Source organism: Coregonus clupeaformis, chromosome 35 (assembly GCF_020615455.1).
Source record: "Coregonus clupeaformis isolate EN_2021a chromosome 35, ASM2061545v1, whole genome shotgun sequence".
Classification (NCBI taxonomy): Eukaryota; Metazoa; Chordata; class Actinopteri; order Salmoniformes; family Salmonidae; genus Coregonus; species Coregonus clupeaformis.
The window spans coordinates 13,805,017-13,875,740 of NC_059226.1; the positions used below are offsets into that span (position 1 = coordinate 13,805,017).

Consider the following 70,724-nt stretch of genomic DNA (forward strand, 5'->3'; position numbering starts at 1 on the left):
GCTACGACCGGAAGTGACTTTTTCCTAGCAGATTAGGAGAGTTTACGCAGCAGGTTAGGAGAATTAACATAGCAGGTTAGGATAATTAGGTTAAGGTGTAGGAAAAGGAGTAGGGTTAGTGAAAATGCTCTCCTAACCTGCTACGAAAATCACTTCTGGCTGTAGCTGTATCGAAGTGCTGTGAAAGAATGTGTAGCTCTTTTGACCCCATTTTGATATCTGAAAATTCTCAGGACCCCAACCATGTGAAAAATATTCTGTAATTAACATTACTTTTTTATTTGGAGCTATGGCAGTCGATTGAAAAACATTCTAACATTATTTCTGATTGTCTTCTCAACTCACCATCACATACCTTTAATGTGGGGCTATGGCAGTCAATTGGAAATTAGTCTGACATAATCTTATCTTACCACCACTAATGAGATGGGTGTGCGTGATGCATGTCGCGTCAGAGCTTCTCAAAGTCAGGGGGCGTGGTCGACAGTGCGCACCTCATCTCTGCTGGATCGATATTTGGTTTTAATGCAGACTAGAGCATTGATGGTGCTATCAAGACAACTGGGAACTCTGAAAAATACGAGGACAAATCCAGAAAGAGGCCCGAGTTCCCGAGTTTGAATTCGGAGTTGGATGACCGTTCAAAATGATTTTTCCCAGTCGGAGATTGTTTTTTCCAGAGTTCCCAGTTGTCTTGAACACACTGAAGTCGTTAATCAGAGATTTCCGAGTTCCCAGTTCCGAGTTCCCAGTTGTTTTGAACGCGGCATTAATGCTCAGAGGGAGACCGCAGGGTATTCCCTTTGAGTCAGGAACCAGAACTCCTCCGTAGTGACCCGTGAATGCATTCGGTCACATGACAGCTCGATCAGCTGTTCGATTTGACTTACTGGCATGGCAACTGAGCCAGGATCACAGTCAAACAGATTGGGAAGTAGGTTCCAAAGTGCTCTTCCAAGCGTTGGAGGTGATCAGTCATCACTCATGTGGGACACTTACTGATGCTGTTTTCTGTTAGAAACATGCCCAGCCAAGGGAAGGGGGCATGGTTAGCTTTTGAAAGACTCTCTCCAATATGAATTATTTCATCTGAATCGGTCACTCGGTTTTTGTATTTACCCTGCATGCTTGCAAATACTGTATGTCTTCTACATAGGCACAGAAAGTCAACCATTTCTTTTTTTAAATATCCATTGTGAAAGACAACAGTTCCTCTCTCAATGCGAGAAATCTTTCCAACACTCACCCTCAATAACAACCAAGCCTCGGTGTGAAATAGAACATTGTTATGCTCTGATCCCATATCTCCACATAGTTTTGCGAACAGGTGTGCGCGCAGTTGATGTGGTTTGATGTAGTTTACAATCTAAGTTACCTGCTGCAGTATATCTCTGTGTTCTGTGCTCAGCTCAGTTGCGCTCGGTGTATCTTACAATGCGTCCATATGGCAGATGGAGAAAGAGATTGAGCCCCATCTGTGCAAAAACCCACCATTCGATCCCATGGAATCCGTTTTTCGTCAACATAGCCACGCAGCACACTGTACATCCCCTGTGCCGTTTCATGCTCGGGAATCATGAGACAGCACAATATATCCTTGTGAATAGCATCCCCTGACGTGTACAGCAAACAAAAGTCAATGCATGGGCATCTCGCTAACGTCCATTTGTAGAGCATAAACTGGGGAGTTTGAGTCCTTCAGTCAGAGTTTCCTCTTGATTGCTAGTAATAGCATAAATTATTTGTTTAAAAGTGTTATCTGACAAAGTTATTGATGTGAGTTTCTGTGCCTCTGCCTCCACACACATTGTTTTCACCATATCAATTGCTGCCGGTAATATCAAAATCCCTGCAAATATAGTGTGTGGTTTCATAACGTAGCGGGCCTATAGCCATTAACCGTGGGAATGATTCAATTGCAATGGTCAGGTGCGGTCTTTTCCCATGATCTAAGGGCGCTCTCTGGTTGAATTTTATCTTTTAGATTTGAATAATTTTCATCTAAATTTTTAAGCTTAACCACATTACAATGATTTTGAGATACAAAGACGAAATTATAATATCTATATTTTTTGTATATATATATATGTTTTTCTTCAGGATTTTGGAAATTCTCCTGTGACCCCATTTTCATATCAGGCGACCCCACATAGTGTTGCGACACCTAGTTTGGGAACCGCTGGTGTAGCTCTATCGAATAAGCATGAAAAGAGCTTCCCCTTTAAGAGAGTGGACCTTTTATGTCTAAGCCATTGTTTTGCCGGAATTGTAAAAGGTATGGACATGTATCAAGTGTGTGCGAAGAAATGTTGTTGAAGAATCTGAGGGTGTACGATGTTGTAATTGTGATGGCAGCCACATTCCCAATTTCCCGGAATGCCCGGTTAGGGTAAAGGAGTATGAAGTGGCAAGGGTCAGGGCTATACAGCAGGTCTCCTACACTGAGGCACGTGAATTAGTTGAATGAGCAAAGGGAGCTGAAGAAATGGTGGTGGATGCGCCGCAGACTGTGGAGATTCAGAGTGTTGTTCAACAGTTGAGGGAAACTGATATGCTGATTGTGAAGGTGGATTTTATGGTGTTTATTGCACATGTGATTAATTGTATGGCACAAACGAACAAAAAGTCCCAAAAATTGACATAATCTGCAGCTGAAAGGTTTTTGGGTTCCCAGGACTTCACTGCCGAAACATTGCAAAGAATACTGTCCGAAGATGGTCTTCCTTCTCAGGCCCCAGAGCCTGTAGTTGTCACGATCGAGGTAAGGAGTAGACCAAGGCGCAGCGTGATGAACAAACATACTTTAATTAGTTAAAGTGTAAACACAATACAAAACAAGAAACGACTCGTGAAGTCCACGGTATCAATGACCGAACACGGAACAAAAACCCACAAACACAAAGGGAAAACATACAGTTTAAATATGGCTCCCAATCAGAGACAACCAGCCAACAGCTGACACTCGTTGCCTCTGATTGGGAGTCACTCAGGCAAACATAGAAATCAACAAACTAGAACCCCCAACATAGAAATAAACACATAGAATAAACACACCCTGGCTCAACAAATAGAGTCCCAGAGCCAGGGTGTGACAGTACCCCCCCCCTAAAGGCGCGGACTGCGACCGCGCCTCAACTAAACAAAACAGGGGAGGGCTGGGCGGGCATACCTCCTCGGCGGCGGTTCTGGCTCCGGCCTTGACCACCACCCTCCAATACACCCCCCATAGCGCCCCTGGTCCAGTCTGGCCCCGCCGGCTGGAGCCGAAATGGACTTAGCAGGAGCGGTTAGCTTCAGCTCCATCGTGGAGCAGTTGACCGGTACCTTACCAGGCACCGGTGACCCAGGCACGGGTTGTGCTGGACTGACGACGCGCCCCCCTGGCTTGGTGCGTGGAGGAGGGACGGGCCTTACCAGGCTGACGACTCGCACCCCTGGCTTGGTGCGTGGAGGAGGGACGGGCCTTACCAGGCTGACGACTCGCACCCCTGGCTTGGTGCGAGTGGCAGGAACAGGCCGGGCCGGGCTGGCGACGCGCACCGTAGACTTGGTTCGAGTGGCAGGAACAGGCCGGGCCGGGCTGGCGACGCGCACCGTAGACTTGGTTCGAGTGGCAGGAACAGGCCGGGCCGGGCTGGCGACGCGCACCGTATACTCTGGTGCGAGTGGCAGGAACAGGCCGGGCCGGGCTGGCGACGCGCACCGTATACTCTGGTGCGAGTGGCAGGAACAGGCCGGGCCGGGCTGGCGACGCGCACCGTATACTTGGTGCGAGTGGCAGGAACAGGCCGGGCCGGGCTGGCGACGCGCACCGTATACTTGGTGCGAGTGGCAGGAACAGGCCGGGCCGGGCTGGCGACGCGCACCGTATACTTGGTGCGTGGAGCAGGGACAGGCCGGGCTGGGCTGTCGACGCACACCGTAGGCTTGGTGCGTGGAGCAGGGACTGGCCGGACTGGGCTGGCGACGCACACCGTAGGCTTGGTGCGTGGAGCAGGGACAGGCCGGACCGGGCTGGCGACGCACACCGTAGGCTTGGTGCGTGGAGCAGGGACTGGCCGGACTGGGCTGGCGACGCACACCGTAGGCTTGGTGCGTGGAGCAGGGACAGGCCGAACCGGGCTGTGGAGACGGATAGGAGCCCTGGAGTGAAGAGCGGCCACAACCCGTCCTGGCTGAATGCCTACCCTCACACACTCTGTGTGAGGCATCCGCACAGGACGTACAGGGCGGTGTATCCGTAACCTGGTCGCCTCCAGAATCCGCCCCTTCTTTGCCTCCGTCAGCCCCGTCGTCCATGCCGTGTGCCCCCCCCTAAAAAATTTCTGGGGTTGCCTCTCGACCGCCCGACGACGACCCTGATCACGCCGTTGCTCCTCTCTACGGCGCGCCTCCACCGTCTCTTCTCCCGGCGCTTCCTCCCATGTCCAGCCCAAGAGCTGCCCCTGGACACGCTGCTTGGTCGTTGCATGGTGGGTTTTTCTGTCACGATCGAGGTAAGGAGTAGACCAAGGCGCAGCGTGATGAACAAACATACTTTAATTAGTTCAAGTGTAAACACAATACAAAACAAGAAACGACTCGTGAAGTCCACGGTATCAATGACCGAACACGGAACAAAAACCCACAAACACAAAGGGAAAACATACAGTTTAAATATGGCTCCCAATCAGAGACAACTAGCCAACAGCTGACACTTGTTGCCTCTGATTGGGAGTCACTCAGGCAAACATAGAAATCAACAAACTAGAACCCCCAACATAGAAATAAACACATAGAATAAACACACCCTGGCTCAACAAATAGAGTCCCAGAGCCAGGGTGTGACAGTAGTGATGGGCGTTAGCAGTTGAATCTGAATAAAGGAGTACATTGAGTTTAGTTTATTTTGTTTCGTTTTATTTTATTTTGTTAATTATTTGGGCTGATATTCGGCCAAAACAGTCGGTGGCGGCATGCACCTGTAGCAATTGTTTGCGGACCGCAGTAATATCAAAGAAGAAGACCCCGTACAGTAGGTGGCGGCAATACACCAATAGGTGTAGTCTGCCATAACACTTTAAAGAAGAAGAAGAGAGCGGACATGCGCAGTTGTTACGTTTGGTAGAAGCGGATATGGCGCTTGAACCTCATGGCGGTAGAAATAAAGATGAATGGACTTTGGTCCAGAAGAATGGAAAATAAGCAAAATTGTTGTGGGAAATACTGTGTAGTTCTGATAATACCCCATTGTATCTGGTAGGAGTAATTTCTGTTGTTGAAAAAAAGGATATGCCTGTCACGAGATTGGTAGATAAGTGGGTGGTGGGGCTGGTGTGATTATACGCACCTGCAGCGAGTTAGCTAATCAGACAGGTAGCTGGGGATTGGCTGTCATTTCCTTTAAAAGCGGTATGTTTTGTGTTGTTCGGTGCTGGGAGTTGAGAATGTCTCTCCGTGGGGATCGGGACCCTATGCAAGTGTCCATGTCTTTGGCCTCCCAAGTGGCGCAGCAGTCTAAGGCACTGCATCACAGTACTTGAGGCGTCACTACAGACCCGGGTTCGATCCGAGGCTGTGTCACAACCGACCGTGACCGGGAGTCCCATAGGGCGGCGCACAATTGGCCCAGCGTCGTCCGGGTTAGGGAAGGGTTTGGCCGGGGGGGCTTTACTTGGCTCAATGCGCTCTGGCGACTCCTTGTGGCGGGCCGGGCGCCTGTAGGCTGACTTCGGTCATCAGTTGAACAGTGTTTCCTCTGGCACATTGGTGCAGCTGGCTTCCGGGTTAAGCGGGTGGGTGTTATGAGGCGCTGTTTGGCGGGTCATGTTTTGGAGGACGCATGACTCGACCTTCGCCTCTCCCGAGCCCGTTGGGGAGTTGCAGCGATGAGACAAGATCGTAATTGGATTGCAATTAGATATAATGAAAAAAAGGGGGGGAATAAACATGGGTGTTTGCTGTGATCGCACTGGACCATTGTCAGTGACCTGGTCTTCTGTGTTGAGGTTGTGTGCTGGAGAACATTACATTCTGTGTTGGGTGGAGTTAAAAGGGGTTCACATTAAACTGTGGAACCCGTTCGAAACATCCGAAATGATGGAGAAAGCATTGGGTAAAGTAGAATCAGTGAGAAGTAGGCTTCACGAAAAGTAGGCTTGTTCTGGTTTCTGTGGATCAGAAAAAACATGTTGGATTTCAATTGAGTTGATGGATCACTCAATTGAGTTATGTATCATGCTTTGCGCTACGACGCCTGTCAACTGAGAAATGTCTGGAGTCTCAACTGATGTTGACATTACTCTAATGAAAATTCCAGGAGTGGTTGATGCACGTAGGATGAATCGTATGGTTAATAGCAGGAAGGAGAAGAGTTGGTCTGTTCTAGTGTTTGCCCTACTCTAGTGCAGCTGGGATATGTGTACTATTCTGTCAGAGCTTTTGTAAACCGACTTTACAATGTTCTTGCTGTAAAATATTTGGTCATGTCAGAAGTGTCTGCAGACGAGAGAAGCTGAAAGAAAGATCACTATGGAGATGTTGCATGTTTAGTAGAAGAGAATAGCCAAGGAGCAAAATGTTGTAACTGTGGTGGAGAGCACTAAGTGCAATCCTTGGAGTGCCGTATTAGGGTGAAAGTGTGAGGTTGCCAAAATCAAGGCAGGAGAGAGTCCCCTATGCAGAGGCTGTCAAAAGGGTAGAAAGATTGAGTATCTCTGAAGGTCCGGTGGTAGTGAAAACCGGTAGGCCTACACTGCAACCTGAGTATCACCAGCTCCCTATGCAACTGGGTCCTGGACTTCCTGACGTGCGGTTACCTCCTCAACACAGCAGCCCCACAAGGGTGCACCCTCAGTCCCCTCCTGTACTCCCTGTATACCCATGACTGCGTGGCCTCACACAGTTCCAACTGCATCAGCAAGTTCACTAATAACACGACAGTAGTAGGCCTGATTACCAACAATTATGAGATGGCCTACAGAGAGGAGGTAGGCACTCTGACGGCATGGTGCCAGGTAAACAGCCTCACTCTCAACATCAGCAAAATAAAGGAGCTGATTGTGGTCTTCAGGAGGAACCAGGCTGGGCACACCCCTATCTTCTTCAACAGAGCCGCCGTGGAGACGGTCAAAAACGTCATGCTCCTCGGCGTACACATCTCTGAGGAGCTGAAATGGTCAAACCACACGGACAACATGGTGAAGAAGGCACGACAGTGACACAACCTCAGGAGGCTGAGAAATGTGTCCTGTCCCCGAGGGCCCTCAGTGTTCTACAGGAGCACCGTCGAGAGCATACTGTTGGGCTGCATCACAGCCTGGTACGGCAACTCCACCGCCGCTGACCGCAAGGTTTTACACAGGGCAGTATGCTCAGCTAAATGCACTATTGGGTGCACACTGCCTGTCCTCCTGGACACCTACAAACACCAGGTGTCGCAGGAAGGCCAATTAGATCATCAAGGACCTCAGCCACCCGAGCCACGGACTGTTCTCCCCGCTTCCATCACTCAGACACTGGCAGTATAGGAGCATCATGGCAAAAGCTGTCAGACTGGCCAATAGATCTTTTTTGGAACGTAAACAATAAAACTCATTTAGAACGAGCAGCCCCACTCTACATCTGGCTAGCTAGCTGCCCCAGAGAACTCAACATAACAAGTGCATGTTACAAGCAGAAAAGGAAACAAAGTCTAATTATAAAGACTGAAAAGCTGGGTTACAGGTAGCCTAGTCAGTGTATGGAGAAGTCAGAGGCAGAGCTAGCTAGCCAGACACTTCAGAGGACGTGGGCTACTTGGCCTGGACACACCTCGTGCAGCGGACACTGTAGCCTCTTTGAATGATCTGCAGAGACAGTGGGACAACTTTTTTCACAGGGGTGTAGGGCTAAAATACACTTACGTCAAATGTGTATATTTATCTGCTTATAATTTCAGATAGGCTATATTAGTCAACTTGTCTAGTCAAATAGGCCTAGGCGAGGCCTGCAGCTTCTCTTCAGCCATAACATGTTGCCCTAGAAGACAAATATTTGTCAGGCTAATACATATTTAATAGATCGGTACTCACAAGAATAAATGTCTTAATTGATAGAAGGAATGCATCATCTAGCTGACATCTGTAAAGTTATATTTCAATGTTAATAGTAGCCATACATACAGTAATGGCAGTGCAGTACAATACAAGAAATACGTGTACAGTGTTGAAATAGAGGCAACAGTGGTGTAGGTGTAGAGATGTGCAAAGAGTCATCTTGTGACAAGAACATGGAGAGAACAAATACTTTATTGTCCATTGCTTAGAACAGAAATGTGTCTTCTGCTTTTCCCAACAACCTGCTGTGCATCACCCCTGGGTGGAGAGCAACTGTGGGGGGTTAAGTGCCTTGCTTATGGGCACAATGGCACAGTGTCGTCCTAGGCTTGAACCATTGTAGTCACGGCACCACACTCAGCCACTACTCCTGTAGTAGCCTAGCCCTAGAGCACTGTTTCCTGATCCTGGTCCCAGGGACCCAAAGGGGTCATCAAAGCTTGATACATTGATCATTTGAATCAGCTGTGTAGTGTTAGGACAAAAATAAGAATATGCCCCCCTTTGGGTCACCAGGACCAGGATTGAGAAAGAGGTTGGAGAGGCAGACCAGCAGCTGGAAGGTTGATGGTTTATGCCCTGGGCCGGGCAACACAAATATGGGAATGGCACTGAACTGGCAGCTGGAAGGCTGCTGGTCATTGATCCCATGTACCATCTGCTGCCATTGTGCCCTTGAGCAGGGCACATACCCCCCCCAACAATTTATCTCCATCCAGGGGCCCTGCACTGCTGCTGGCCCTGTGTCAACTTATGTGTATCTGTTGGTGTTGGGAAAAGGAGAAGACCCATTTTCCATTCTAACCAATGGATTATAAAGTTGTATTAAATTCCTCTTTGGAGTCATCCACGTCTTTATCCAGCATATTGTCCATCTAGGGAGGGATAGACAGCCCTGACAACACAAGCTGGGTCCCCATGTAGTTCACTCCAGGAAACATGTTGTGCATTATAGTCTGAAAAAAAGGACAACACATTAGACTCCCTTGCACAGGCATTTGTTGAAATAGATCAGCACAACGTTGATGTGACACATTTCACTTTGATTATAACCCACAGACCCCCAAGATGAATATGAATTGTTAGCCTAGGCAGCAGATAGTGCATGGGCGCTCATGCCAAATCATCTTCCAAATTACTCGTCCTGATATATATATATACATACACACACATACATACAGTACCAGTCAAGAGTTTGGACACACCTACTCATTCAAGGGTTTTTCTTTATTTTTTACTATTTTCTACATTGTATAATAATAGTGAAGACATCAAAACTATGAAATAACACATATGGAATCATGTAGTAACCAAAAAAGTGTTAAACAAATCAAAATATATTTTATATTTCAGATTATTCAAATAGCCACCCTTTGCCTTGATTACAGCTTTGCACACTCTTGGCATTCTCTCAACCAGCTTCATGAGGTAGTCACCTGGAATGCATTTAAATTAACAGGTGTGCCTTCTTGTGGTCCTCTGTAGCTCAATTGGTAGAGCATGGCGCTTGTAACGCCAGGGTAGTGGGTTCAATCCCCGGGACCACCCATACGTAAAAATGTATGCGCACATGACTGTAAGTCGCTTTGGATAAAAGCGTCTGCTAAATGGCATATTATTATTATTCTTAAAAGTACATTTGTGTTTAATGTGTTTGAGCCAATCAGTTGTGTTGTGACAAGGTAGGGGAGGTATGCAGAAGATAGCCCTATTTGGTAAAAGACCAAGTTCATATTATGGCAAGAACAGCTCAAATAAGCAAAGAGAAACGACAGTCCATCATTACTTACTCAGGGTCTTGCTCGCTAATGCCATGGGCCTTGCTTTATCTTCACCTTCAGGCACTTGACAAAGCACAGCCCCGAGACCATCCAAAGAAGCATCAGTGAAGAGAATGAACGGCCTCTCAGAATCAGGGTGAGCCAGCGCGACACAATACAGAAGAGCATCCTTCAGCTTCTGGAATGCAACGACACACTCTTCAGTCCAATTCGATAGTGTCAGCTTCCGGAAAATCCCACTGTTGCCCTTCTTCTTCCCATCTCTTCCTCTTCTCTTTTGACCCCCAGTGAGTGCAAACAAAGGCTTGGCTATGGCAGAACAGTCAGGAATTAAGTGCTGGTAATATAATACCATACCCAAGAAGGATTTCAGCCTCAGAGCAGAGGGAGTGCATCCATCTCCCTCAATCAGCTGAGCTTGGCTCATCTTGACAATGGCCTCCACCTTCTCAGCATCCACTGACACACCGTCCTCTTTAATGATATGTCCGAGGAATTTCACTGTTCTTCGTAGGAAGTGGCATTTCTTGGGTGCTAGTTTGAGGTTGTTGGCACTTAAACACAACTTCACAGACAGCTAAACACAACTTCAATTCGCTGCAGAGCCAGTTCCTCGGTGGGTGCAAAGACCAACAAGTCATCCAGGTAACAAAAGGAGATTTTGTGAAATGTAGGTCCCCAAATATACTTAACATCATTCTCATGAAAGAGGCCGGGCTGTTACACAGACCTTGTGGCATGCGATTGGACTCATAAAGTCCCATCGGTGTGGTAAAGGCTGTGTACTTCTTGTCCTCTTCATGAACTGGGATGTTATAAAATCCTGAGGTCAAGTCCATGGTGCTGAAAAATGCACTGCCACCAGGGGCTGCGAGACAATCTGCTTGATGAGGAAGTTTGTGCATTCATCCACCTGAAGTCAGTGCATAACCTCAGACTCTTGTCTTTCTTCCATACCATGACTAAAGGGGAGGCATACTCACTAACCGACATGCGTATAAGGCCTACTTCCTACATATCTGTTAATACCTTCCTCAGCTTCAGGTAATGAGCAGGTGGAACCCTTCTGTATGGTAGGCGGAAGGGTCTGTCATCAACCAGATGGATACGGTGAACATAACCCCTGGCTTCTCCGCAGTCCAGATTATGTTTTGAGATGTCTTCATATTTTGTGATGGTATTTACAAGCTTCTCCTTCCACTGGTCAGTCACTTGGCATCCATCAATGTCGATGTCTCCTAATCCTAAATCAGACAGTCTTTGTTTCAGGTTGTGGCAGCCATTGTCATCCTGCTTCTGTTCCATTGGGGTTTTCCCCACCTCATGAAGGCCCTGAAAGATTGTTGCATCCTCAACAGCCAAGCATGTAGACACATCGGCCAGCTTCATGTTACGTCTTAGAGTGAGATGTTTATCTGAACAGTTTACTACCTTTAAAGGGATCCAGCCATCTCCCCACATGGGCGTAATAACTCTACCCACAAGTATGTGTCTGGGCATGACCTTTGACCTGGTAGGGTCGACTATTACAGTGCTGCCTGGAGACAATGCCACATTTTAAAGAAAGTGTACCCCAAACGAAGTGTTCAGTCTTGGGAAAAAGAGTCACAGCTTGAGTGAGCTTCACGGTCCCAATCTTGCCATCAACTTCCTGTCCCTTCCATCTTGTGACACTTGTCATCATCTGTAGAAACTGCTCACCCTCTGGTGAGTGAATCTGGCCATCCATGTTGTTGACTAGCTTCCAGTATTCGTCAGTGCCCTTCATCTCATGCAATAGATGCTTAATGACATTCGATCCCAGGATAAGATCATCACGCTGTCCAGGAACAACTAGGGTGGGCACTTTAACATCAATCCCATAGATTTGCATCTCCAAGTCATAGAAACACTTTGGTGAGGCCTTCTTCCCCCCACAACCCACTAACACTAACTCTTTAGGAGGCTGATATTGCTGAGGAAGGGCACCTGCTTCCAAAAGTCTCTGCTCAGTATGTTCACTCAATGTACAGGCCATAGACCCAGTGTCAAGCATGCCCTCAAGCTGCACTTTCCCATGTACATACACAGAGGTGTAAAACAAATCTGAAAAAGCCTCAACCTCTTGTGAACCTAACATACCAATTTTCTCTCCTTCTTTCGCATCAGAGCACAAAATCTCATATGTTTTCTCGAGATCATCAAATTCTTTCCTGGGGGTAGACAGTTGAACACCCACATTTCCCCTATTCCCCTGTGGGCGTGTCAGTTTAACGGTTGCTGCTGTGGTGGGTTTCTCTGCTGCTGTGTTGGGCGTCTCTCACCGCCGGGATTGGCATAGCGTTCCCCCTGTTTTGGACAATCTGACTTCCAATGATCTGGGGAAAAGCACCAGAGGAATAGATTCTCATGTCTACAGTGCATCACAGTGGGTTGATCTGTTGAGCCACAAACCGGGCATTCCCTACGACTGAAGGGCTGGGTGGGGAAAGATGGCGCCTTGGCCTGTGTCTGTGAAACCATAACAGGTGGAATGCTCTTCTCTAAGGTACGCTCAAGCAGGTGAATGAGCCTCTCGATACTTGCACTCTGCCCATCATGTTTGGCGCTTGATGTGAGGGAAGTGTCACTGCAGGCACCCACATTGGCCCCGACTTCAAACAGAGTTGTCTGGGGATGTACTGTTACTTGCTTTGAGGATAGTAGTAGATTGACACATGGTGGCCTTTCTGCAGCGTTCATGTTCATAGATTCTCTGCTGTACTTCACTAGCAGTTAATTTCTCAGCAGACTTGAATTGGAATACGGCTGCCAGCTTAGGGTCAGGGCAGTATGTTACAAACATCAGCGTTGTGTGTGATTGAGACTAAAGACATAGACTTCAGAGATCAGGTTGTTTTAATGTATCAGAATTCTCTCTCTGCATCCAAAAGAAAAGACAAATCATTTGTTTAGACGCGACCCAGTCGTTCAGTCTTTTTGTTCTGTATCTATGGACATGACCCAGTCGTTCAGTCTTTTTGTTCTGTATCTATGGACATGACCCAGTCGTTCTTTCTAAATGTTCCATTGCCATACTGGCTGGCAACATTCTTATCCCTTGCTTGCTAGCTAGCCAACTATGTCTAACTTAGTCGCGTAAAAAAGTGCAGCCAGAATAACAGCAAAGTAGCAGCATTTACATTTGTTTAAACTGTTTTCTAGTGACATGTATTTGGATACACCCATAACAATGAGCTAATGAGGCGTGATTTCACCTGGCATAGAAAATGTGCTCACTCATCAGGACACTGTTGTTCATAGGAGCTAGCCAACAACATAGCTACAGTTACACAATCACTTCAAACTGAAGCTGGAAAGACTGCAAATTAGCTCCGTTTCGTTTTACCTTTTTTTAATTGATTTATTTTTTGTATATATCCATAAAAATGATGCCAGCTGATTCATGATTTTGACTGGCTGAGAAACGCTGCCTTTCTATCTCATCCCGATTCCCGACACATTCATTACTATGGGACAGCAGGAGATCGAATTTGAATATTGAAACAATGTTGCAAATGTCGGAGAGACAGAGAGCAAGGTTTATACAAATCTCCGCTGTTGAAAAAGAAATGTTAGTATAAAAGAAATGTGAGATAATGTCTAGAGGCTTTTTATAGTGGAGATCAAGTTTATAAATTGCCTGGCTGGGCTGATGAGACATTGGATTGCGCAGTCAGATGGAACAGAGTAAATAGGCATTTTAACATCATAGATTTAGCAGGTGGCAATTTGTGGAATAGACACCGGCTGGAATGCGGTTTTAACCAATCAGCATTCAGGATTAGACCCACCCATTGTATAAAAAAGTATTTGGTAATGTCACAGAGTACTGTCTTTGATACTGCGGTACTACAGAGTTTCTAAACCCAGAGGCGCAACATCGCAAGACTTCCGGGAACGCTTGTGACACAGACCAAACAGACCAGGGTTTCTGAAGTCAAGAGAAGTTAAATATTATTTCTTAGTTGTTAATTTTCTCGAAATCTAAAGGCACAACCTAGATTCGAGCCAATGTCATAAGTAGTTGAACATGTTATTACTGCAACCTGGTGAACGTGACAAACTGACACGTTTTCCTTTTTGTCAAAAACAGTTTTATATCAATGGAGTGTGTGTGTGTGCAATAATTAAATTCACCTTTGCACTCCTTCTAAACAACTGCAATTTTTTACAACTTTGGCAAAGGGTAAAGTCTACAAAACTTTGTCCACTCTGTTCGGCACATAATCTAGTTTTGGGAACAGAAAACTGTATTGAGATCAAATGTTTCATTGATGAGAACATTTGCAGAATGTTGGCCAAAAGCCATCTCGTTCCATCTTCTCCCACTGTAGGCCAATGGGCTTCCTCTCACGACCATATTTGGAAACGCCAAGCGGATGCTTCACATTTATACGTCCAGTTAAATATATGTCTAATTGTCTATCTGTGGTTTTAGCATGTTGGACATTTCTGAGTTTCCTAGTTCCGACTAGCATGTGAACGCGCCTCAAGTATGATCGGGAATTTCTATTGGAGAAGCAGTTTCTGGCTATCTCTTTATACTGTACTGTCTGACGTAATGTTTCTCAGCTGGGATATGCGGAAAGCTGAAACTTCGAGTTTCATTCGGTAAGAGCGGTCGACTTGAATGTGACCCGCAAAAGTAGCTAGCAAGACTGGATAAGAAGTAGACAAATATGAAGAGCGGTCAGTAAGGACTGACAATCGTGGATGCGAAATGACAACACGTATCTAGCTAGCTAGCTATGTCTTAAAGTGTTGTATCAAATTAATGCAACTTTACCGCAAGTTTACAGCAATAGTTAGTTAGCTAACGTTAGCCTGCTGTTGCTATCTTGAAGTTGAGGGAGTTGAGAGGAGACGAATGCTTAGCACTATAATTTTTTTAAAGGTACATTTTAGAAAAGTTAATATTTCTCTACTGGGAAGTTTTGCGTTGTTTTTGAGGACTCCGCTTCGGCGTGGCGTGGAGCAGTGAGGACCGAACCACCACAGGTAACGTTAAGATTTAAGTGACGACATATTTTCAGGGCAAATCGAGTTTCGGTCCGGTGTTCAGCCATTAAAACATCAGTGGGTGTTAGTGTTGTGCCGATGACCAATGTAGATTTCCTCTTTCAAATCACTGTTGAAAAGTTGATGAAGTAAGTCAAGTGTAGCCTTGTGAACGTTCATGCCACAGATACCACCTGAACTGATTCTTGCAATGCCACGATCAAAGAAAGGAGAGGTCGTGGGGACAGTTTCGATAAAGGGACAGTTTCGATAAGATTTTGTCTGATAAGATGCTGGCACGGAGTTCTTGGACTAAGTACAAGCATTATTTGCTACAGCCATTAGCAGGGGCTCAATTTTAGTTTTAGGGGGGGGGGGGGGGACATAACTTGGCAGGGGGTCCTACCTCAGAATTATTTCATGCATTTCTACTAAGGCTGTCCCTGACCAAAAACAAATCTTAGTCCACCAAGAGTAGTCTTTTCTTTTTAAATGTGTAATTTGCCATATATAGCCACACCCTGTGTTTTAATCAAATCAACTGTATGTACTGAACTTGTCTGATCAAATCAAATCAAATTATATTGGCCACATGCGCCGAATACAACAGGTGCAGACATTACAGTGAAATGCTTACTTACAGCCCTTAACCAACAGTGCATTTATTTTTAATAAAAAAGTAAAATAAAACAACAACAAAAAAGTGTTGAGAAAAAAACAGCAGAAGTGAAATAAAATAACAGTAGGGAGGCTATATATACAGGGGGGTACCGGTGCAGATTCAATGTGCGGGGGCACCGGCTAGTTGAGGTAGTTGAAGTAATATGTACATGTGGGTAGAGTTAAAGTGACTATGCATAAATAATTAACAGAGTAGCAGCAGCGTAAAAAGATGGGGTGGGGGGGCAGTGCAAATAGTCCGGGTAGCCATGATTAGCTGTTCAGGAGTCTTATTGCTTGGGGGTAGAAGCTGTTGAGAAGTCTTTTGGACCTAGACTTGGCACTCCGGTACCACCGTGCGGTAGCAGAGAGAACAGTCTATGACTAGGGTGGCTGGAGTCTTTGACAATTTTGAGGGCCTTCCTCTGACACCGCCTGGTATAGAGGTCCTGGATGGCAGGAAGCTTGGCCCCAGTGATGTACTGGGCCGTACGCACTACCCTCTGTAGTGCCTTGCGGTCGGAGGCCAAGCAGTTGCCATACCAGGCAGTGATGCAGCCAGTCAGGATGCTCTCGATGGTTCAGCTGTATACTTTTTTGAGGATCTGAGGACCCATGCCAAATCTTTTCAGTCTCCTGAGGGGGAATAGGCTTTGTCGTGCCCTCTTCACGACTGTCTTGGTGTGTTTGGACCATGATAGTTTGTTGGTGATATGGACATCAAGGAACTTGAAGCTCTCAACCTGTTCCACTACAGCCCCGTCGATGAGAATGGGGGCGTGCTCAGTCCTCTTTTTCCCCCCTGTAGTCCACAATTATCTCCTTTGTCTTGATCACGTTGAGGGAGAGGTTGTTATCCTGGCACCACACGGCCAGGTCTCTGACCTCCTCCCTATAGGCTCTCATCGTTGTCGGTGATCAGGCCTACCACTGTTGTGTCGTCGGCAAACGTAATGATGGTGTTGGAGTCGTGCCTGGCCATGCAGTCATGGGTGAACAGGGAGTACAGGAGGGGACTGAGCACGCACCCCGGAGGGGCCCTCGTGTTGAGGATCAGTGTGGCAGATGTGTTGTTACCTACCCTTACCAAATCAAATCAAATCAAATCAAATTTTATTGGTCACATGCGCCGAATACAACAGGTGCAGACATTGCAGTGAAATGCTTACTTACAGCCCTTAACCAACAGTGCATTTATTTTAAACAAAAAAAGTAAGAATAAAACAACAACAACAAAAAAGTGTTGAGAAAAAAAGAGCAGAAGTAAAAATAAAGTGACAGTAGGGAGGCTATATATACAGTAAAATAAAGTGACAGTAGGGAGGCTATATATACAGGGGGGTACCGTTGCAGAGTCAATGTGCGGGGGCACCGGCTAGTTGAGGTAGTTGAGGTAATATGTACATGTGGGTAGAGTTAAAGTGACTATGCATAAATACTTAACAGAGTAGCAGCAGCGTAAAAAGGATGGGGTGGGGGGCAGTGCAAATAGTCCGGGTAGCCATGATTAGCTGTTCAGGAGTCTTATGGCTTGGGGGTAGAAGCTGTTGAGAAGTCTTTTGGACCTAGACTTGGCACTCCGGTACCGCTTGCCGTTGCGTAGCAGAGAGAACAGTCTATGACTAGGGTGGCTGGAGTCTTTGACAATTTTGAGGGCCTTCCTCTGACACCGCCTGGTATAGAGGTCCTGGATGGCAGGGAGCTTTGCCCCAGTGATGTACTGGGCCGTACGCACTACCCTCTGTAGTGCCTTGCGGTCAGAGGCCAAGCAGTTGCCATACCAGGCGGTGATGCAACCAGTCAGGATGCTCTCGATGGTGCAGCTGTAGAATTTTTTGAGGATCTAAGGACCCATGCCAAATCTTTTTAGTCTCCTGAGGGGGAATAGGCTTTGTCGTGCCCTCTTCACGACTGTCTTGGTGTGTTTGGACCATGATAGTTCGTTGGTGATGTGAACACCAAGGAACTTGAAGCTCTCAACCTGTTCCACTACAGCCCCGTCGATGAGAATGGGGGCGTGCTCAGTCCTCTTTTTTTTCTGTAGTCCACAATCATCTCCTTTGTCTTGGTCACGTTGAGGGGAGAGGTTGTTGTCCTGGCACCATACGGCCAGATCTCTGACCTCCTCCCTATAGGCTGTCTCATCGTTGTCGGTGATCAGGCCTACCACTGTTGTGTCGTCGGCAAACTTAATGATGGTGTTGGAGTCGTGCCTGGCCATGCAGGCATGGGTGAACAGAGAGTACAGGAGGGGACTGAGCACGCACCCCTGAGGGGCCCCCGTGTTGAGGATCAGTGTGGCAGATGTGTTGTTACCTACCCTTACCACCTTGGGGCGGCCCGTCAGGAAGTCCAGGATCCAGTTACAGAGGGAGGTGTTTAGTCCCAGGATCCTTAGCTTAGTGATGAGCTTTGAGGGCACTATGGTGTTGAATGCTGAGCTGTAGTCAATGAATAGCATTCTCACGTAGGTGTTCCTCTTGTCCAGGTGGGAAAAGGCAGTGTGGAGTGCAATAGAGATTGCATCATCTGTTGGAGCGGTATGCAAATTGGAGTGGGTCTAGGGTTTCTGGGATAATGGTGTTGATGTGAGCCATGACCAGCCTTTCAAAGCACTTCATGGCTACAGACGTCAGTGCTACGGGTCGGTAGTCATTTAGGCAGGTTATCTTAGTGTCCTTGGGCACGGGGACTATGGTGGTCTGCTTGAAACATGTTGGTATTACAGACTCAGTCAGGGACATGTTGAAAATGTCAGTGAAGACACTTGCCAGTTGGTCAGCACATGCTCGGAGTACATGTCCTGGTAATCCGTCTGGCCCTGCGGCCTTGTGAATGTTGACCTGCTTAAAAGTCTTACTCACATCGGCTACGGAGAGTGTGATCACATAGTCATCCGGAACAGCTGGTGCTCTCATGCATGCTTCAGTGTTGCTTGCCTCGAAGCGAGCATAGAAGTGATTTAGCTCGTCTGGATGTCTTGTGTCACTGGGCAGCTCGCGGCTGTGCTTCCCTTTGTAGTCTGTAATAGTTTTCAAGTCCTGCCACATCCGACGAGCGTCAGAGCCGGTGTAGTACGATTCAATCTTAGTCCTGTATTGACTCTTTGCCTGTTTGATGGTTCGTCGGAGGGCATAGCGGGATTTCTTATAAGCGTCCGGGTTAGAGTCCCGCTCCTTGAAAGCGGCAGCTCTACCCTTTAGCTCAGTGCGGATGTTTCCTGTAATCCATGGCTTCTGGTTGGGGTATGTACGTACGGTCACTGTGGAGACGACATCATCGATGCACTTATTGATGAAGCCAGTGACTGATGTGGTGTACTCCTCAATGCTATCTGAAGAATCCTGGAACATGTTCCAGTCTGTGCTAGCAAAACAGTCCTGTAGCTTAGCATCTGCGTCATCTGACCACTTTTTTATTAACCGAGTCACTGGTGCTTCCTGCTTTAGTTTTTGCTTATAAGCAGGAATCAGGAGGATAGAGTTATGGTCAGATTTGCCAAATGGAGGGCTAGGGAGAGCTTTGTACGCTTCTCTGTGTGTGGAGTAAAGGTGGTCTAGAGTTTTTTTTCCTCTGGTTGCACATTTAACACGCTGGTAGAAATTAGGTATAACGGATTTAAGTTTCCCTGCATTAAAGTCCTCGGCCACTAGGAGCGCTGCCTCTGGATGAGCGTTTTCCTGTTGACTTATGGCCTTATACAGCTCATTCAGTGCAATCTTAATGCCAGCATTGGTTTGTGGTGGTAAATAGACAGCTATGAAAAATATAGATGAAAACTCTCTTGGTAAATAGTGTGGTCTACAGCTTATCATAAGATACTCTACCTCAGGCGAGCAAAACCTCGAGACTTCCTTAGTATTTGATTTTGTGCACCAGCTGTTGTTTACAAATATACACAGACCGCCACCCCTTGTCTTACCGGGAGTCAGCCGTTCTATCCTGCCGATGTAGCGTATAGCCCGCTAGCTGTATGTTATCCATGTCGTCGTTCAGCCACGACTCGGTGAAACATAAGATATTACCGTTTTTAATGTCCCGTTGGTAGGATAACCGTAATCTTAGGTCATCCAATTTATTTTCCAACGATTGAAGATTGGCTAATAGGATTGATGGGAGCGGCAGTTTACTCGCTCGCCGTCGGATCCTTACAAGGCACCCCGACCTACGTCCACGATATCTCTGTCTCTTCCTCATGCGAATGACGGGGATTTGGGCCTTGTCGGGTGTCTGTAGGATATCCTTCGCGGCCGCCTCGTTGAAGAAAAATGATTCGTCCAATACGAGGTGAGTAATCGCTGTCCTGATATCCAGAAGCTCTTTTTGGTTATAAGAGACGATGGCAGAAACATTATGTACAAAATAAATTACAAATAACGCGGAAAAACACACATAATAGTACAATTGGTTAGAGGGCTGTAAAACGGCAGCCATCTTCTCCGGCGCCATTAGTCTGCTTTAAGTACGCTGTTTGACTAAATAATGAAGACACACAAATGACTTGAGGGAGCCAGAGATCAAGATAGCCTAACCAGAAGAAAAAAACTCTTCCCGACCCTCTTTCTCCAGCTGCTGCTGGCCTTTGCTCCTGTAGTTGCCGGTAATAGGCTACACCAGCGGTTGGCAACCTTTTCCATTTGGAGTGCCAATTTATCTTACCATTTATACCAATCTGCGTGCCAGTTATGATTTTCATATGCACATTTTTGTGGAACAGTTTCATTTAATTTATAATAGTCTTTGTATCTTAAAATCATTGTCTGTGGTTAATCTACGTTCTATCTAAAGCTAAAGGAAAATGATACAAATCTAAAAGTAACTTTTATTGCCATTGCCAACTATGTAATAATAACCTATATAAAGACAATCAGAAATACTATCTGACATCCCCAAATGGTCAGATTTTATAGGCCTACATTTGCGCGCAGGCCAGGTAGACTAGTCCTACTTCTATATGCGTAATCAGGTGTGCGTCCTTACTCAACATTGACAGGAGCGTTTCAAACAAAAGACGATGAATAAATTGACAACTCTGTAATGAAATAAACAAAAACTTGTCCACTCCGACAATGAGAACGAATGGTAAATGACTGTAATAATAATATATTAAATGCATTAACAGAAATAACCATAACGAAACAAACATTGCAGATTAGAAATTATGGGAATTAACGATAGGCTACTACGGGTGATGTACAGTATGTAATTGATAGACATAGCAAACAATGAAGTTATGAAACATCGAATACCCACGAAATGGCGGGAGAAAGCGTATTCTGGAGCGAGACGTGCCTTGTGCCTCTGAGCAACAATCCCCATATTCTTGGACCAAGGCATCCCCGCAGCCTCCTCAATGGATTAGTCCACAGAGACAGGCGGAAATCAAACAGGTGTTTAGTGTGTGCAAAAAAATTATAATCTGTTTTCAATACAGACCCCTTTTGTCATACAGTAGGCCATTCCATATAAGGCACCCATACCTTATGAAAGTTGCACAGTATACCCTTAATCTTGTAATAAATCAAATCTAGTGTTACATAACTTGACATTTCTGCCATCCATTGTGACATTGTGGGAGGATAACCAACCTTCCAATAAATGGCAATGCATTTCTTAGCCGCTATAAATGCTAGGTTACACAGTTTCTTCTAATAAGTCCAGTATCAACATTTCCAAGCAAACAAAAACAGAAAAAAAGGGAGAATCTGTAATGCTGAGATAAAATAACATACTCTTTGCCAGAATTCAGCCAGCCTTCACAAGATCATAACATATGCAAATACAGTTCATTCGGAAAGTATTCAGACCCCTTCACTTTTTCCATATTCTGTTACGTTACAACCTTATTCTAAAATGGATTAAATGAAAATGTTTCCTCAACAATCTACACACAATACCCCATAATGACAAAGCGAAAACTGGTTTTTACAAATGTTTGCAAATGTATTCAAAATAAAAAAACGGATACCTTATTTACATACAGTAAGTATTCAGACCCTTTGCTATGAGACTCTAAATTGAGCTCAGGTGCGTCCTGTTTCCATTGATCATCCTTGAGATGTTTCTACAAGTTGATTGGAATCCACCTGTGGTAAATTCAATTGATTGGACATGATTTGGAAAGGCACTCACCTGTCTACATTTACATTTTAGTCATTTAGCAGATGCTCTTATCCAGAGCGACATACAGTTAGTGAGTGCATACATTATTTTTTTATTTTTCATACTGGCCCCCCGTGGGAATCGAACCCACAACCCTGGCGTTGCAAACGCCATGCTCTACCAACTGAGCTACATCCCTGCCGGCCATTCCCTCCCCTACCATGGACGACGCTGGGCCAATTGTGCGCCGCCCCATGGGTCTCCTGGTCGCGGCCGGCTACGACAGAGCCTGGATTCGAACCAGGATCTCTAGTGGCACAGCTAGCACTGCGATGCAGTGCCTTAGACCATGAGGTCGAAGGAATTGTGTCAACGCACAGATCTGGGGAAGGATACCAAAAAATTTCTGCAGCATTGAAGGTCCCCAAGAACACCGTGGCCTCCATCATTCTTAAATGGAAGAAGTTTGGAACCACCAAGACTCTTCCTAGAGCTGGCCGCCTGGCTAAACTGAGCAATAGGGGGAGAAGGGCTTTGGTCAGGGAGGTGACCAAGAACCCGATGGTCACTGACAGAGCTCCAGAGTTCCTCTGTGGAGATGGGAGAACCTTCCAGAAGGACAACCATCTCTGCAGCACTCCACCAATCAGGCCTTTGTGGTAGAGTGGCCAGACAGAAGCCATTCCTCAGTAAAAGGCGCATGACAGCCCGCTTGGAGTTTGCCAAAAGGCACCTAAAGGACTCTCAGACCATGAGAAACAAGATTCCCTGGTCTGATGAAACCAAGATTGAACTATTTGACCTGAATGCCAAGCGTCCAGTCTGGAGGAAACCTGGCAGCATCATGCTGTGGGGATGTTTTTCAGCGGCAGGGAGACTAGTAAGGATCGAGGGAAAGCTGAACGGAGCAAAGTACAGAGATCCTTGATTAAAACCTACTCCAGAGTGCTCAGGACCTCAGACTGGGGCGAAGGTTACCCTTTCAACACGATAACGACCCTAAGCACACAGCCAAGACAACGCAGGAGTGGCTTTGGGAAAAGTCTCTGAATGTCCTTGAATGGCCCAGCCAGAGCCCGGACTTGAACCCAATCGAACATCTCTGGAGAGAGCTGAAAATAGCTGTGCAGCAACGCTCCCCATCCAACCTGACAGAGCTTGAGAAGATCTGCAGAGAAGAATGGGAGAAACTCCCCAAATACAGGTGTGCCAAGCTTGTAGCGTCATACCCAAGAAGACTCAAGGCTGTAATTGCTGCCAAAGGTGTTTCAACAAAGTACTGAGTAAAGGGTCTGATTACTTATGGAAATGTGATATTTCAGTTTTTTATTAAATTTCTACCAGCCTGTTTATGCTTTGTCATTATGGGGTATTTTTTGTAGATTGATGAGGGACATACATTTTTTTTTTTTTTAATAAGGCTGTAACATAACAAAATGTGGAAAAAGTCAAGGGGTCTGAATACTTTCCGAATGCACTGTATACCTCTCTGTTGATATCACATGCATTATCAAGCATTTCATACTTAGGCCAGACAAAATTGATTCATTGTTTAATGGATTTTCCCCCCAGAAAAGTGAGATGAGCGAAAAAAATAAACATTATGTGGATAAGGAATAACAGTACTTTACCACATTGTCCTAGACACTTGGGCCTAATGTGAGCTTCAAGAGTTATATTATTCCATGCGAAAACCTACACTATTTTTCTTAAAAAGAATGCAGATGTTACAATGTTGTTATAACCATGAGAAATGAAACACAATGCGAAGTATAACTTGTGACAGTTACTTTATTCCTGATTTTAAAAAAATCTCTAAAAAAATCTCAGCTTCACAAGACACCACAACTAATGTTGGCCATGTGCAGTAGATCACCTACTGGGTGTCAACAAACAATGGCTATTCAACATGTAGAATCATCTGGAAATGAAAATGAGGGACAATGTTCTGTGATCAGCAATCACAACAAGCACAATCACCTGCTGCTTTTTACTGTTCAACAGCACGGTCTGTTTTGTCTGTTTTTATTCTGGTCTCTAGGGTGTTCATTTCTTTTTAAGATTTATTGGAGCTCTCGTAAGGAACTGCTTTCCTTCTTGCTTACACACTGGGCACATTGGCCTGAGATGTTGGAATTGTTGTTTGAGCCTCACCACCTCTTCCCCTTCGAGAACATCTGGACATCCACAATGGACACACACATCTGGGAATGACAGTGATTTCTGAGTAATACTGCGTCTCCACTTGCATTCCACAGGTTAGTCCCTTGAAAGCAACTATCTGCTCGTGATATGGATTGTCTTCTTGGTAAAGCTCTGAACCACATGTAAAAGTGTTCTCATCCTGAATGCGTTGGACTGCTTTCTGTTCTTCTTTAGACAGCTTGCTTTAGGCATACAAGCACCTTGGTTTCTCACATTCAACACAGTTGATGGTCGCTCTCACCTTTGCACTGACCATGGCAGCACTCCTCTTTACATTTTCTATATTTGGTGTAAGAGAAGGCCTATCCTTGTCAGTGGTGTCCAAGCTGTACAGATCGTCACATTTCTGGTACTCACGTCTGTTTGCTGTCAATGTTGGATCAGGCACAAACCTTAATTTCTTAATTGTTCTTCTGGCAAGCGTGGAGGATTCATTAAGCAGTACCAGCATGGATCTTCTCCCTCGCATTTCTTGATCTGTACCATGTAGTGTGACATGGTACAGATCAACTCTGGAGCTCTGTCAGAGTAAAAGTCATTTCAACAGCGCTACAGTAAGCCAGGTGTGTAATGCCAATAGCCTGCTGAATCTTTCACACCCACGGCCCAATGATGGTACCGGACCTGAAATAATTGGCCGCTTTTTGGAATCTTTCATTGCTAGAATCGGTTATTTTAAAATCAATTTTCAGAAGTTCCGAGCTAACCCTCCTAATATCGTTTGACCCCACATGGACTACGACAGCGTCAGCTCCCGGCGTCTGTCGTAGAACGGTCAAAAGCAGCCTTGTAATGTCCTGTACTCGTGCTCCAGGATAGCACATGGTTTTGGCCCCAGGAATCATGATGTTTCTTGCCATAGAACTGCCGATGACGACAGCTGGTGCAATGGCTGAGGAGGTCCGGCTGTTCTTTCGCCTCGAGAGGTTTTGCAAACCCCTCGAGGACCGAAGGGTGGTGGGGCCCGATGGACCCGAGGCAGCTGTGTAGTATCCATTGTATCCACTGCTCTACAGTAGCTTTCTTTTAAGTATTTTAGTATTATTATTTTTATCCAAAAAAGTATTCTATTTGTGTCCACATTCAACTGGTTAAAGTTGATTGTGATATGATGAAGGGGAAAAAAAATATCCTACTAAGGTGTGGTGCCTGGCCTTAAAGAGTAGCTTATCAGCTTAAACCCAATCCGTTTTTTCATATTGGACATACATATTGGACCGTACACAATTTCCTGTATGTTATGTCTCAGTAAAAGTGTGGTCCATTTTACTCGGGAGCACACTAGTTTCCAAATTCACAGAGTTTACACCCAGAGGAGCGTTGCTGCTCTTTCTGCGGCCCTTAAAGAGAGGCCAATCAGCTTAAATACAGTAGCTGGCAGAGAACAGAGAGTGAGTCTATGGGTTCTTATCCTCTTTCATCACTCCATAGTAGATAGGTTGACAGTGGTGTGCACTACATGCATGAGTGACAGAGATGTGAGGGGGAAGTTCAAACTCTTGTGTGTAGAATTATTATTATTATTATTATTATTATTATTAATTATTGAAATGTGGATAGATTGGATTCTCCAGCTGTGTGTTTGTGTGCGGCATAGCTTTCACTTCCCTATGAGTGCGATGGCATTAGCCTAGTTACCATGGTGTTTGTCACTGTCGTATTCAGGTAAAGAAAATATGTTCCATTAGCAACACAACCGACGCTCGCACAACTATGGGGCAAAACAGACTGGGTTGGCTTAGATTGTTGACATGTAAACTATATTTCTTCTCTGTTTATTGAAAACATAAATACATTTGCACAATGAGCAAATACATCGTTACAGTTGTTGGTTAGCTAGCTAGCAAATATTTTGCCATATTAGCATTGTCATGAAATCAGTCAAAACACCTCAAAACAAGACATGGTATCAAGAACAAGATGAAACTAGCGGAAACTAGTCACTTACGATTCCCCACATGGCAGTTTCTTGTAATTGTTGGTAGCTATGTGGGCATCCAGAATCACAACAATTCACCGACTTCTGTCCCATTTGAAGCGTGCACATCGTTTTTGTGACATCAGCTAACCCATCTGTGGAAGCATGACAGATCTAGGCTACATACGTCTGTCTGTCAGTCAATAAAAGAGCTAGAAGTTACAATCAAATCTTCTGACTAATGAAAGTGTTGCTGTCTTTAGGTTGGGGCTGCCTTTGGAGTTGATTTGAAACATGCACTTGTAGGAGTTACTAGACTGCATACTAAGACACAAAACATTTCAGGTATATGCCAATAATAATCTCTCTCTCAGTGATGTCAGCTGATGTGCTCAACCCTACGTCTCCCAACCCCTCTGTCTCGTCCATCTCTCTGGTTGAGATCAAGGCAGACACTCGTCTGGTGCTGAAAGCTTTCCTCCGCAGCGCTCTCTCCAATCCTTCGGCCGAGCAGCCTGGGACGGTGGGGGGAAGCTACAAAGACCACAACAAGTACAGGTAACAACTCTCACATAGGCCTACCCCCTCTCATCCAGGTTGTTATCTGTCACCCCAATCACCTCACATCCCTGCCACCCCCTCATCCCAGTTGTATGTTTTTAAAAACACCACCCAATATTCTTGAACCTTTATTTTTAACTGAATCTTTTTTTTTGCAATCAATCCAACCCTCCTACCTCTCTTATCCTTCTTCCCGGTCTCTTCCTTCCAGTGCAAAGGAGTCGAGGAAGCGGCCGGACAATGGCTGGGACTCTCCGGATGAAACGATCAGCTCAGTGGAGAAGAAACACGGCTTGAAGGACCTCATAAAGAGACAACTGCAGCCGCGGCCCTCCACCTTGTCCCTCCGTCGCTCAGCTAAAGGCAGCGATGCAGACAAGACACAAAATGGTGGCTCCTTGGAGAAGGATGGCAGACCAAACAGAACCAACCCAGGCCTGGCAGGCTTCGTCAGAGACAAACTTGAGGTGAGATGGATTCATGTTGTTATTCACAACACATTATTAAATATGTACAAAAAAATTACATGACACATCATTGGTTGGTGTCCCAATCTCACACCAAGCCCTTAGGCCCATTTTAAGAGTTTTGTGGGGTTTTAGGTCAGACAGAGAAGACCTGTGACCGATTTGGCTACTGTTTTAAGTTCCAGACAAGACCTCATTGATCCTAGAGCAAAACTGCTCCTGTGAATTCTAGAAAAAATCTATGGATTGTAATAAGTTGTGGAATGTGGTTGTGATATGGAAAAAGCTGTGATTATCCGTTCTTATACATTATATGATATGTTCACTACCGTTCAAAAGTTTGGGGTCACTTAGAAATGTCCTTGTTTTCCATGAAAACATACATGAAATGAGTTTGAATAGGAAATATAGCAAAATGCATAGGAAATGTAGTCATTGACAAGATTAGAAATAATGATTTTTGATTGAAATAATAATTGTGTCCTTCAAACTTTGCTTTCATCAAATAATCCTCCATTTGCAGCAATTACAGCCTTGCAGACCTTTGGCATTCTAGTTGTCAATTTGTTGAGGTAATCTGAAGAGATTTCACCCCATGCTTCCTGAAGCACCTCTCACAAGTTGGATTAGCTTAATGGGCACTTCTTACGTACCATACGGTCAAGCTGCTCCCACAACAGCTCAAAAGGTTTGAGATCCGGTGACTGTGCTGGCCACGCCATTATAGACAGAATACCAGCTGACTGCTTCTTCCCTAAATAGTTCTTGCATAGTTTGGAGCTGTGCTTTGGGTCATTGTCCTGTTGTAGGAGGAAATTGGCTCCAATCAAGCGCCGTCCACAGGGTATGGCATGGCGTTGCAAAATTGAGTGATAACCTTCCTTCTTCAAGATTGTTAGATTAATTTGGATTTTAAGAATAATGACTAAAGGATTGCACCCCAAATACAGTATAAATGTTAGAATTATCATGTAGTGTCAACCCACTAACAGAGGGGGCGGTACTAAACATTCAATGGGCATCTGTATGCCTATGTAGATATTCCATAAAAAATCTGCCGTTTGCAGCTACAATAGCCATTTACAACATTAACAATGTCTACACTGTATTTCTGATCAATTTGATGTTATTTTAATGGACAAAAAAATTGCTTCTCTTTCAAAACCAAGGACATTTCTAAGTGACCCCAAACTTTTGAACGGTAGTGTGTATGATATGTGTATATATAAATATTGCTAACGTTATCCATCATTGTTACTATTACCTCAGGAAGACGTTGGGTCCTCCACGTCAGAGGAAGATGGGAATGAGACGAAACATCAGAAAAAGGCAAAGAAGAAGAAGTTGAAGAGCCAGATCTCCTCTTTCTTCAGCATAAAAAAGAAGCCAGAAAAGGATAAAGACAAGGATGAGATGCGTCTTGAGAGGCCTTCCACGCTGACCTTCGGTGTAGGGCCAGTACCCGTGGCGCCAGTCCTCTCTCCCAGTAAGCATTTTGGAACAGAACGGTCGGCAGCAATGAATGTTTGCCTCAAAGTATCATATTTATTAGGGGTTCAGCAGCGATTGGCTCATAGTGGCCATATTGTTTGAGCTGGAGTCCTGGAAAATCTAGCGGTTGAAGACATGGGTACATAGACCCAATTTGGTACCAATCGGTCCAGCGGTTCTGGAGAAGATGTTTAAAGTAGTCAACATCATAAAAAATTTTCCAAAATACCTCAAAAGCACATCTGTTCGATATTGAGTTCTGATATTGGGCAAGCCTGATGAGGTAGCTCATCAAAGGGGCACAGTGGCCCCACAACTTGAACCCTGGCATTGCTATTTGCAGCTATATTTATTATTATTACGGGTTCAAGCAGTGAAGCTGGGTGAAACCCTATTTCTCTGCGTTCGGAAAGTATTCAGACCCCTTGACTTTTTCCACATTTTGTTACATTACAGCCTTGTTCTAAAATGTATTAAATAAAACATTGTCCTCATCAATCTACACACTATACCCCATAATGACAAAGCGAAAACAGGTTTTTAGAAGTTCTTGCAAATGTATAAAAACAGAAAACGTATTTACGTAAGTATTCAGACCCTTTGCTATAAGACTTGAAATTGAGCTCCGGTGCATCCTGTTTCCATTGATCATCCTTGAGATGTTTCTACAACTTGATTGGAGTCTACCTGTGGTAAATTCAATTTATTGGACATGATTTAGAAAGGCACACACCTGTCTATATAAGGTCCCACAGTTGACAGTGCATGTCAGAGCATAAACCAAGCCATGAGGTCGAAGGAATTGTCCGTAGAGCTCAGAGACAGGATTGTGTCGAGGCACAGATCTGGGCAAGGGTACCAAAACATTTCTGCAGCATTGAAGGTCCCGAAGAACACAGTCGCCTCCATCATTCTTAAATGGAAGACGTTTGGAACCACCAAGACTCTTCCTAGTGCTGGCCGCCCGGCCAAACTGAGCAATCGGGGGAGAAGGGCCTTGGTCAGGGAGGTGACCAAGAACCCGATGGTCACTCTGACATGGCTCCAGAGTTCCTCTGTGAAGATGGGAGAATCTTCCAGAAGGACAACCATCTCTGCAGCACTCCACCAATTAGGCCTTTATGGTAGAGTGGCCAGATGGAAGCCACTCCTCAGTGAAAGGCGCAAGACAGCCCGCTTGGAGTTTGCCTAAAGACACCTAAAGACTCTCAGACCATGAGAAACAAGATTCTCTGGTCTGATGAAACCAAGATTGAACTTTTTGGCCTGAATGCCAAGCATCACGTCTGGAGGAAACCTGGCACCATCCCTACGGTGAAGCATGGTGGTGGCAGAAGCATCATGCAGTGGGGATGTTTTTCAGTGGCAGGGACTGGGAGACTAGTCAGGATCGAGGGAAAGATGAACAGAGCAAAATACAGAGATCCTTGATGAAAACTTGATCCATAGTGCTCCGAACCTCAGACTGGGGCAAAGGTTCACCTTCCAACAGGACAACGACCCTAAGCACACAGCCAAGACAACGCAGGAGTAGCTTCGGAACAAGTCTCTGAACGTCCTTGAGTGGCCCTTCCAGAGCCCGAACTCTAACCCGATCGAACATCTCTGGAGAGACCTGAAAAGAGCTGTGCAGTGACACTCCCCATCCAACCTGACAGAGCTTGAGAGGATCTTAAGAGAATAATGAGAGAAACTCCCCAAATCATACCCAAGAAGACTCCAGGCTGTAATTGCTGCCGAAGGTGCTTCAACAAAGTACTGAGTAAAGGGTCTGAATACTTATGTAAATGAGATATTTCAGTTTTATTTTTTGTATTAATGTGCAAAAATTTATAAAAGCCTGTTTTTGCTTTGTCATTATGGGGTATTGTGTATAGATTGATGGGGGGGGGGGAACAATTTAATTTAATCCATTTTAGAATAAAGCTGTAACGTAACAAAATGTGGAAAAAGTCAAGGGGTCCAAATACTTTCTGAATGCACTGTATTTGCTGGCTATTATTATTATTATTATTATTATTATTATTATTATTATTATACATCTTCCGCCAAGGAAAATTAACAAGAATTGAAAATGCTAAATTTGAAAGCTCACGCACCTCACCCCGTTTGAGCTAGAGTCCTGAAATTCAGTATATAGGTCCCATGAGGGCCCATGAGGTCCGCCATGATGGATTTTACGCCATTTAGAAACACTTAAAATGACCAATCTGCATGAAACTTGACATGTGTCATCTATGGACCAATGTCTCTCAACGCAATATTTTTCAGACTAGAACCTTAAACAACTAGTACCTATTGACCAATAAACATTCACATGGGTGTGGTCTCGCACATAAATGCCAACCACATGGTGGCGCTATAACAGGCACATTTCTATATCGCTTGATCTGTTTGAGTGAGGAAATTTGGCACACATGTACAAGGACATGAGACTATCTAACTTTTAAAGTATGGTTGAGTTTGGCCACATTGTGGCACTGTTGGATGGGGAAAAAACATTTAATGCAAGCTCATTGGCTCATAGTGGCCATATTGTTTGAGCAATATTGTTTGAGCAGGGCTTGCAAACTATTACAGACTACAAAGGGAAGCACAGCCGCAAGCTGCCCAGTGACACGAGCCTACCAGACGTGCTAAATCAGGAAAAATACAGGAAAAAAAAGAGGACTGAGCACGCCCCCATTCTCATCGACGGGGCTGTAGTGGAACAGGTTGAGAGCTTCAAGTTCCTTGGTGTCCACATCACCAACGAACTATCATGGTCCAAGCACACCAAGACAGTCGTGAAGAGGGCACGACAAAGCCTATTCCCCCTCAGGAGACTAAAAAGATTTGGCATGGGTCCTCAGATCCTCAAAAAATTCTACAGCTGCACCATCGAGAGCATCCTGACTGGTTGCATCACCGCCTGGTATGGCAACTGCTTGGCCTCTGACCGCAAGGCACTACAGAGGGTAGTGCGTACGGCCCAGTACATCACTGGGGCAAAGCTCCCTGCCATCCAAGACCTCTATACCAGGCGGTGTCAGAGGAAGGCCCTCAAAATTGTCAAAGACTCCAGCCACCCTAGTCATAGACTGTTCTCTCTGCTACCGCACGGCAAGCGGTACCGGAGTGCCAAGTCTAGGTCCAAAAGACTTCTCAACAGCTTCTACCCACAAGCCATAAGACTCCTGAACAGCTAATCATGGCTACCCGGACTATTTGCACTGCCCCCCACCCCATCCTTTTTACGCTGCTGCTACTCTGTTAAGTATTTATGCATAGTCACTTTAACTCTACCCACATGTACATATTACCTCAACTACCTCAACTAGCCGGTGCCCCCGCACATTGACTCTGCACCGTTACCCCCCTGTATATATAGCCTCCCTACTGTCACTTTATTTTACTTCTGCTCTTTGTTTTTCTCAACACTTTTTTTTGTTGTTGTTTTATTCTTACTTTTTTTTGTTTAAAATAAACGCACTGTTGGTTAAGGGCTGTAAGTAAGCATTTCACTGTAATGTCTGCACTTGTTGTATTCGGCGCATGTGACCAATAAAATTTGATTTGATTTGATTTGAAATCACTTCTATGCTCACTTCAAGGCAAGCAACACTGAAGCATGCATGAGAGCATCAGCTGTTCCGGATGACTATGTGATCACACTCTCCGTAGCCGATGTGAGTAAGACTTTTAAGCAGGTCAACATTCACAAGGCCGCAGGGCCAGACGGATTACCAGGACGCGTACTCCGAGCATGCGCTGACCAACTGGCAAGTGTCTTCACTGACATTTTCAACATGTCCCTGACTGAGTCTGTAATACCAACATGTTTCAAGCAGACCACCATAGTCCCTGTGCCCAAGAACACTAAGATAACCTGCCTAAATGACTACCGACCCGTAGCACTCACGTCTGTAGCCATGAAGTGCTTTGACACATCAACACCATTATCCCAGAAACCCTACAACCACTCGATTTTGCACACCGCCCTAACAGATCCACAGATGTTGCAATCTCTGTTGCCCTCCACACTCTGTTGCCCTCGGTCCCCTCCTGTACTCCCTGTTCACCCAAGACTGCATGGCCAGGTACAACTCCAACACCATCATTAAGTTTGCCGACGACACAACAGTAGTAGGCCTGATCACCGACAACGATGAGACAGCCTATAGGGAGGAGGTCAGAGACCTGGCCGTGTGGTGCCAGGATAACAACCTCTCCCTCAACGTGATCAAGACAAAGGAGATGATTGTGGACTACAGGGGAAAAAAAGAGGACTGAGCATGCCCCCATTCTCATCGACGGGGCTGTAGTGGAACAGGTTGAGAGCTTCAAGTTCCTTGGTGTCCACATCACCAACAAACTATCATGGTCCAAACACACCAAGACAGTCGTGAAGAGGGCACGACAAAGCCTATTCCCCCTCAGGAGACTGAAAAGATTTGGCATGGGTCCTCAGATCCTCAAAAAGTTATACAGCTGCACCATTGAGAGCATCCTGACTGGTTGAATCACCGCCTGGTATGGCAACTGCTCTGCCTCCGACCGCAAGGCACTACAGAGGGTAGTGCGTATGGCCCAGTACATCACTGTGGCCAAGCTTCCTGCCATCCAGGACCTCTATACCAGGCGGTGTCAGAGGAAGGCCCTAGAAATTGTCAAAGACTCCAGCCACCCTAGTCATAGACTGTTCTCTCTGCTATCGCACGGCAAGCGGTACCGGAGCGCCAAGTCTAGGTCCAAAAGGCTTCTTAACAGCTTCTACCCCCAAGCCATAAGATTCCTGAACAGCTAATTATGACTACCCGGACTATTTGCATTGTCCACCCTACCCCCTTTTTTTACGCTGCTGCTACTATGTTTATTGTCAATTCTTAGTCACTTTAACTCCACCCACATGTACATATTGCCTCAACTAACCAGTGCCCCCGCACATTGACTACGTACCGGTACCCCCTGTATATAGCCTCCCTACTGTTATTTAATTTTATTTTACTGCTGCTCTTTAATTATTTTTTTTACTTAACCAACAATGCAGTTTTAAGAAAAAAAGTATTAAGGGCTTGTAAGTAAGCATTTCACTGTAAGGTCTACACCTGTTGTATTCGGTGCATGTGGCAAATAAAAATTGATTTGATTTGAAGAGCCTTGGAATAAAAGCTGGAATTAAAGCCTGCAACATCCAGTAGCTCTCCAGGACCAGAGTTGGAGGCCCATGCTATACGCTCATACTGTTCTCTCCTCCCATCCCTCTCTGTAGCACACCCTCCTGAGTTCTATGAGGAGGTGGCTGAGACTCTGGACAGGATTGCTCAGCGGTCCCACGGTATGAAGAGACCCCAAAGGTCCAGCCCACGGCCCAGCCCTGCTACCACACCGGTCAAACCTCCCCCTGGTGAGTGGAAACACACACACACATGCTATGCTGCTTTATGGCTATTTTCTATTTTTAGCCATCTATCCATCTCTCCTGTCCTCAGAACCTGACAAAGAAGAAATTGTGCGCCAGCTGGTCCAGGTACTGTCTATGGAAGGGGACGCCATCAACTACAAGGTAAGGCTTCTGGTGTAGATCTAGATCACCTGACACTGCATTTATTAACTACATACACCTTTACTACCTACACTGTTACTAACTACCTACACCCTTAGTAACTACATACACTTTTTACTACATACACCTTTACTAACCTTTACTAACAACATTCACTTTTACTAACTACATACCCTCGTATGGTGTGCTCCTACATACCCCCCCAGATCCAGTCGGACCCCTTCCTGCGCTCCAAGCTGACCCGTCTATCATACCCGTCCTTTGCCAAGCTCCTGGACACCTTCGCCAGCCAGGAACAGGCCACGCCCTCACCTCTGCCGCCGCCCACCAGCAGCCCCACGTTGAGACGAGTGGCCGTCACCATGGAGGTGTCGCGGCGTGTTGTCACGGCGACAGGGACGCAGCGCATGCAGGGCTACGCAGAGCGCTATATGGAGAACTTTGCCCCCTGGGTGGAGAGCCATGGAGGATGGGTGAGTGCTCCAACTGCCCTGTCCCTATCAGAACTCTCTCTATTCATCTCTAAATCCTTTTTTGCAAAATGCAAGTTAGCCCTAACTTTTCAAACAGATTTAGCTTACTTTGTTTTCCATTTCTCCTAAACAGCTAAATATGTCAAGAATATATACATGTATTTGATAAGAGTAACCTGTTTGGTTGGTTGTTTAGCAACAAAACCGACACATGCGCAACGATAGGGCAAAACAGACTGGGTTCGCTTAGATTGTTGACATGTAAACTATTTTGTCTCCAATGTTTATTGGAAACATAAATAAAGTTGCACAATGAGAACTTTTTGTGTTGTTGGTTAGCTAGCTAGTGAATTCTGGCCATATTAGCATAGAAGTGACATCAGTCAAAACACCTCAAAACAAGACATGATATCAAGAACAAGATAAAACTAGCTGAAACGAGACACCTACAATTCCCCACATGGGATCTTCCTGTCATTGTTGCTAGCCTTCTGGCCATCCAGAATCGCAACAACACACGGACTTCAGACCCATTGAAGCATGCGCATCGTTTTCGTGACATTGTCAGCTAACATTTTTAAAACAAATTAAAATGTTGACGTTGGCGACCCCTGTCTGTTCTAAAGTTTAAAGGGTGTTTCCAAACACAACCACCAGGAGGCAGAATAAGTCACTGACCACAGCAGGCACCTGGTGCTGATTGTCCCTCAATTTCTAATCCCACATCTCCCATTTTCCATCTGCAGGAAATTATTGTCCAGTTGGAAGAGTACGACTGACAACTCTACACCGTCAAGGCAGCTCGGAAATCGGAAGCCCTCACTACTTCCTTTGAGCGGTGAACACATGAATACTGTATGAACTCTAACCTATGACTAGGGCCTGGAGTTGTTTCCGATCAGGTCAGGTAGAACTCAGGGTCCTTCCTATGACCTCAGAGTCTCTCCTGTGGTGAGAGACGGAGAAGGCATTAGCTTTTTATTACACAACCACACGTGAAGTTTGCCACTATTGTATTTATTTCTGAGAATCATGTGTACTTGTACAATTCTTTTTTTAAATCAGTTTTTCTATAAATGTGTTTTACAAAAAAAAAAAAGTGTACAGTGTAGTCATTGTTTTGGTTTGGGTTTCATTACTTGGTGTTATGACTGGAGATCATAATTTAATAGCATACTTTGAAAGTCCATTTATAATGATATGTGATCTATATTTCATTAGAATGATGAACCCTGTTGCAAGTCAATGACCTCTTCAGTTGTTTATTGGACTGAATAAGTATATGAAAGCTTACGCTTGTCTCAAAACTATAAGAGAAGTGAATTCATACCGACAACACCTCATACGCACAATATGGAAAACAAGTTTCAACTATTACCACATTCATAATCAGAGATTCGTACATTTGGTTAAGTGTATTTTACAAAATGTGCAAGTTCACAACAACTACCACTTCACATGCATACAAATGACAATGGATTTACATTTTATTTGCTTTGGTAAGGCTCACTTTTAAACATATAGGGAACGTTACATGAGCTTTCTGTGCCAGCTAGGGAGTCTCTCATTCAGCCTCTCCTGTCTGTGAAGGACCAGTCCCAGATCAATCCAGGTACTTCTCAGCACGGAGGATTTGGCAGTACATCAGGAGGGAGAAAATCAGGGCCAGGATCTGAAACGACAAGAGAATGTATTTGAGTTAGAAAAATGGTGACCTATATTTCACAAAACCATATAAAGTGAATTATTTGCCAGATAACTTTCCTAAATGTTTTAACTCAATGTTTTGAGCTCATATTTCTTAGTTTATTGAGCGAGCTCATATTTCTTAGTTCACTGAGAGCTCATATTTCTTAGTTTATTGAGTTTAGATATGGCACAACAGACTCAATATTCTCAATAACCCAGATTCAAGCTTTCTTTATAAACATGTAAGTTAAGTTCAATCTGGGTGTTTATCAAATTTAGTTGACAAACAATGATTCTGTTTGGTGGAATACAAGCCTGGCTTATTGAGATTCATTGATTGATCTATTAATATGTGGTAGTTACCTGGACAATGCCAATGCAGACTCCAAACACCAGGACAGAGAGAATGTTGTCCAGGAGCCACTGTCTGGCCTTCTGATAACATGGCTGAGAGAGGGAAGAGGAGGAGGAAACGACGGAAAGGGACGAGGACAAAGGGGAAGAGAAAAGGGCAAAGGAGCAGTAGAGGAGGGGGGAGGTGGGGGACAGAGAGGGAGATGGGGGTTGGGTAGGGGGGAGAAGAGTGGAGGACAGATGTGAGCGAGAAGGAGAGCAATAAAGAACGCAGTCGAGAAAATAAATTGTATTGTCACAGTCAGGGTCATTCTTTACATTCTTGTAAGTGTGAGCGCACACGCACATCTGGACTCTGTTAGCAAGACATGTAGGCAGCTGGGAAATGTCTTGTGCGCAGGCTGTTGAACCTCGACTCCCCTGACTCTCCCTCCTCCCCATCCCCCCCTACATTTGAAAAGTGGTCTGACCTCGATCCATCCTTCAACACATTGGTCCATCCCACCGGAGCAGCAGGAAAAGGGGAGCGTTCCGTTGATCACGAGGTACCAATCTGTTTTGTTGGTCACGCCACAGCACTTGAACTAAGAAACAAATAATGCATATTTGTTATTATCTCTGTTGGTCTCTGACTCGCTCTGTCAGATTGTTAGTTTGTTTGTTTGAAAATGTGTCCCTGAGCGTGTCCCTAAAAAATGTGTCCCTGGATCAGCAACTGCTCAGACTCACTGATACTGTGTGTACATGACGGAACTTTCTAGCCAATCAAGGATATTTAAAGGGATTGTGCCAGATGTTGGCCCTTATTCTACTTACGCAGAGTCAGATGAACTCATGGACACTTTATGTCTCTGTGTCCAGTATTAAGGAAGTTAGAGGTAGTTTCGGGAGCCAATGTCAACTAGTGTTCGCACAATGGCTGGAACAGCTACAGTAGCATGCTGACTCTGGTTAAGTAAGGTCCCTTTAAAGGGACAATCTGCAAGTGCTACATCCATTTTTGGACATATAAATGAATGATGTGTAGCCATTGATTCTTGAAGAATATAACTTATAAATGCCTCATGAGCTTAGTTCAACTGTCGTACCCCACCAGAACCACCCAATAAGCTTGTTTTACTCCAATGTTTGTAAACAAAGTAAAACAATGGATGGTCAGCTCCGAGGGGTATCCTACGAAGCAGGTTTGAGAAGTTTGGAGGTAACTTAGGTCAACTCTGAGTTCAACTAGGTATAACCGGTCAAACGAACGTGGCTCACCTTTTAGGCAGGTACATTTCTATGACAACAAATCCTTCAGAACTAACCAGCTCCGGGACAGGCTAACTCACGGCTAATTTGAGGAAGTCGACTGATTAAATATTTTATTTATTAAAAGTGTTTTATGTAAAAATGTTTGGTTGAAATATCACATTACACATTTAGTAATGACAGAACGCAACTTCACGAAATGTAACACTTTTGTATGACTTTATAAATTAATATTGATAGGAGTGGGAAAAAAGGAGTTTGTGCATTGATAAGCACACCAAAGACTGCATTAACAATAAGTAATAAAATAACGGCACTTCTAAAAGCCTATTTCACACTGCTGAATTTGCAAGATAACTATTCATTTTGATTTCGGCACAATTGAAAATGTGGCACTGACTCGCCCATGGATTGATGTTTCAGCATTGATCAATGAAGAGTTGGGTGTTCGACTAGCCATTTGCGTCATGCACGCGCAGTTACAAGCCTGCCAGAGTTAGTGGCAGCCGGATGAGCAATATCCACCATTGTAGTATGGATGAAGCTTGACCTGCAATGTGAAGCTAACTGAAGCTGGTTAGCTTTAGAAAACCCTGAGTAGATCTAGCGTGCTTCGTAGGACAACCCTCTGGCATCCATAGCTCTGTCTATGAATTTGAGAGTGGTTACGTTTCTCCAGCCCATCCTTCAGCTTTTTCCTGAAACAGGAGAGGGGACAGGGCCGGATTACCGAACGGGCATCCAGGGCACGTGCCCAACCCCCCTCAAAAACGTTTTTTATTTTTTATTTTGGGGGTTTTGGGGCCCCCCTGGAGGTCGGGGGGCCCCCAGATAGCATATGATAGCAAAATGTGTAGAATTGCAGAAAATTAGCTGTAAAACTGCACAATTTTCTCTCAGCCTCATGGCAAAATGTGAACAAAAGCATGAGATGGCCCACTGGGCACACACTGGTTGAATCAACGTTGTTTCCCTGTCATTTCAATGAAATTACGTTGAACCAACATGGCCAGTGGAGAGCTATAAAACAGCAACATTTTCTCTTAGCCTCAAGACAAAATGTGTAGAATAGCATTATAAAACTGCAAACGTTTCACTCTGCACCATGGCAAAATGTGTTGAAATGCAGGAAGTTAGCTGATTTCCAAAAATCAAAAACTGCGGATTGGCCCTTTAATGATCACTAAGGCCGGGATAGCCTACACCCGCATAGCTGGGATGCGTGCAGTACACAAAACGTAATAGAACGTGAAATTGAAAGGAAACTGTGCTGTACTGAATGACCAGATGAAAAACAGGGAGGGGTTGCTTGTGGATTTGACAGCTCTAATGCAGTTACACCTCTAACATCGCCAAAACAACTACTATGCAGAATTGAATTGGGCCCTTAACCTGTTGTAAACTGACAACAATGAACAAGCAGAGGGCAACAGCACAGTTCAATTGATTTGTGGACAATATAGATTTGGCAACCCAATTACATACACTGAGTATACCAAACATTAGGAACACCTTCCTAATAATGAGTTTCACCTGGATTCCCCTGGTCAGTCTATGTCATGGAAAGAGCCTGTGTTCTTAATGTTTTGTGTACTCAGTGTAAGTTCTTACTATCACCGTCAGTCAGTTTAAGTGATTTATCACTAAATCCACTAAACATACACGGAACAGACACAGGGACCATATAAGGTGACAGACTAGGGATTGGTGGGTTTCCCCTAACCCCCATCCCCCCTCTACCATTTTCTGCACATTGTCCCATGACTTCTTCAGTCCTTCGTCTGTCAAGTAATCCTTCATCCCCTCCTTTAACTCATCCTGCGCTTTTGTGTCCAGCTGAAAGAAGGGATGGAGAGGGAGAGAGAAAGAGAGAGAGAAGGATGTGAAGTGTGGGCCTTGATATAGTTGCAGCATATGAGACAGATGTAGTGGATAATGTAGATGTACAGAAGACTTCTAGAATGTAGATGACTGTATCACCTCTTTGTCTTCTGCCTCAACCTCTGTGTCGGTATATCGTTTTTTACACTGGTTGTTCATTTAGTTATAATATAGTGGTAAAACTTTACTAATGACCCCCTTTTGGGGTTGTTAAACATTAGTGGGTGAAACTGGATCTTTGTGAGTGGCGAGGAGGGTTGTAGATGGATGGTAGACTGGACTCACCTCGTTGTGAAAGATATGGAGGACCAGGGTTAGAGTCACCTCTGTCAAGACTAGGAGCAAAAGGATTACAAAGAACTGTGGGGAGGGAGGGAGGGAGAGAGGGGGATGGGAAAGACAGAGAGATGGGAGAGAGGGATGGGTTAGAAGAGATATTTCATCCTTTGGACCTGTGCGTGTGTATGTGGTTTTGTGTGTTGTGGTGAGTTGACTTGTAAAGGTATTTAACATGGTTGAGGTTGACCCATGTTTTGTGATGTCATGGGGACTCACCGTCATCAGCAGGCAACGCTGCTCCTTCAGGGCGCCAAGGCAACCCAGGAAGCCTGTCACCATGGTGACGCCCCCAGCGACCAGAAGTAGGTTTGCTGCGGAGAGTGAGGGAAAAGACAGCGGGAGGGAGGAGAACTCGGACTGGGTGAATGATAGCCACACTCCCACTCCAAACAGGCCACACCCTCCCAGCTACAGAGGAGACAGGAGACACAAAAGGTGACTTAGGGTGAATCCCAATACGTAAAGTGGTAGTTCATTCCAAAATCAAAGTTTGACCCATGTTTTCAGTCCTCAAAAGTAATCTATTTGTCGGACAAACTTATATTTTCGAGTGAACTGTCAGAAATAGTTGCCTCCATAGTTAGAAGGACATAGGAAAGGTACCAAGTTATGACTGGTCCCAGATCTGTATGTGTTTACATGTGTAAAAGCACTTACAGATGGGACCAGGCTACCCTGTGTTATAAAAAGCTAAAACAGAGCGAAATCATCAATGCTGCCTGCTTGACCTACATAAGTAGAGATTTGGCAGGAGTCTTACTGTTGAGCGTGTCTCCATATGTTCCTACCAACTAACATATGTCCAGAGTTATTGTAGTGTAGTTTTATGTCTTGGTGGCGCCAACCAGAGGCTTTATCATGTGTTTTTCCACTTTGTGACCCTTTAAAAAAATGTTTTACTCCATGGCCCGTTATGACATCTAATTCAGAGTTTGTATCTAATTCCTAGTGTTGTTAGCCAATACTGTAAATGACATGTGGTGCATGGTGAACTTGTTCCCCAGCCTAAGGTCGTATTCACGTTTATCTGGAATCACAAATATATTAATTTGGGAGACAAATAAAGAGACCAAACTTCACCATAAAAGACACAGGACCACAGAAAAACCAGTACAAAACTAGAACAAGGCCAGAGTGGAATCAGACTAGTTTAAGACCAGAATTTACAATCTCTTATGTTATGTAAGTATGTAGAATGGAATAGACCAAAACAGACCAGCACTGAGCCAGAACAGGACAAGCAGAGAGCTAGAATAACACCGTAATAGAACCACACAAACAGGACTAGACAAAGACCAGAAACAGATCAGAACTGGAATTGGAGCTTAAAAGCCCAATCTGTGATTTCAATAGCCTGACCCTCCCACTTTGTTTGGTAAGCTATATTCTTCAAGATTCAATCAATGGGTGTACCGTACTGTATGTAATTAATTTAAATGACTGAGGCATACCAAAGGACAGAGATGTAAAGGTACTGACCCAGAAGATGAGGTTGAAGACGAACATGAGGTATTTCACGCAGCACAGGCACCTCCGAGAGGCTGACATCCTGACAGAGAGAGAACAAAGTATTCGATATACTAATATCAAGTTCAAGCTAATTCGGTTATAACAAGTTCAAGACAAGACTTGAGAAGTTTAATCTACTTAATTCTACTCAAGTATACCTTGGGCATACAGCACATTCGAGGTGTGGTTGTGGTGGCAGATGGTTTTGTATATTGTGGTTAGTTTACTTGTAAAGGTATTTATATGGTGTGTCTGTGGTTAGTTGTGTGTGTGTGTGTGTGTGTGTGTGTGGGGGGGTTGTAGTGTTCTTAGCCAGCCAGTACAGTGTGTATGGTGGACTTGTTCCCTAGCCTGTGTTCCGGAGGGGGTCTAATAAGTCACACAGTCACTGTGGTGGAATCTAGTGACCTGTTCCACACACAGGAAGTCAGCTTGTCGGAGCGGACAGGAAGGAACCTCCCTTCTCCTGCTGGACTGCTAATTGTGTGTGTGTGTGTGCGTGCTAATTGAACTCATGTGGGGCGGTCGTGGAAGGTTACCATGACCAGCCACAGACAGGATAAACATGACTCATAACACGACTGGAAGTAGAGCTCATTCTAAAGGCATGCTGATGCCAGAGGGCAGAATAGTGTGGTAGAATAGACTTCAAAATACTTAGAACAGAATGAAACAGAGGAGTGCTTCTTTTGTTAATAGATGTACAATAAGAGGCGGTCTTTCAAAATGGGGAACAATTCTTGATCAAGAAAAACGACATTGATGTTAGTAGTGTGAACAATGCAAATGCATTTTACTTGTTCAACACTTAGAATGGACATAACTGGAGGCAGACCTACTGAAGAAGAAAATAACTACTTTGGCTTAAGTTCTGATGTAAATTATATGAAATATAAATTAGCCTCAGTCTTACACAACCAATTTATCATTAATCAATATGTGCCATTACTAGGATTCATGCACACAGACAAGGCATATCAGCAATGGCTAAGACCTTTAACATATGTGTGTGTGTGTGTATGTTAATGAAGCCTACTGTACCTGTCTGACGGTTGGCTCACAGGCTTGATAGACAGACAAATGAGTAGAAGAATTCCAGACTAGGGGACTCCTCTTTTGTTCTCTTGACTCTTCTCCTTTGGCGAGTTGATTTAATTTCAATAACAGATGCTTTGTTCTGTTTTGAACGGTCCTCCAGATTAGAAAGCTACATTTGAGTTTTACCTCTTTGTCATCCTCCCCTCTTGGTATGGATTGTTCTTATGATAGAATTCCAGTTTCTTTCTTTCTTTCTTTTTTCTCTCTTTCGTTTCCTCTGTTCCTTTCTCTCTGTCCACTGTAGAATTCTTGTCAACTTTTAGATAAACTCTGTCCTCCCGTAAATCTCTAGCTCAGTTGATACGTTTAATAAGTCTATCCCTACATCTAGAGTTTGTTCATCCTTTCTGCCTCTGACTCTTCTATCTTTTCTATTACAATAGTTATCTTTCTTTCTCTCCCTTGCTCTCTCTACTTTCCAATAACTTCCAGATGTGACTGTTGTTGCCACTCTTATTTCTCTCTCTCTCTCTCTCTCTCTCTCTCTCTCTCTCTCTCTCTCTCTTGCTCTCCCTCCTCCCCTCATAATTTTTTGCCGTTCCTCCTCCACCGCTCCTTCCTCCTCCTCATCCCGTCCCCTTACTCACCACATATCTCTCTCTATCCCTCTCTCTCTCTCTCTCTCTCTCTCTCTCTCTCTCTCTCTCTCTCTCTCTCTCTCTCTCTCTAAGAAACATTCTCTGTAAGATTATCCTATTCAGCAGAGCAGAGAGACATTTCAGGCATTTGTTTGCCATAGTTGTAGATTTTTTCTCTTCTATTTCCTCTGATTCTGTTGTATACACCCCCCTCCCCCCTCCCCCTCCCCCAACACACACACACACGCACTTCCTCCCCTTCCTGAACATTTGGTCGAGGGAGGTTGAGGGGTGTAGTGGAGTTTTGACCAGGATAAAATTGAACATTTGGCTTACACACATAACATTTCCTACCAAAGACATTGCCTTTACAGTGATCAATCTTAGTAAAAGCGGTTGTTGTATCTCTAGATTTCATGTGTGATCACATCAGAGGGTTTTCCCTGACTTCGTTTTTTGACTGAAAAACTGTGTTTGATCTCTGCTTGAGGTACCTGTTGTTTTTCTGCTAGATGTTTGCAACAGATGCAACTGAGAAAAAGCAGGCCAGTAGAACAGAAGACCTGTGTGTCACCACGCTCTTTACTGCAGGTCACATAGTTTAACTGTTCTCTGATCATAAAGATAGGGAAAGGGCACGACCTAGTGGCCATAATCAGCAACACATATCAAATCAAGTAAACAAAGCCTAAACTATGGGACAAATCCTAACTTCCACTGAAGTTGAATATTCACTTAATCATGCATTGATGTCAATGGGAGACTAAGTGAAAATTCGACTTAGTAGAAGTTAAGATTCACCCCTATGAATTGAGTGCTATTGATTCAAGCAGTTCCAGAAATAAAGTGAATTTGAAGACTGCAAATTGTTAAGCAAAAAGTATTCATTCAGTCACGTTCAACAACTTCATTCTAGAACATGCTCTCTGCACATCCTAAAACTTTATTAAACAAAAAAACGATTAAGAAAAAGCACCACACAAAATACAACGGGTAAAACCATGTTATGTTGACAGAACATACATACAATGTCAAAGGCCTTTTCAGTAGTACAAAAATATCAAACACTTTTACAATTATCACCTAGAAAAACCTTCCTGGAACACTGTTCTATTTTTAAACTGCAGTGGTTAGACAGTATGCAGCTCCTCCATTCTGCTCCCCTCTCTCACTCTCATTTTATTTCTGTCCATTCCCTTCTCCCTTCTCCCCTCTCCATTTCTTTTTCACTTTCCCCCTCTCCGTTGCCCCCCTCCTCTCTTTTTCTCAGAGTTAGATTTTGAGAGTGAAGGAGCAGCTATCCTCTCTAGCCCCTCCTACACTCCCTCATCAATGTACAGCAGAGGCTCCTCCTCCTCCCATTTCTCCACCTCCTTGCTCCCAGCCACTCCTACTCCCCCATCAGGCCCACCCCTCTCTTCCTCAGTCTCTTTGGCTATGAATGTGCTCAGCACCACATCCGTTCCAGCCCCCTCTGTCTTGTTGTCCTCTGGGCTCCCTCCCTCCTCCCCGCCCTCACCCTCCTCCCTGTCCCCGCCCCCTAACTTCACTGGCCCAGCCCAGGCGTCTTCCTCCGCCCCTTTCTTCCGCTTGGAACTCGTCCCGTTCCGGAAGCTGGACTCAAAGTTCACGGTGCGGCTCTGCTTCTTTCGTCTGACGATCAGACATACGCAGTAGACTATGCCGGTGCATATAACCCCAACCAGGAGAGCAACGATGATGACCCAGAACAAGTTGGGCTGACCTGGCTCCACCACGACCTCGGCCACTGTAGAGTCTGGATCTGTGGAGGTGGAGGTGTGGGTGGTAGTGGGGGTCGTGGCATGGCCGGGAGCGGCGTTGACCGATGGGGAGGCAGGTGCAGTGGTAAGTCCCTCTGTGTGGCTGGCAGTACTCTCTGAGGCAGTGTGGATAGGTTCAGGTGTAGGAGAGGAGTCCTCTGTCAGACGAGGGGTGGTGTGGAGTGGCCAGACTGGGATAACAGAAGTCAGGTGGTCCTGGGAAGTGGTTGGGAGATAAGAGGCGGTCATCAGGACGTCTTGGGAGAGTGTGGGTTTAGGGCCAGGCGGAGTGGTCGTATCTACAGGCCCTTCAGTGGTCACATGGGAAGGTGTCATCGTCTCAGCCTCTGAAGTAGAATTTGGAGGTCTCACCTGACCGGTGGTGGTCTCAGGGTCTGTTATTACCATAGTGATGGGATCAGTGGTATGTACTGGAACAGAAGTTACTGGGGTGATGATTTCAGTGGCGGGCTGTGCCGTGGCGACGACCGAATGAAAAGTCATTGTCTCGATGGTGGTCTCAGGTGTAGAGGCTGCAATCGTGACGTCCTCAGTAGTAGGTGCTGCCATGGTGACATTCTCAGGTACGGTGACGGTGACATTATCTTGGGCAGGGAGACTGGGCAGAGAAAGGGAGAGGAGCAGAGCCCCGAGCATCAGCCGTATCCGCTCCATACTGGGCAAGAACTGAGAGGGGTCACAGAGGTCAACCGTCCCTGAAGGGTTTTGCTGATCTCTCTCAGATTACGTTTGTCTTCCTCTCTCTGAGGTGAGTCAGCGACAGCGTTGTGGCTTGAAAGGTATTGGAAGTTTGTTTTACAAGACTAGAGCAGAAAAATGTACATTCTAGAATCCGTCATCAGCCACCGGGGTTCTTGGTTTGACTACGATTGAGTGTCAGGCTTTGATCTTCACTGCTCTCGGAATTTCCCTTTCGTTCAGGCCTTGCTCTTGTTAATGCTCTTGTTAATAATCGATGGTTTGACTTTGTTCTCTTGCTGTCTGTCCTGGTTGCTGGGCTTGTGGTTCACTAGGCTGTACTTGGGTGCAAATAGGCCGGAAAGACACAACCCTTCTCTTCCTCTCTCGTCCTTCCGCTTTCCTCCTCCCCTGCACGCCACTCTACTTTTCTGTATATCAGCTGTCTATTTCAAGTGCAGCGTGAGAGATTGCAGCAACGGTGAACCCAAAAAAGCATGAGACCTATAGAGAAAAGGACAGATTGTAGGGTAAAGGAAGAAATGGAAGACGGAATGGAGAGGTTATTTTATGCGTACATTCCCACACGTACTCCTCACAGCATCCACTGTCTGGACCGCTGTAGATGTAAAATGCTTGCTTAGTACACACCTGAAAATTATTGACGTTACCAACACTACTTCTTCTTGTTTATTCTTGTCCACGATGTCACCATCCATTTGACTGTTATTTATAATATAATTGTGGGGGGGTCTAAAAGTAAGTTGGCCTGTCTTAAAAATAATAATAAAAAAGAAAATGATATTAGATGAAGACTCAAAGACCGATTGATTAAAAAAAACGTATTTAAAGAAAATAGCATTTAAAAATGCATTTAAAAATAATTATGAAGCGATACATTTGGAGGTCCCTCTTACTACAAGAGCATGTCAGTACATTTAACACAAGCCTATGAAAGTACATCTGATTGTATTTTCGAAAGATCTCTCCCTCCTTTTTCTTGCCTCCTCAAACAGTCACCGTCACAAAGCCATAATCTGTCTATTATTATCCAGATCAGTTTAGATCAGACATACAGTTGAAGTCGGAAGTTTATAATGAGGTTGGAGTCATTATAACTCGTTTTTCAACCACTCCACAAATTTCTTGTTAACAAACTATAGTTTTGGCAAGTCGGTTAGGACATCTACTTTGAGCATGACACAAGTAATTTTTCCAACAATTGTTTACACACAGATTATTTCACTTATAATTCACTGTATCACAATTCCAGTGGGTCAGAAGTTTACATACACTAAGTTGACTGTGCCTTTAAACAGCTTGAAAGATTCCAGAAAATATTGTCATGGCTTTAGAAGCTTCTGATAGGCTAATTTACATAATTTGAGTCAATTGGAGGTGTCCCTGTGGATGTATTTCAAGGCCTACCTTCAAACTCAGTGCCTGTTTGCTTGACATCCTGGGAAAATAAATAAAAATCAGCCAAGACCTCAGAATTTTTTTTTGTAAACCTCCACAAGTCTGGTTCATCCTTGGGAGCAATTTCCAAACGCCTGAAGGTACCACGTTCATCTGTACAAACAATAGTATGCAAGTATAAACACCATGGGACAACGCAGCCGTCATCCCGCTCAGGAAGGAGACACGTTCTGTCTCTTAGAGATTAATGTACTTTGGTGCGAAAAGTGCAAATCAATCCCAGAACAACAGCAAAGGACCTTGTGAAGATGCTGGAGGAAACAGGTACAAAAGTATCTATATCCACAGTAAAACGAATCCTATATCGACATAACCTGAAAGGCCGCTCAGCAAGGAAGAAGCCACTGCTCCAAAACCGCCATAAAAAAGCCAGACTACGGTTTGTAACTGCACATGGGGACAAAGATGGTACTTTTTGGAGAAATGTCCTCTGGTCTGATGAAACAAAAATAGAACTGTTTGGCCATAATGACCATCTTTATATTTGGAGGAAAAAGGGGGATGCTAGCAAGCCGAAGAACACCATCCCAACCATGAAGCACGGGGGTGGCAGCATCATGCTGTGGGGGTGCTTTGCTGCAGGAGGGACTGGTGCACTTCACAAAATAGATGGCATCATGAGGAAGGAAAATTATGTGGATATATTGAAGCAACATCTCAAGACATCAGTCAGGAAGTTAAAGCTTGGTCGCAAATGGGTCTTCCAAATGGACAATGACCCCAAGCATACTTCCACAGTTGTAGCAAAATGGCTTAAGGACAACAAAGTCAAGGTATTGGAGGGGCCATCACAAAGCCTTGACCTCAATCCTATAGAAAATGTGTGGGCAGAACTGAAAAAGCATGTGCGAGCAAGGAGGCCTACAAACCTGACTCAGTTACACCAGCTCTGTCAGGAGGAATGGGCCAAAATTCACCCAACTTATTGTGGAAGGCTACCCGAAACGTTTGACCCAAGTTAAACAATTTAAAGGCAATGCTACCAAATACGAATTGAGTGTACGTAAACTTCTGACCCACTAGGAATGTGATGAAAGAAATAAAAGCTGAAATAAATCATTCTCTCTACTATTATTCTGACATTTCACATTCTTAAAATAAAGTGGTGAACCTAACTGACCTAAGACAGGGAATTTTTACTAGGGTTAAATGTCAGGAATTGTGAAAAACTGAGTTTAAATGTATTTGGCTAAGGTGTATGTAATGTGTGTCATTTGATTATATTTTTTAATCTTACTTACCGACATGTTGCTTGGAGAAAACGATTGGGTTGAAATTATGAATCCACCTTAAAGGCACAGGCTTTAACTCCTGTACTGTGTGGATGACGTCTCGTGCACTAGTACATATACGAAACACCTTTCTCTCACTCTCGTCCTCCGTCCCTCCCTCCCTCCTGTTAACTCCCTTCTTTCTCTCCCCCCTCCCTTTCTCTCTCTATCTCTATCTCTTCCCCTCAGAGCATCAAATTATTTGTAAAACAGTTTCGGTAACTGCAAAAGAGAGATAGGTGGGGTTGGAGAGATGCCAACTAACTAAAGAGTAGCTTCAGTTTGTTTATTGCGTCATGTGCTTATTTTATCGAGGAAAAAGGAGAAGTTGGCCCTACAAAGAGAAGAAGCTGCGTGTGTTGAAATGTTTGAGCCAGGGTGTGTTTGCACGCCTACACACTGGCCTACTTGGATGTGTTTGTGGTTGACGGTGTGTGCACATGTGTATGTGTGTGTGTTTGTGTTTGTGTGTGCGTGTGTGTGGGGCGGGCAGTCAAAGGGCGTAGGTTGTCAAAACGTGAGAATTCATAGTAGAGAGAGTATGATGAAAATACCATTTTATTATGTCTCTCACGTCTTGGGACATTATATGTCAAACTTCAGCTGGTCAGGTGTTAAATTCTACAAGGATAGATTTTCTACTGTACAGTTATACAGTATTGATCAAATGGCCCGATCCACTATCAATTATGAGGTAGGCCTATAGTCTATTCCTGATAAGTTACTATGTTCACATGCACAGCAATATTCCGTTATTATTTGGGATACTCAAGTATTCCGTTTTTTAGTTGACGAATATAAACATCATATCCCGTTCACAATAACCCGAATAAGCTTGTGTCCCGGTTATGAGAAACCCAGTTAACATGCCTGGGATATACTGATCATAGACAGGATACTGTGGCATTATTCCGTTTACTGTTGTTTTACATGGTTTGTACAGGCTCAGTTTCGCATAGTATCATGGATAAACATAGGAATATTCTGTTTATACAGGGATACTAGTACGCGGGATATCAAAGGTGTCTTTAAACAGTTTATCTCAAATAAGACCTTAACTAGGATATAACTAATTCCTGGAATACTTTGTGCATGTAAACGTGGTCAGTCAGATAAATTAAGCTAAGTTGTTTACGCCCAGTGCAGTTCACCAATCCTTTTTATTTGACTAGCTCCTAATAACAGTGCATGTACAGTATTAGGAGTCAACAGTATTTGTGTCAGTGTGTTTGTAGAAATGGCACCTTTCGCCTCATTGCGGTCTGACACACGATGATGATATGACTCTAAGAAGGTCTGAATTGTCTTAAAATGGGAACTCTCTTTTCAAGTGTTCTTTCCAGTTAGACATGTTGTTCTAATCTCTCTCTCCATTCCTCTCTCTCTTTCTCTCTCTCTGTCCACTTCTTTCTCTCTGATCAGACCCAGGCCTAATCTGTCTTTCAGTAGACTTATCTAGATCTTATACTTTTGTTACAGCCAAAAAAACATACAGATTATGAATTTATACTGTAAATGTTTAAACTCTGTCAGGATTACAGTGTTCAAATCTACCATGGAATTGTTAAAATAATGATGAATATTTCTCTCCAAAGTAATTCCAGGTAAATTGTAGTACTGTAGTACAAAAAAACTAAATAATATGCATCTCCAACAATGTTTGGTCTTTAGTTTCTTCTGGTATCGCTCTTCCATTTGTATACCAGAAATCTGTGATGTCCTCCAGTGTCACTTTGGGTTGAGTCCACAGGTTGTCACACTCTCTCCCTTTCTGCCTCTGCTGCTCCCTCCTCTCCCTCTCCTTCACCCTGTCCCTCTCTCTCTCCCTCCCTCTCTCGCTCCGTTTGTGGTCAGGTCCCATGGTGGAGCCGTTGGCGTACCAGAATTCCACCCTCTCCTCCACCGATGACATCTGGTCAACCCACAGGTTCTCCAGATCCACCCCTGACACCTTCTCTCCTCCTCTCCTCACTCTCCTTTCCCTCACTCTCTGGACTGACAAACGCACCCACAGGAAGACAGTGAGACCAAGGAAGACCAAAGCAGTCAATCCCAGAGCCCACAGAACAATGAAACATACCAGTCTAGTAGAGCCAGGAAGCAACGATGGGGACCTTTCATCTGCCTCTCCGCACTCAGGACGAGCATGCACAGTGTTTTCAGTTGTGTTGTTCAGCCTGTTGTCATAGCCTGAGATTGTGTGGTTGTGTCTGAGTGAATGAGTATGAGTTTTCTTATTCAAAAGTACTGTTGTGTTACGATTATTAGAGGTTGTGGTATTACTGTATGAAAGTGTGATTGTGTAGTTGTCTGTGACATTATCTGTAAATGTGTTTGCATTGGGATATGGAGTTGTGCTATTGTCAGCATGGGGGATTGAAACTGTGGCTGTGGTGTGGTCCTTGTTGTCCATAGACTGGCTCGTGTCGTCAGGTTGTGTTTTGTAGCCAGTAGCCCTGTAAGTCACGGTAATGTGCTCATACAAACCAGGAAGTGTGAATGTGTACGTGGGTGAAACCGTTGTTGTTGTTGTTGTGACGCTGTTGGCCTTACTTTGTTTACCTCTGTTCAAACCTGTCACTCTATTAGTTGGGGTGTTTGTGAAGAAGTCTCTCTGTGTTGTGTAGTAATCTCCTGATGCAGTATCTACACTTGCCATCTCTAGTCCTTGTGTAGCAGTGTGCTGGTCTGCTGCTTGTGACCTGTCTAAATGTGGCTTCGCTAGCCTGGAGTCATTACTGGTGTCAGCAGCCCATGTCTCTATGGAATTTGGTGTGTTAAATTCTCTGGCTGTTTCAGTGGTGCTGCTGTCATGATACTCAGTCCCTTCCTCCCCGGGGAGAGTGGTGGTGCTGGGGTGGTCAGTTGTGGGTGAGGCTGTGTGTCCGCTGAAGGGTAGAGTCTCATGGTGAATGTAGCTTTCTGTTTCCCTCCTCAAAACTCCTGCAGTTGTGTGCCTGTTGCTCTTCTGTCCGTCTGTGGTGACGTAAGTGGCAGTTCCTGTTCTGAGAATGCCTCTTCCTTGAGTCGTTCTGCTTGAGTTGTTGACAGCTGCTAAGCTAGCGCTTTTCTTCACTTGTGTGTTGAACGTGCCACTAGTCCTACCAGGGTGGTTTTCAGTTGTGGAGAGTGGAAGCTTCAGGGGGTCTGACGTTGTAGTGCGGATCCTAAGGTCTAGAGATGTTGTTGTGATTTCAGTGGCGCTCGGTGAAACCGCAGTGGTGGAATGGAGGACAGGAGTGGCGAGGAGGCGAGGAAGGCACATGGCGAGGGAAATCAGAGTGACTCTCATCATGTCTGTGTGCGAGAAAGAGAGGGACAGAGAACGATAGAAATAGTGGGCGAGAGAGAGAGAGTACTAGAGAGAGGGAGAGAGAAAGAGAATGAGAAAAAAAGAAAGAGAGAGAGCGAGAGAAAATGAGAGAGAGGCATCCAGCTAATCAGATGACTTTGTTCTGCTTGTAGTACTGTAGCACACGTTTGAACACTCTCCCACTGCTTCCCAATGTCACTCAGTCTCATACTCAGTAAGCTGTCAGTTCTCAATGGAAAAGTTGGACATCTAGCGATTCCACACAATTGGAGACCAATAACTCTGCCCAACATGGATAATAAAAGATCTATGCAAATAAACAGAAAAGTACACGTACCTAATTGCCCAGCTATCTCATCTCACTGCCTCTTCCCCTTTACCCGTGACTTCCACTTCTGCGGCGCCTCTCGTCATCGCACCCTGCCCTATGGCCCCATGGGATTCCTCAAACCACAAGCCACCCACTCTAAGTTGACATGAGGAAACTGTCCGTTTGATTACCATGGCAACAGAGCTATAAGGTGCAGGTTGGAGGGTGAGCAGGATGTGGTATGACATGGCCCCGCCTCCATCCTCCATGGCTCAGTCCCCTCAGATGGCAGTTTGGAATAAAAACATGAGCTACACCCCGCTTCCTGTTGACTAAACTTCATTTCACAGGTTGCAGATTCAAAGAGTGATAAATGGACGTTGGACAAGAAAAGAGACAGATAGTATTCAAGTCCATCATTCTCGTTTTTTGCCATTGAGGTCAACAGTGATGTCAAACACTTTACTCATAATGTGAAGTGATTTAAACCTACTGATTATTCATAATGCCTGCTTAACAAATAAATGATCCAGTACACATTATGGGAATCTTTTAACACCATCATGGTCATCTGTAAAACTATTTTCCATAGATGATGAATGTATAAACATACAGAATGTCGTAAATTACATTGTTTGAACAAACAGTAAAAAGAAACTGCTTCCCTCTAAAGCTCTCAGTCGATCACGTCCTTTTCTCTCCCTTTCATCTTATTCCTCTTTTCTATCATTTCAACTCTCCTACTCTCCCTCTATTGTTTTTCCCTCCTGTAGCCACTGTGTCCGTATTTAATTAGGGATTGGCTCAGATTACCGACCTGAGATTGACCTAATCTGTTTGAGTCACTGACACTGAGGGTGTGCGAGGTATGGATTATCACACAAATTCACTGGCTCTGTACACCGGGTGAGAAGGACAACCATCCTATCCCATCAAGCCACACAGACAGTGTAGAAAGAGAGCCATGCAGACCAGTGTATTGTGGAATAAAGAGGAATTGGCAAAGACCTGTCAGTGAGAGCAGGCCAAATGGAGAACGAGGGAGAAGGAACCACGCCAGAGAGTAGAGAAGAAGAGGAGGAGGATGAAGATGAGGAGGAGAAAGAGACGGAGTCGAGGACAGAACGACGGGGCATGGAGGAGTGGAACGGGTTCATCTCAGGAGGAGAGAAGGCGGTAGAGCATGAGGAGGTGGCTGAACTTAGGCCTGGGGACAGCATGACTCCTAAGCATGTCCTGAGACTGTCCAGATACACCCAGGGTGAGTCTCTCTGGGTAGCAGCTGCCCTTAGGCACATATCTAGGATCAGTCTACCCTCCCCAACTCCTAATATTAACCAGAGAAAAGACTGACTTTAGATCATGGTCACCTTAGTTTAGAATCCCTGTTTGGGTGTGTGTGCGTGTGACACTGAGTTCGGGATTTGAAGCTCAGCAAGGGGCGCTGTGATCCCAATGATACAAATTAAACCTCAAAATGTTAACATGTGATACCATGAAACTACACATGACAACATTTGAAAGTTTTTCACGTGAAAATTGAATTTTCACTTTCACATATTAACGTTTTTCATATGTTAAAATACAATTCCACATGTGAGAGTTAGATGTGAAAGTTCCCTTTCAGTCGGTCACTCGGTATTACATACTATGGGGAGTCAACAACCAAACAATGGCTACGAGATTCGGCTCCAACTTAGGTGTCTGTTAGTGGGGAGAGAGTACTCGTCCCCCTAGATCCCTCAAACTCAACTCTGGACCTCAATCCCAGTTCCACTGCATTTTTCATTGTTCACTTCAAATCAGGGACTGATTTAGACCTGGGACACCAGGTGGGTGCAATTAGTTATCAGGCAGAACAGAAAACCAGCAGGCTCCGGACCTCGTTGGGTAAGAGTTGAATACCCCTTCCCTAGATGTTGCGAGTTTTGGGTCGGTTTTTGTGTTTGCTAAAAGTGAACTACATTCTGCTCTGCTTGTATAGCTAGTGTTTCCTTGCTTGAGTAAGATTGCCAGTGGTAAGAGTAAGTTTGAACCTCCGACCGTTCCCTAGGGCATGTGTCCTGTTGCCTGGGGTGAAAACACGCTCAGGAGGCCTTGGCTTGGACCAGTTTATGCGACCATTGTCTCCGGCTGGGTTCAACTTCCATTGGGAGTCGGGCTAACTTTGTGAGGAAGATTGGTGGGCGGAGTCGATAGGGGTGTCATCCTACCTAGCATGGTGCTTCCGAATAAACAGTGCCGGTTCTCAGCATTCCAGAGAGGGACAGGCGTAGGTATTTGGAAGAGTCGGTTTTGCCAACAAGGTTGTTTGGCTAATGGCCCTCCTCACCAAGCATTTACTGTGCCAACAGTGCTCCCAAGTGGCTCGGTCAATGGGGGCAAGTTACTGGTTACTGAGGTATCTGAACCCGGTGTGGGTCGGCTATCAGAACGCACAGATCCTTCCCCACGTTCAGACACACGGTTGTCAAGAGTGGTGGATATGAAAACAAGCATGACAGAAAATATATATTCTAGTCCTCAGGGTGGTGCTCTGCCCCTTCAGGAGATAATGTATGGGAGACTGGCAGCGTGCTCCATACAGTGGCGGGCATGCGCAGTTTCACCATGGGTGATGAGGACGGTGATTACATTTACATTTATAGTCATTTAGCAGACGCTCTTATCCAGAGCGACTTACAGGAGCAATTAGGGTTAAGTGCCTTGCTCAAGGGCACATCGACAGATTTTTCACCTAGTCGGCTTAGGGATTAGAACCAGCGACCTTTTGGTTACTGGCACAACGCTCTTAACCACTAAGCTACCTGCCGCCCCATGTGATGAGGGGGTATGGTCTGCAGTTCGCTGTGTGTCCTCCTTTTTGTGGCATCATTACGTCAATGGTCTCTGAGGTCCTAGTGCCTGTCTTGAGAGAGGAGCCTCTCCTTCAAAAGCAGGCTGTTCAGGTGGTCCTTGTGTCACAAGTACAGAGTGGTTGGTACTGCCGGTACTTCTTAGTTCCCAAGAGCGATGGAACGTTGCATCCCATCCTGGACTTGCGCGTTTTAAACAAGCACCTCAAGGTTGCAAGATCAAAATGCTCACTCTTTGCTGGCTATTGCAGCAGGTGCGTCCCAGTGTTTGGTTCATGTCCATGGATCTGAAGGATGCATATTTTGCTATAGATCCTCCCCAACTCCCTATTGCCCGCACCTTTTCTATGGTGGTGGAGGCGGCTTTGACCCCGGTGCGGTGCCAGGGGATCAGAGTATTGGCTTATCTGGACAATTGGCTGGTCATAGTGGAGTCGAGGGAACAGGTGGAGTGCCACACTGCCACGCTGGTTTCCCATATTCAGTCTCTGGGATTCATTGTGAATCACAAGAAAAGTTGTTTGACTCCGGCTCAGCGCATTCAGTTTCTGGCCAGATTTCTCAACATGGGTACGGATCTACTTTCCAAGGGAGGGGGTCCTATCTCTACAGAGAAGAGACTGCACCCCTCGGTGGTGGCCCAGATATGGGACCGGTTCGGCAGGGCCGATATAGATTTAACGCATCGCAAGAAAACGTGCATTATCGTCTGTTCTTCTCAATAAGGGATCTGGGCACTCCGTTGGGAATGGATGCTTTGGTGTATCAGTGGCCTCAGACCCTGCTCTATACGTTCATCCGGTGGACCTGATTCAGGCCACCATGGAGAGGGTCTGTCAGGAGGGTCTGTTGTTGATTTGGGTGGCTCCCAGTTGGCCCAGACTACCCTGGTTCCTGGAGATCATCCACCAGTTGGGCAGTGATCCATGGGGGGTATGTGTCGACGGCAGCAATTTCTCCGGGTTACCACAGTTTCCCTGTGGGTTTGAGCCTCGGGCTGCCATGGTTGATCAACTCTGGTCGATGCTATGCAGTGCGCATGTGCTCTTTACCAAGTCACGACAGGTGTTTTGTTGTTTTGGACTTGCGGTTCCTTGTACGAGTTCTGACATTTCAGGCTCACAAGGTAAGTATTGTTCTTGAAACCATAGGGTCTAGGACTTGGGCTGCAGTAGCACAGCCAAGTTGCAGCAGGTTCTGGTTCCCTATATCGGGCTCTGACAGTTCAAGCCTCATGAGGCTCTGACAGTTCAGGCTTCTCGGGTAAGTATTAGGGAAAAAGGTGGCTTCTGTAACTCCTTTTTAGAGCCGGTGGAACCTGTGTGTGCTTGGGCTGCCAAGGGCCTCCTAGTTTGGTACCCTCTGAGCCGGCTTGGAGTGTGATTGTATGTCCCCATAGTATGTTATACCGAGAAACAGACTGGAAGCCCCGTTGGGCGTGTTCGGCGTGATTTCAGTTTGCTTCAGGTGAATAGGATTTGTTGTTAACTCCCCATAGTATGTTTAACCTTGTTCCCTCCTTCAGGGAACAGTAGATACAGTGTCTTTGGAAAGTATTCACACCTAGGGCTCAGTGGAGGATCCTATACAAAACTAAACAAAATATATTCACGTCACCAAATAATTGATTAAAACACAATGTTTTGCAAAGAAGGTCTACAGTAGCCTCAGCAGCACTCTGTGGGGTAGCACCAAGGTGTAGCCGGAGGACAGCTAGCTTCGTCCTCCTCTGGTTGGGGAGCCCAAAGCAGAATATCACCTGTTGGGCAGCAAGAGCACGCTCCTCAAACAGTGGTTGATGCATGGAGTGAAACAAGTGTTCTTATATTTATTTCTCAACTACTCATATTAAGCACATGCTCCGCTATAAAACGGAAGTAGCCTAAAAAACGGACCGGTGGGAAAGTGCGCGGCCTCCATTCGCTATTCGAGTGCATACAGATGACATGTCTTTTTACCCCTCCCCCTGTTCCTGCCCATCTGATAATGGACCATTTTAAATCGAAAGACAAGATTCAATTGAGAATAAGTCTGATGGGTGGAAATATGATATCTTGATGAGAGAACAGCTGTGCCGCCTGGGGCAAGGAACAAAGCACAAACTTGTTTTGCTACTTTCTCAAATCATCAATAGCCTGTAGTCGCACCATGCAGCCCATTTATGTTTCGATTTCTAAGACATTCTAAGGTTTGTATCATTCACAACTAAAGTTGCCAAATAACTCTAAATCTAGCATATAGGACCTGTTTCAAATGATCACTTTTACACTCAACATAGCCATTTCATACGCGCACTTGCTCCGTAATGGGAAAAATATCCTTTCTATTTTATTCAGCTAAGTTCAATTATATTAAAACAGGTTTTTAGAAATACCTTATTTACATATGTATTCAGACCCTTTGCTATGAGACTCAAAATTGAGCTCAGGTGCATACTGTTTCCATTGATCATCCTTGAGCTGTTTCTACAACTTGATTGGAGTCCACCTGTGGTAAATTCAATTGATTGGACATGATTTGGAAAGGCACACACCTGTCTATATAAGGTCCCACAGTTGACAGTGCATGTCAGAGGAAAAACCAAGCCATGAGGTCGAAGGAATTGTCTTTAGAGCTCCGAGACAGGATTGTGTCGAGGCACAGATCTGGGGAAGGGCACAAAAAAAAATCTGCAGCATTGAAGGTCCCCAAGAACACAATGGCCTCCATCATTCTTAAATGGAAGAAGTTTGGAACCACCAAGACTCTTCCTAGAACTGGCCACCCGGCCAAACTGAACAGTCGGGGGAGAAGGGCCTTGTATAGGGAGGTGACCAAGAACCCGATGGTCACTCTGATAGAGCTCTAGACTTCCTCTGTGGAGATGGGAGAACCTTCCAGAAGGACAACCAGCTCTGCAGCACTCCACCAATCAGGCCTTTATGGTAGAGTGGCCAGACGGAAGCCACTCCTCAGTAAAAGGCACATGACAGCTCGCTTGGAGTTTGCCGAAAGTCACCTAAAGACTCTCAGACCTGAGAAACAAGATTCTCTGGTCTGATGAAACAAGATTAAACACTTTGGCCTGAATGCCAAGCGTCACATCTGGAGGAATCCTGGCACCATCCCTATGGTGAAGCATCATGCTGTGGGGATGTTATTCAGCGGCAGGGACTGGGACTGGGAACAGAGCAAAGTACAGAGAGATCCTTGATGAAAACTTGATCCAGAGCACTCAGTAGCTCAGACTGGGGCAAAGGTTCACCTTCCAACAGGACAATGACCATAAGCACACAGCCAAGACAATGCAGGAGTGGCTTTGGGACAAATCTCTGAATGTCCTTGAGTGGCCCAGCCAGAGCCCGGACTTGAACCCGATCGAACATCTCTGAAGAGACCTGAAAATAGCTGTGCAGCAACGCTCCCCATCCAACCTGACAGAGCTTGAGAGGCTCTGCAGAGAAGAATGGGAGAAACTCCCCAAATACAGGTGTGCCAAGCTTGTAGCGTCATACCCAAGAAGACTTGAGGCTGTAATCGCTGTCAAAGGTGCTTCAAAAAAGTACTGAGTAAAGGGTCTGAATACTTATGTAAATGTGATATTTCCTGTTTTTATTTTTAATAAATTAGCAAACATTTCTAAACCTCTTTTTGGTTTGTCATTATGGGGTATTATGAATAAGGCTGTAACCTAACAAAATGTTGAAAAAGTCAAGGGGTTTGAATACTTTCCGAAGGCACTGTATATGCTATTTAGAGTGGTCTCAACCAAATGACCCATAGCCTATAGGCTAAATGCTAGGCTATATGAAGTGTATGCTTAAAGAAGCACAGAGCAAAGTTATATCTCTAAGAAAATGTACTTCCTTCATGAGTCTTTTGCACTGCTGGGATGGTGTAAATCAGGGGTGTCAAACGTACGGCCCGCGGGCCGGATCAGGCCCGCAAACGGGTTTAATCCGGCCCGCGAGATGACGAGATGATTTTTTTTTTGTGAAGTATAAAAATGCGCTGCAATTTTTCAATAAAATAAACTGCTGTTCCAATTGCGTCCACTGGATGGCGCAATAGCAATTGTGTTAAGCAAGCAAACTGTTTATACCGGGGCAGAGCAAGTAGGTCAAGCACGTGCAGCCAATGAGCTACTTTGTTTTGCCCGCGATATTTATTACGGCTTCTACTTTTAACATTATGTGCTTTGGCACCCTCATTGCCCCAATATGTCTCTGTCAAAAAGAGAAAAGTGGACGCAGAGTGCAGAGTGTTCCAAGAAAAATGGTCATCCTATTTAATCACGGAATTGAATGGGAAAGCTGTATGTTTGGTGTGTTCAGAGCATGTTGCAGTGCTGAAAGAATATAACCTTCAGTCGCCACTATGTGAGTCTTCATGCCGACAAATATGACAACTTTCAAGGACAGCGGAGATGAGAGAAGGTGAATGAACTGTTGGCAGGTCTGAAGAAACAGCAGTCTGTGTTTACTCACAGCCGAGACATCAGTGACGCTGCAGTGAAAGCTAGCTACCTCATTGCTAATGAAATCGCAGTGGCTTCAAAACCATTTAGTGAGGGTGAATTTGTAAAAACATGCATGATGAAGGCAGCGGAGATTGTGTGCCCTGAAAAGCGGCAGGCTTTTGCAAATATCAGCCTGACAAGAAACACAGTTGCAGACAGGATTTCCGATCTTTCAGTGGATTTGGACAGCCAGTTGAAGCAAAAAGTAAAGTCATTTATTGCGTTTTCGGGTTGCAATTGATGAAAGCACGGACATTACAGATGTTGCACAACTGGCCATTTTTTCATCCGCGGAGTTGATGACACATTGACCGTCACCGAGGAGTTCGTGGAGTTGGTGCCGATGACAGATACAACGACAGCAGCTGATATTTTTACCGCACTCGTCGGCGCTCTGGACAGGGTCGGAGTGGACTGGTCCCGCGCTGCACGCCTGGCTACAGATGGTGCGCCCTCAATGATCGGGAAAAAAGCAGGCGTTGTGACAAAGTTCAGAGAGAAAGTGCAATCTGCAAATGGAGGACGTGATTTTTTGACTTTTCACTGTATTTTGCACCAGGAGGCTTTGTGTTGCAAGTCATTAAAGATGGATAACGTCATGAAGGTGGTCATCCAAACTGTTAATTTCATCCGATCCAGAAGCCTGAATCACTGTCAGTTTGACAGCCTTCTCAGAGAGAAAGACCACATCTATGGCCTGCCATACCACACTGAGGTAAGATGGTTAAGCCGAGGTGCTGTGCTGAGGCGTTTCTTTGATTTACGAGAAGAAATTGAACAGTTCATGGAAGAAAAGGGCAAACCAGTGTTAGAATTTCATTCCGCAGAATGGATGCCGGACCTTGCATTTATGGTGGATGTTACAGAGCACCTGAATAACTTGAACAAACAGCTGCAAGGGCGCAACAAAGTTGTCACGCAGTATTATGACAGCATACGTTCTTTCAAGTTGAAGCTGTCATTGGGAGACGCAACTTGCCGGTGGTGATGCAGCTCACTTCCCCTGTCTGAAAAATGTGTGCGCGACCCAACATGTGGCAGACATGAAGCGGTTCAAAGATAAAATAACGGGACTGTTACGGGAGTTTGAGCAACGCTTTCAGATTTATGTTTATATGTTTTTATGTTGATGTGCTATTGTTTTTAATTTTATTTTTTTGTATATTTAACCTATTATTGACTCTGTGGTTCTTGCACTTGTTTGGGGAACAGGATTTCATTATTTTTATCTACATTTCTGCCTGAGAAATGACACCCTGATATAGTTCTGTGATCTGTGAAACAGTTCTGTTAATCACTGAGGCATTGTGTGTTTGTGTGTTCTTTTTCTTTAGAATTTTCAAATAAACTTGACGTGTTTTATGATTAATAGTGATGTTGTGCTTGTACTATTTTGGACACACTGTCCTCAGGCTCCAGCTTTATGTTGTATGTTGATCGTATTAAAACAAAGAAAACAATCTGAAGTTGTTTTTTTAAAAGTTATATATACCATGATTTTTCCGGTCCGGCCCACTTGGGAATAGATTTTCCTCCATGTGGCCCCTGAGCTAAAATGAGTTTGACACCCCTGGTGTAAATAAACTATGCTGCATTACGTACTACAATGGATATTCCAACCCTGAGCCCCGGCCTGCTCTTCTCTTGCTGATCAAATATTTTTTGTGTGCTGCCTAACCAGGGCAGTAGTGCTATGTAGGCCTATGGTGACAGTTCAGGAGGAGAGTCAAAGGCTTCTTCTTCCGAAAATAATGTTATATTAGTCCAAAATTCAATATCGTGCGTGCGGACTAGCCTATGTTCTGTTCAATTTGAGAGGGAGAGCGTGAAGATGAGTAAGAGGACCGGAGGTCAACTTTGATACCGTAGCTTGCTACTACTATAATTGATTTGAATAAAAAAACAATATGTCATGATGAAGCTACTTATCAGAGTTATTGACCTCACAATAAGCCAGATTAGAGTAATTTACATTGTGGTGCTGAAACTTGAAGCGGTAGCCACGGCACAATAAATCGGAAATGGACAGCTCGTGTTGCTGAAAGTAGGCAAATTCGAGTAGGCATAATTCATTTAAACCGTCTTCATTTTAATTTGACTTCACTAACAACAAGAAGGCTTTGTGTTGGAGCCTATTTCTTCCTATTTAAGAAGTAAGAGGTAAGCATACCTGTTTGACAGATGAAATGAGGCTAGGCTGCTATCCACCCACCATTCACTCTTTAAATAGCCTAACTCAACGTCAGTGAAGTTGAAACCAGGACTCGAATTGAAGGGGTACGCGAGGGTATGCATGCCATAGGCCTACCTTTTATTAAAGAAAATTTCAAAAAGCATAGGCCTACCCCTTGTTAGCTTAAGATTTAGAAGAAAATAAACCGGATCCGATTATATAAAGTGATCTATAGCAGCGCTTTGGTCCACTTTGCTTTATATTAGAAACAAGCTGTAAAATACCCGGGAAAGACGTGACTCCGAATGCATATGGGGATATCTTTGTTTAGTTTCTATGACATTCATTGGCTGAGCTACAACCTTGACTCTGCTTGGGAAGTAATCTAATTCTGTCACTATCAATTGATTGAGCTATTTACTTTCTGCTAAATAGAAGATGTTTAGACCTAGACAGCTTTTAGGGAAAAACTTGTGATCTTCTCTCGTTGGGTTAAGCCACGGAAGAAGAGCAGCCAGCAGTTTAAGCTTAGATTTTTCTGCGTCGGTAGGCCTACTCTGTCTGGGGTGGAAAGGTAGGCCTAACTTTTGAAAGCACCATCCTTAGATTCATAATTATTTGCAAACAGAGACAGTTTCGTTGCAAACAAGACACACTGATTTGGCATTGGAGAAATATGATCAAATTAATGCATCTCTCTGTCCATTCTTAGCCTGTAATTTCTGTAATTTGTGTGGTATAAAAAAATATTCTGCTAAGGTCTCCAGTCATGTAAAATGACGTAGAATCAGCCTAGATTTGCTGCGTGTTCCCAACTGTAGGTTATTCCTTGTTATTAGGCAACAATCCACAGCTATTGATCCTCTGTCGCTACATTCTAGGCCTTCTCATGGTGTGGAAGGCTATTCTGAATGATTTCATTTATTTCTGAACAGACAGCAGTAATTCTATAACTTTGGCAAATGTATTTCAATGTATCAGGGGTGCTGCAGTTCATTCAGAACACTTTGCGTGGCTATGATTCTATAAGGAAGTAAATGAAGTGCTGGAGAGATGAGAGTTGCAGGTTCATGTCTATCAGAGTTGAGAGAAGAAGAGAGATCATAGAAAGTGAATCTCATTCGAGTTATGTGCGACATACTGGTGCGCTTCTCACACAACCACCGCCATGCGTTGGTCTCAAACATAGGTTACAATGTTGCGCGAACCATAAACCTGGGCCAGCCCAACACAAATCAACTCTTTGAAAATTAGGCTGGGGCTGAACCCCCGGACTTCGTGGCTCCAATTGTTGGTAAGAAGAAAAAAAAGTCAGCACTCGTTTTAGGGAATATATATTTGAATATATAGTGATTAGAAGTATTTATTGTACCAATACTCATGTGTTCTTCTTGTTTGTTTTTGCTTAAACCAACAACCAACAGCTGCAGCAGTTCTATTGCAGTTGTCCCCGAGGCAGAGGCTCCAGGAGGCAAGGCCGAGGAAGAGGAAGGTAGAGTCTGCGGCTGTACTGACAGCTTCACCTTACAAAAGGTTGCTGGAGGAAAATGCTCGACAGAAACATCAACAAGAAGAAAAGAGAGAGAGTAAGAAAACGAAGCAGGGACTAGATTAGGTGTGAGCAGTGCAGGAGGTTGGCTCATGAGTTGTGCTCCAATTTTACTGGGGATAGCTTCATTTGTGACCTATGTACAAATTAGAATTGTGCAATAGCAGAGCATAAGTGATGCAACATCAATGTTACAATGAATTAGTTAAGTTATGATTTATTGTTATGAAATGTTATAATCCAATGTTATTAGTTATATTCCATTCCAATATTCCATTCCAATTAATATATTTTTTAAATGAATTAAAAACAACTATTGAAAACCTTTTGCTCCTGAATGTCATTTAAAGACTGCTGGTACACCCATTTTCTAAAAACAACATTTTATGAAATAGCTAAAAAAGTGTAAACTGTAGCCATTTATTTCAATTGATAGTTTATTCGCCTAAGCATGACCTTCATCCACATACAATTTTTTTCCCAAACATTGCTGTTTTGTGTCAGCAATTAGACATTGTTCTTATGGTTGCCTAGTTACCCCCTAGTACCCTACGTTTTTTTGTGGGGGCAGGAGAAGGAACTAAGAGGCAACTCGAGTGAACTGTGATCGCTTTTATTGGAATTCTTAATTTGCAAAAAGTTAAAATTATTTTTCATGCCAGGAGAGGTACCGGATCCGGCCAAATAGGTTCCGGAACAAAACAGTCCAAAACGGAGAGGTGCCGGATCCTGTTTCGAATACAGGTGAAATCATTAATTGACACAGACATGGTGGCACAGCTGGAAGATCGGCATGCCATGAACCAAGAGGTTGTGAGTTCAAATCCCAGGTAAGGACATGTTGAATAGTAATTACTGTATAAATCAAACTGTGTAAAATATGTAAGTGTAGAACACTGCGGCTATTTTGTGACGTTCCGGGGACATCCTAACGACTTTTTGTTTGCAGGGCATCATGTAAAAATGGGAATGTTATATCTAGCCTAGCTGTAGAAGAACGCACAGCAATGTGCGACTCATTCTGACAACCCATTCATCCGTAAAGCAGCACACTGTCGTAAACCATAACAAAGTACAGTACGACGTACAGCACATCGTACCATACATAACATTCCCCCCCCCCCTTTTCAAAACCAGGGACTGGTACCATATATAAAAATGTCCATAGGGCAAGAACCTAGAGTGATACCTGTAAGAAATAAACATTAACCCTTAAACGGATGGACTCTCCAAACTAGCCAGTTCAGTCCATTAACCTGGAGGTTGACTAAGACACCTAACGGAGCCTAAGAATGAAAATTAGGTTAAGTTGTCCCCCAGATGAGCAGGGCGAGTTCGTGCCCGCATAGGCCTTTCTTCAACCGCCACCGCTTGTGGCTTTGGCCCTTGGGGTGCCCACAGAGGCTGAGGCTCGGGTGGTAGTGGTGGAGTAGGTCCATCAGGTGGTGTCTCTGGCCTGTATGTCCGTTTTGTGGGCATTCATATTCCTTGAGGGGCAGGGACATTTCTGAGGCGGCTGACGTGCCAGCGTGATCCATTGCTCATCATGAAGGTGACGGGCCCCAGTTGTCGACTGACCAGCAAGTGGTCCGACCAGAATGAGGCCATTTTGTTGCACCACTGAGGCCGCCGGGCTCGGACCCATTCTGACAGTTGGATGATCGACTTCTTCACCATGTGTGCCTTGTCGAAACGTTGTTTCATTGCTCTTTGGTGCCTGGTCACTGCCTGCTTTTCTTGGGTGCGCCTAGTTGCCGGTTCTGCTACTCTCTGTGTTCTGAGTCTGTCCAGTGGCATTTCCATCTCACGACCTAGCATGAGAGATGCCGGGAAGACCTGTGTTGTTGTGTGTTTGCTTGCTCTGTAGTGCATTAGCGTTTGATTCAAAGCAGTTTGGAACGTGCACCCCTAGACCTGGTGCGCTCTGATGCCGTTCTTCAGCATTTGGTTGAAGCATTCCACCCCTCCGTTAGCTTGTGGATTGTAGTAGGCAGTGCGGATGTGTTTGATTCCCTTGTTGCTGAGATATGAGGAGAACTCGGCTGAGGTTAGCTGGGGCCTATTGTCCGTGGTGAGGGTGAGGGGTAGGCCCCACCTTGTGAACAGGCTGTCTAGGATGTCCACGATGGCCTGTGCTGTGACAGTTCTGACAGGAACTTCTGGCCACTTAGAGTGGAGGTCATATGCCACCACCAGGAAGCGCTGATGGTGAGGGACTGCGTGTCCATGGATCTCGCCACAGATGTCCAGCTGGATGTGCTCCCAGGGGCGGGACGGCCATGCGAGAGGCTGCAGGGGGGGTGGGGTGGACTGTCCTGTTTTCCCACTGACGAGGCATGCAGCACAATCCCTGACCAGGGCTTCAATGTCGTGGTCGATGCCTGGCCACCACACCAGGTCTCGACATCGCTGTTTGACCTTCACTATTCCCAAGTGACCTTCGTGTGCCATGGATAGAACACACGCACGCAGGCCACTCGGGACCACAGTGCAAAACCCTCGAGACACAGACTTCTTCCCAGCAAGAAAGTTTGTGCTTCACCCTGGCGAAAGTCGCCAGCTCTTCCGGCACATGTGCTGGCCATCCAGTGCGTATGTAGGTGCGCAGGGTAGACAGTGTGGGGTCCTGTTCCGATGCTTGCTTCAGCTCCTCCAGTGAGACGACTGACTGAAGGGGAGCGTAGAGCATTTGTACGATGGCTTCAATGTTCGACATGAGTTGGGCAATGCCTTTGGCCGACAGGCGGAACCCCACAAACTCGACAGCTGGAGCTGCAAATGTGCACTTTCCACCGTTCAGGATCAGGTTGTTCCACAGTAGAGCACTGAATACTCTGTGGAGTTGATGATCATGGATGTGGAGGTCAGGGCTGTGGACCACGATGTCGTCCAGATAGACCGCCACCCCAGGTATTCCAGCGAGGATGGTGCTCATCACCTTCTGGAAGCAGCTGGGGGTGGAGCTAAGTCCAAAAGGCATGCGTGTATATCTGAACACGCCAGCATGTGTAACAAAGGCCATGAGGTCTCTGCTAGCTGCATGGAGGGGTACCTGAAGATAACCCTGACGCAGGTCAAACTTCGTGAAGATCGTGGAGCCATGCTCCTCAGCTGTAGGCAAGGGGTACTTATCTGGGACAACAGCCTTGTTCACAGCACGGAGATCCACACAGGTCCGGATTCCACCTGACTTTTTAGTTGCAATGACCAACTTTGAAATCCAGGGGGCAGCGTTGACAGGCTCAATTATGCCTGCCTCCAACTGTGACTGGAGATCTTTTGTGACGTCATCACGCAGTGCAAAGGGAATGCGACGCAGGGGCTGCATGACTGGGGTCATGTCCGGGTTCACTAGGGGCCTGTGAGTAAAGGCTGTGAGGCAGCCCAGTCCATCAAACAGAGTTGGCCAGTTCTGTTGCCATGTGCAGGTAACTTGGTGGATAGCTGACCCACTGTCATCTCTCAGTGTGAATCCCAAGCCTGTGAAGAGGTCGAGGCCCAGGAGGTTGGCACCCCACTTTGCAACGTGAAATGTGAATGATGGCAGATGCTTGGCGCCGTAGTGTACTGGGACCTGGAGGGTGCCTGCAATGTCTATCGTGGATCTACCATACCCACACAGGGCAGTGGAGGGCTGTTGGAGTGGTAGGTGACTGAAAAACGTGTAGTAAGTGGCAAGGTTGAGCAACGACACCGCAGCGCCAGTATCCAGTAGCAAAGGCAAACCCACCTCGCCCAGCTGCACAGTGCATGTCTTGAATGACACATGGTTGGTGGAGACAGTTCGGATTTCAGTGTGTTCATGTTGAGAGTGAGATGAAAATAAGGGCTTGTTCTAAGTGGAGCTAGTAGCTGGGGCAAAACAACACACTTTTGCAAAGTGATTGTATTTTGAACAGTTCTTGCATATTTTTCCATGGGCTAGGCAGTTTGAAGCCCTTGAATTGTGAGAGCTAGCCCCACAGTTGCCACAGCTACTTCTGTTTGTTTGTCTGTGTGCCTGCTGCACGGGCATGCCGGTATCTGTGTCCATGCAGCTATCGACGTGGGAGGGCGTGTGCAGCGTGTGACGTTGTAGTGCACTTGCTCTTGCTGAAGCTGCTGTGTGAGAATGGCTGGGGGCCGAGTGTATGCTGCAGAACTGTCTGTTTCCATAGTAGAGCATTCCAAAGCCGCTTCAACCTGGAGGGCTATTTTAATAGCTCCATCAAGTTGTAAATTATCCGATTCCAAAAGCAGTTTCTCCCTTGTCTTTTCACATAACATCCCCTCTATCAATTGATCCCTGATGATCTCGTCCTGAAGTGTCCCGTAGTTACAAGAGCTAGCCAAATCCCTCAGATTAGCCACGTAGCTTTGAATGGACTCACCCGGCCGTTGGTGTCTTTTCCGTAGCTGGTAGCGTCGGAGGAGCACTCGCTCTTTCCCGGCGAAGTGGTTCCGTAGGAGGCTGACTGCAGCGGTGAATGTAGGAGCCGATCCAAGCGCTCTGAAAATCCTCTGTCCCTCTGTACCGAGGCAGTGACGGAGCAGTGCTGTCCTCCGCTTGTCGGAGATTGTAGAAAAGTCCATAGCTTCGAGATAAGTGTTAAAACTTTCATGCCAGTTATTCCACGGGACTGGAGGTTCACCAGGCATGGCGAGAAATGGTGCTGGCGGTGGTAAACTGAATTCAGCCATCTTCGTTGCCAATGTTATATCTAGCCTATCTGTAGAAGAACGCACATCTGCACAGTTTCACATTGTACATCACTCTGACGTTTAATGACATGTGCCACTCATTCTGACAACCCATTCATCCGTAAAGCAGCACACTGTCGTAAACCATAACAACGTCCTGTACGACGTACAGCACGTCGTACCATACATAACAGTGAATACACGTGAAAATCCACATGAACTATCATCAGATGTGAACCGTTCCAAAACCACATGGTTTCATATGATTTCACATGTGACATTTCAAGGGAAATAAAATGTTACATGTGCAAAACGTGGAAATTTCACATATGAAATCATGTGATTGTCCACATGTGAAATCATGTGTTTTTTCCGTAAGGCTGTACTGTGCTGAAATACACACATACACACATATACACAAACATAACTAAGCATTTCACTGTTAGTCTACACTTGTTGTTTACAAAGCATGTGACAAATACAATTGGATTTGTCACACACACACACACACACACACCAGCTTAGCTTGACACATTGGTTGGTGTCTGTGATTTAATTATTTTTGATTTAATTGTAGCATTTGTCAGAGTACCTGTGTTCTCCAGAACACATCTACAATATCAGCTTCTCCCGCTTCAAGATTAGAGATTTACAGAGGGGAGCCATTATTTTGGACATCAAGTAACACTGTTCCACAGGTTGGTGTGCAGCGTGTTTGTAAATTCTGTAAATAATACAGTCTCTGGGAGTTTCCAATTACTAATGGGGGAAGCAACTGTAATGTTCTGTAAATACCATTAGGTGGCTGTAGAGGCACCACATTAGTGGTGCGCAAGTCAGCTGTTTTTTCAGCACCGCCCACAATTGCTAATAAATCATCCACAACCGCCCGACTAGGCCTATATGTGATAAAGTGACATTTTGAGGACCGCAACCATCCCTAACCCACCAATATAGAAAATGCGCTGTAGGCTACAGTCAGAGATGGCAGAATACTTTTTTGGACAGGGGGTGCAGGATTGTTCTGGCTTGATTTATATATGTTTCTCCTTATTTCTGAGATTTTGGTAGGCTATTTGTTAGTCAACTTGTCTATAATTAGTTACATGCAGCTTCTCTTCTGTCATTATATGTTGCCCGAGAAGACTAAATAGACCCTTGCTCACCAGAATAAAGTCATAAATAGATAGAATGAATGCTTCAATATAGTTGAAATCGGTAAAGTTTTCTCTGTCATCTATGCTTCTTTTGCGCAGCAAAGATGTTTAGGGACCGGGGAGAAAATGCAATAACTCAACAACAAAAAACTGGAAAAATGTTCTGTGCAAAGTTTCCAAATGACCGGTTGTAAGGAAATCGAAAGCATGTTTCTGATAAGATTTCAGTTCAGCATATTTTTATTTAGCATAGGATGCATATTTTATGTGGTTGAAATACTATCAGCTTTTATGATGCTGATAAAGATAGCACCTCTACAGATGGTATCTACTGCACATTCGCATTCTCTCAAGATGCTGAAAGAAATAAATCATATTTCTCCACTCCTGTTCCTGAGTAAAAATGTTGCCTTCATTTTGTGTATCATTTTACTGCAAGAAAAGCTTAATTCTGCAAGAGTTAATATTAAAACTCCACCCAAAACTACTGTATCTCTTGGTATCCATTGTTGATATAGTCCTAATTTGTTTTGCTTGTCAGCAAGTTTTCAAGATATGTAACTTTCAAAATACAGAAATCATCCCGTATGATGCATTTCGCATCATATGATGCTGCGTTTTGCATCATATGATGCAAATTGCATTCGATGGAGATTAGTTCTGTATTTTGAAAGAGGTTATAGACCTACAGTCAGTGTCCAGATTTCAGTTTCCATTTAATCCATCTGAACAGTGGGCTACAGTTCCCTTGATGTGCCATAGGCCTATTTGAAGTTCCTGTCTTGTGACTGTCGAATTTTTATAGCGCCTCACAATCATCGCATAGAGTGCCTTGCAAAAGTATTCATCCCCCTTGGCATTTTTCCTATTTTGTTGCATTACAACCTGTAACTTAAATGCATTTTTAATTGGATTTCATGTAAAGAACATACACAAAATAATCCAAATTGGTGAAGTGAAATGAAAAAAATTAATCACGGAAAAGTGGTGCGTGCATATGTATTCACCCCCTTAGCTATGAATCCCTAAATAAGATCTGGTGCAACCAATTACCTTCAGAGGTCACATACTTAGGTAAATATAGTCCACCTGTGTGCAATCTAAGTGTCACATGATCTGTCACATGATCTCAGTATATATACACCTGTTCTGAAAGGCCCCAGAGTCTGCAACACCACTAAGCAAGGGGCACCACCAAGCAAGCGGCACCATGAAGACCAAGGAGCTCTCCAAACAGGTCAGGGACAAAGTTGTGGAGAAGTACAGATCAGGGTTGGGTTATAAAAAAATATCTGAAACTTTGAACATCCCACGGAGCACCATTAAATCCATTATTAAAAAATGGAAAGAATATGGCACCACAACAAACCTGCCAAGAGAGGGCCCCCCACCAAAACTCACGGACCAGGCAAGGAGGGCATTAATCAGAGAGGCAACAAAGAGACCAAAGATAACCTTGAAGGAGCTGCAAAGCTCCACAGCGGAGATTGGAGTATCTGTCCATAGGACCACTTTAAGCCACAGAGCTGGGCTTTACGGAAGAGTGGCCAGTAAGAAAAAGCCATTGCTTTTTTGGTGTTCACCAAAAGCCATGTGAGAGACTCCCCAAACATATGGAAGAAGGTACTCTGGTCAGATGAGACTCAAATTGAGCTTTTTGGCCATCTTGGAAAACGCTATGTCTGGCGCAAACCCAACACCTCTCATCACCCCGAGAACACCATCCACACATTGAAGCATGGTGGTGGCAGCATCATGCTGTGGGGATGTTTTTCATCGGCAGGGACTGGGAAACTGGTCAGAATTGAAGGAATGATGGGTGGTGCTAAATACAGGGAAATAGTGAATAGTGAATAGTTATGCACGCTCATGTTTTCAGTTTTTTTTAAATCATATTTCTTGTTTGTTTCACAAGAAATAATATTTTGCATCTTCAAAGTGGTAGGCATGTTGTGTACATCAA

At 44.9% G+C, this 70,724-nt stretch overlaps 4 protein-coding genes across 7 annotated transcripts; 1 reads left to right on the forward strand and 3 right to left on the reverse strand.

The window, feature by feature from the left end:
• Nucleotides 1-14,332: 14,332 nt before the first annotated feature.
• On the forward strand, nt 14,333-35,201 carry bcl2l12 (BCL2 like 12). 2 transcript variants are annotated; one of them, XM_041862521.2, is made up of 8 exons: nt 14,333-14,875; nt 26,135-26,318; nt 26,533-26,788; nt 28,058-28,274; nt 33,531-33,665; nt 33,751-33,824; nt 34,031-34,297; nt 35,044-35,201. In XM_041862521.2, the coding sequence occupies exons 2-8, from the start codon at nt 26,137-26,139 to the stop codon at nt 35,074-35,076; spliced, it is 1,164 nt and encodes a 387-aa protein (XP_041718455.2). In that variant the 5' UTR covers nt 14,333-14,875; nt 26,135-26,136; the 3' UTR covers nt 35,077-35,201. The 2 variants fall into 2 exon arrangements, with proteins under 2 accessions (XP_041718455.2, XP_041718456.2); XM_041862522.2 differs by lacking the exon at nt 14,333-14,875 and having other exon boundaries at nt 25,750-26,318.
• Nucleotides 35,202-35,697: 496 nt separating this feature from the next.
• tspan4b (tetraspanin 4b) lies at nt 35,698-42,896 on the reverse strand. Its single transcript, XM_045210855.1, has 8 exons — nt 42,362-42,896; nt 41,291-41,360; nt 40,028-40,219; nt 39,758-39,832; nt 39,332-39,427; nt 36,811-36,924; nt 36,350-36,433; nt 35,698-35,969 (listed from the first exon to the last, which is right to left on the reverse strand). The coding sequence occupies exons 2-8, from the start codon at nt 41,357-41,359 to the stop codon at nt 35,901-35,903; spliced, it is 699 nt and encodes a 232-aa protein (XP_045066790.1). The 5' UTR covers nt 41,360; nt 42,362-42,896; the 3' UTR covers nt 35,698-35,900.
• A 997-nt stretch (nt 42,897-43,893) lies between these two features.
• LOC123482601 (mucin-5AC-like) lies at nt 43,894-48,520 on the reverse strand. Of its 2 annotated transcripts, none has more exons than XM_045210858.1 (2): nt 48,197-48,520; nt 43,894-45,980 (listed from the first exon to the last, which is right to left on the reverse strand). In XM_045210858.1, the coding sequence occupies exon 2, from the start codon at nt 45,450-45,452 to the stop codon at nt 44,313-44,315; it is 1,140 nt and encodes a 379-aa protein (XP_045066793.1). In that variant the 5' UTR covers nt 45,453-45,980; nt 48,197-48,520; the 3' UTR covers nt 43,894-44,312. The 2 variants fall into 2 exon arrangements, with proteins under 2 accessions (XP_045066793.1, XP_045066794.1); XM_045210859.1 differs by lacking the exon at nt 48,197-48,520 and adding an exon at nt 46,128-46,214.
• Nucleotides 48,521-48,766: 246 nt separating this feature from the next.
• si:ch73-248e21.5 (A-agglutinin anchorage subunit) lies at nt 48,767-52,285 on the reverse strand. Of its 2 annotated transcripts, none has more exons than XM_045210857.1 (2): nt 51,877-52,285; nt 48,767-51,523 (listed from the first exon to the last, which is right to left on the reverse strand). In XM_045210857.1, exon 2 carries the CDS (start codon nt 51,519-51,521, stop codon nt 49,860-49,862), a length of 1,662 nt encoding a protein of 553 aa, XP_045066792.1. In that variant the 5' UTR covers nt 51,522-51,523; nt 51,877-52,285; the 3' UTR covers nt 48,767-49,859. The 2 variants fall into 2 exon arrangements, with proteins under 2 accessions (XP_045066792.1, XP_045066791.1); XM_045210856.1 differs by having other exon boundaries at nt 48,767-51,584.
• Nucleotides 52,286-70,724: the final 18,439 nt, after the last annotated feature.

What these genes read in the sequence shown, in the direction of transcription:
- bcl2l12 (XM_041862522.2), top strand. Translation starts at nt 26,110, where the DNA reads ATGCCAATAATAATCTCTCTCTCAGTGATGTCAGCTGATGTGCTCAAC. An exon ending in AAAGACCACAACAAGTACAG is followed by an intron (nt 26,319 to 26,532) that starts GTAACAACTCTC and finishes TCTTCCTTCCAG; the next exon opens with TGCAAAGGAGTCGAGGAAGC. An exon ending in TGGAGAGCCATGGAGGATGG is followed by an intron (nt 34,298 to 35,043) that starts GTGAGTGCTCCA and finishes TTCCATCTGCAG; the next exon opens with GAAATTATTGTCCAGTTGGA.
- tspan4b (XM_045210855.1), bottom strand. Translation starts at nt 41,359, where the DNA reads ATGTCAGCCTCTCGGAGGTGCCTGTGCTGCGTGAAATACCTCATGTTC. An exon ending in TCCATATCTTTCACAACGAG is followed by an intron (nt 39,428 to 39,757) that starts GTGAGTCCAGTC and finishes CCCTTCTTTCAG; the next exon opens with CTGGACACAAAAGCGCAGGA. An exon ending in GTGTTGAAGGATGGATCGAG is followed by an intron (nt 36,434 to 36,810) that starts GTCAGACCACTT and finishes TCCCTCTCTCAG; the next exon opens with CCATGTTATCAGAAGGCCAG.
- LOC123482601 (XM_045210858.1), bottom strand. Translation starts at nt 45,452, where the DNA reads ATGGAGCGGATACGGCTGATGCTCGGGGCTCTGCTCCTCTCCCTTTCT.
- si:ch73-248e21.5 (XM_045210857.1), bottom strand. Translation starts at nt 51,521, where the DNA reads ATGATGAGAGTCACTCTGATTTCCCTCGCCATGTGCCTTCCTCGCCTC.